Source organism: Phyllobates terribilis, unplaced genomic scaffold, assembly GCF_046119375.1.
Source record: "Phyllobates terribilis strain yellow unplaced genomic scaffold, ASM4611937v1 Scaffold_1__5_contigs__length_1240528914, whole genome shotgun sequence".
Classification (NCBI taxonomy): domain Eukaryota; kingdom Metazoa; phylum Chordata; class Amphibia; order Anura; family Dendrobatidae; genus Phyllobates; species Phyllobates terribilis.
In genome coordinates, this window is record NW_027362761.1 from 1,023,861,928 (window position 1) to 1,023,934,016 (window position 72,089).

The following is a 72,089-nucleotide window of genomic DNA, read 5'->3' on the forward strand; positions in this document are numbered from 1 at the left end:
TCGCCGTCTTCCACCACAGGAGGAACTGTGACAGTGGGGTTCCTATCAGATACATCAGCCTTTTTCTACAAGGAAACAGGATTAATCTTCCAGGAAGTAGGGACATCCAACCTTACAGCAGACGAGTTAACAACCTGAAGCACTTTAAATGGACCCACAAACTTAGGACCCAGTTTTTTAGAGGGAATCCTCAACCGCAGGTTCTTCGAGGACAACCAAACTATGTCACCCACAGTAAACAAAACCTCCTTACGTTTCCTGTCAAAATACTTCTTGGACTTCTTGTTAGCCCCCTGAAGGTTGCAACGTACATTAGTCCAAACTCTCTCCAAATCACCAGAAAAATTCTCCTCCTCCGGCACCGCCGACCCCAATTTGGAGAGCGAACCAAAAGACGGATGTCTCCCAGTACGACAAAAAAATGGAGAACACCCAGCAGAGGAGGATGTATGATTGTTAAGAGCAAATTCTGCAAGAGGCAGAAACTCAGACCACACCTCTTGATTGTCCGCCACAAAACAACGCAAAAACTGTTCAACATCCTGGTTCTTTCTTTCAGTCTGTCCATTAGACTCAGGATGATAACCAGATCAAAATGACAAATGGACTCCCAACCTGTCACAAAAAGCATGCCAAAAGCGAGCCACAAACTGAGGTCCTCTATCAGAAACAATATCCGTGGGAATGCCATGGAGCTTGACAATCTCCTTAACAAATGCCTTAGCGAGTGTCTTGGCGCAGGGCTACTTAATGAATCGAACCAAAGTACACATCTTACTAAAACGGTCCACGACCACCCAGATGACAGTAAAACCCTCGGACACAGGAAGATCAGTAATAAAATCCATTGTGAGATGCGTCTAAGGCGCATTAGGAACCTCCAGAGGGCAAAGCAACCCCACAGCAGGAGTATGTGAAGCCTTTGACCTAGCACACACAGCACATTGACGCAGCCACTTGATGACTTCCTTCTGCCATCTAGGCCACCAAAAACTGCGACTGATAAGTCTCTTATTCTCCAAAAATCCTGGATGACCTGCCAACCGAGACTCATGACACTCCACAAACAAATCTCTCCTAAAGGCTCTAGGCCCAAACAACCTCCCATGGGGAGTGTTAGATGGAGCATCGCCTTGAGCTTTCAGAATCCCATTCTCCAACACGGAGTCCAATGCCGTCACCACAACTCCTTTCTGTAAAATGCTCTCCTCCTCCTCAGCACCGACAGTAGGAGAAAAGCTGCGAGATAAAGCATCGGCTTTAACATTCTTAGTACCAGGGATATAGGTAACAGAAAAATGAAACTAAGAAAAAAAAAGTGCCCACCTAGCTTGACTGGCATTCAAGCACTTGGCAGCATCCAGATAGATCAAATTCTTATGATCTGTGAAAACCTGAATAGGAAATCTAGCGCCTTCCAAAAAATGACGCCAATGTTCAAACGTGAGTTTAATAGCCAGCAACTCCCGATTTCCAACATCATAATTCAGTTCGGTTTCCGAAATTTTTTCGAAAAGAAGGCACAAGGATGTACTCCACCCTTGTTCTCCTGAGACAAAACTGCTCCGACCCCACCGATGAAGCATCGACCTCAACCAAAAAAAGCTTGGTCTCATCAGGCTGTATGAGGATAGGGGCAGAACTGAACCTCTCTTTGAGATACTCAAACGCTTCAATAGCCTCAGTAGTCCACTGAGCCGTATTCGCACCTTTCCTGGTGAGATCGGTTAGAGGTTTAACAATTACACAAAAATTCTTAATGAATTTCCTGTAAAAATTGGCAAAACCCAAAAATCTCTATAGATTTCAAACCAATAGCCATAGGCCATTCCTGCACAGCCTGAACCTTCACAGAGTCCATCTCAAAGTCCTCGCTGGAGACAATGTAGCCCAAAAAACTAATTTTCTGCACAGCGAACTCACATTTCTCCAGCTTAGCAAAGAGTGAATTATCACTCAATAGCTGCAAAACTTCACATACACTCTGCCAATGGGACTCTAGCACTGGTGAATAAATCAAAAAGTCATCCCAATACACAACCATATTCTTACCAATCAAAGGTCTCAGGATGTCCTTAATAAGGTTCTGAAAAAATGCAGGTGCATTGGTAAGACCAAAAGGCTTCACCAGATTCTCAAAATGACCTCCCGGAGTGTTAAAAGCAGTTTTCCATTCATCACCCCCCTTCACTCGGAAAACAAATTGTATGCCCCCTGGAGATCAATTTTAGAGAACCACTTGGCCCCCACTAACTGGTTAAACAAGTCAGGAATTAACGGCAATGGGTAGGAATTGCGTATGGTAATCTTATTAATTTCATGAAAATCCAGACATGGACGTAAACCCCCGTCCTTTTTTTTAACAAAGAAAAATCCAACTGCCACAGGCAACTTAGAAGGTCTACTGTGACCACCAGCCAGGCTAATCTGTATGTATTCCTCCAAGGCCTTTCTTTCAGGGATAGTCAGATTAAACAAACGACTCTTGGGAAGAGTAGCTCCCGGAACAAACTCAATGGCGCAATCATAATGCCTATGAGGAGATTAAACTTGGGCCTCCTCCTCCGAAAAAACCCTCCAAAAATCTTGAATAGGTACAGGTAATTCCCCTTTTTCCACAGCCGCAATGCGACCATTACAACACTTCTGACTCCAAGACTTAATCACATTAGTAGACCAGTCCAGTAAAGGATTGTGCAGTTTTAACTAAGGCATTCCTAGAACAACCAGAGAGGGTAAATTATCTAAAACAACCAAGTCCAAAATTTCTTGGTGAACTCCATTGATAGTGAGGGGAAATGCAGCAACCTTGTGAGTAATACATTTCAAGGGAGTTTTATCAATTGCAATCACAGAAATAGGTGATGACAAAGGTTTGGATTTCAATTTAAGGTTTTCCAAAAACCCTTTATAAATCACATTAATAGTTGAATCACAATCCACAAATACCTGAAATTCAATCAAAATCTCCCTGCAAAGTAGTACACCCAGAAAGAAATACTCCTGCGGAGTGTAAGCAAGCTATATGGGCCTAAATGACCTTTTATTTTTCTTTACTTAAACGAAGCTCACAATACTTAATCAAATGGTCAGCTTTACAACAATAAAGACACAATCCCTCGGCGAACCTCCAGTCTCTTTCCTGAGAGCAGAGTGACATCGCCCTAACCTCCATCGGTTCTCCGCTGTCTGAGCAGATTTTCTGGGGACTAGGAACTGACATTACAGGAGTCTTTGCCTCATTCAACCTGAACCCCAGTCTCCTGTCCACACGAACAGCTAATTGCATGGCATCCTGCAAAGTCTCAGGTGCAGGTAATGCAATTAGCAGATCCTTAACCCTTTCACTCAGACCAGCAAGAAATAAACATTTCAGCGCAGGATCATTCCATTTAACTTCTGAGGCCCATCTCCTGAAGTGTGTGCAATAATTTTCAACATCACATGACCCCTGATTCAAACGCGTAAGTTCTTCCTCAGCAGATGAGATTCGATCGGGATCGTCATATAATAGCCCCATAGCAGAAAAAAATTCTTCAACAGACCTTAAACATGAAACATTAGGTTGGAGAGAAAAGGCCCACCCCTGTGGTTCATTGTGCAAAAGTGACATAATAAAACCAATGCGCTGTGATTCATTCCCAGAGGACTTCGGCCTCAAATGAAAATATAACAAACAAGCATTTTTAAAGTAAAAAAAATCTTGCTGTTTACCATAAAAAACATCAGGCAGTCCTACCTTGGGTTTGACAAAATATGCTCCAGAACAGCTACTCACATGTTGCTGAAGCTCGGCCACCTCCAGAGACCATCCCTGCAGGCGCTAAGCCAAATCCTGGATGGAAACCATACTGATCCCCGAATTTCTTTACTTTTAGTTTTTTGGGCTGGACTTACTGTTATGATCTGCAACATGAACTAAGGAAAAATGGGGGAAAGCTGTCCCTACAGTAAGGCTAAGCTGAATCCCTACAATGTAGCAGGCTGCCTGTTCCTAGCCAACAGACACGCCTTAGTCCTTGGCTAGTCTGAACGAAGACCTATAGCATAAAGGGAGGGGTCCCTAAAAGAACTAAGGACTGGGACAAAAAATGGGACACCTCCTAAACAGAGAAGTAGTTGCAGAACACAAAAAGACAAACTGACAAAAAGGTACTAGAGGTCCCAGAAGGACCAAGTGAACTGACAGAGAAAGACACAGAAGCACCTGGCTAGAGAAACAGTCAAACACTGAAGTCGAGCACAGCCAAAAGGGCGGAGCTGGAATATAAAGGGCAGATGGTCACGTGACCGCAAAACACAAGATGGAATTAACAAACAGGAGGGTTCTAACTCCTGAATATTGACTTCTCTTGGTTTGGAAATAATAATGTTTGTTAATATGCTAATTACTTATTGTACTAATGTCAGCTAGTTTATTTACAAGAGCAGGGGGATTAGATGAAACAATAAGACCTGAGCGCTGCACCTCCCCCAACAACTTATGACTGATGAACTTAACCACATATGTAAATATAAAAAAAGTTTATCTATCCTGCTGGAAAGAGAATCGAGGAGAATCAGAGAGACATTCTTAAGGACAGCAGATGGATAGCATGGCTCGATCCAGAGAGACACAGATTTGGATTCGACATGATTTGGGCCTAAAGATATACAGCCCTGACTGGAAGGATACAGATCGCTCCACTGACCATCAGAGAACTCATGAATACATTTGGGGAAACCAGGTTGGGACAATGAGGTTACCTGACCCCATGGATATGTTGTTTGGGGTTGCCAGGTGGGACCTTCCGGTCACCTGGAACCCATGGAGATGTTCAGAGAAGCCAAAATGGGATCAGCCGGTCATCTGGCTCCATGGAAATTCTCAGAGAGACCAGGGTGGGACCCTCGGGTTGCCTGGCCTTGTACCTTGGTGGAGTTTCAGCTTCCTAAGCTTGTCTCTACCTCCTCTCTGTGGGGGCCTGCCAAAAGCAGGGGGCCACTGGTTGAGGTAGTTGGCCCTGGAAGTCCCAAAGTTGCAGCTGATCTATTTTGAGTGGGCCAGTGGAAGGGTGAGACTGAGTAATGTTGTACCATCTTGGGTATTTGCTGGGACTGTTCTATGTGTTTCTTGTCCGCTTTGTAGTTCATTAAAGTATTGTCACACTGGGTTAACCTAACCCTGTGTTGTCTGAGTAGTATTATTCCCACGGAAGACCCCGGGTCTTCATATTTTGGTGGTAACAGTGGGATATTACTCAGCCCAGCGGATCTGGGGGAGCTGCAAGGGGATTGGTGTTAACACACACCATCCAAAGGGCTCCACAACCAGGGAGGCATGTAGACAGACCCTGAAAGACCATAGGTGAGGCATGCACAGCGGGTTTCGGATGCTACCATGTCCAACTTCACCAGCCCAGCCTTGGGAGGAGGACCGGAGAGGATATACAGCAGCAATGAGAAAACAGCAACTACAGGAGCTGTGTCAGCTTCAATGGATTGAATACCAGGCCACCGACATTCATCAGATTTAATTCAGGAACCACAGGATGCTGAAGACGGCATGTGTGGACGCAATGGATACGAGTTGGTTCTCGTCAATTACGTGTGGAGGTTATTCGTAAGGAAGACATGGAATATGCTCTGAAGAAACTGGATGATACAAAATTTTGTTCTCATGAAGGTGAGACCTCTTACATTTGTGTCTGTGCTTAAAGACATGCTGATGGACTGTCCCCAATAAGGGGAGAAGGATGATTGGGATCCTATCATGTCTGCTAATTAAGATGGGGGAGCAATGTGATGAAACAGCTTCTTCAGCCAGATGTTTAGATTTGTTAAGCCAAGAGAAATACACTATTATCTTTGTGTTGACTTGTGAATGTATGTGTTTTTCTTTGGCTGGTCAAGAGGGACCTACTATTATGGGTATAAACCTGAGTATTGACTTCTCTTGGTTTGTAAACAATAATGTTTGTTAATATGCTAATAAACTATCATACTAATGTCAGCTAGTTTATTTACAGGAGCAGGGGGATTAGCTCAAACAATGAGACCTGAGCCCTGTACCCCTCCCAACCTGTAACTGATGACCTTAACCACATATGTAAATATAAAAGGGTTTTTCTATCCTGCTGGAAAAGGGAATCAAGGAGAGTCAGAGAATCAGAGAGATATTCTTCAGGACAGCAGATGGATAGCATAGCTCAATCCAGAGAGACACAGATTTGGATTCTACATGATTCTGGCCTAAGTGTACCCGGCCATGACTGGAAGGATACAGATCTGCTCCACTGACCCATGGATACCTCTGGGGAAGCCAGGTTGGGACAATGAAGTTACCTGGCCCCATGGATATGTTGTTTTGGGTTACCAGAAGGGACCCTCCAGCCACCTGGAACCCACAGAGATGTTCAGAGAAGCCAGATTGGGACCAGCTGGTCATCTAGCTCCATGGAAACTCTCGGAGAGGCCATGGTAGAGCCTCAGATCTCTTGGCCTTATACCTCGATGTACTGTCAGCTTCCTAAGCTTGTCGCTACCTCCTCTCTGTGGGGGCCTGCCAAAAACAGGGGGCCACTGGTTAAGGTAGATGGCGCTTAAAGTCTCAAAGTCGCAGCTGATCTATTCTGGGTGGGCCAGCGGAAGGGTTAGTCTGAGTAATGTTGTACCATCTTGGGTATTTGCTGGGACTGTTCTATGTGTTTATTGTTCGCTTTGTGGTTCAATAAAGTATTGCCACACTGTTTTACCCTCACTCTGTGTTGTTTGAGTAGTATTATACCCAAGGAAGACCCCGGGTCTTCACAGCAGGTATCTGTAAATGTCATGAGTCAGATGAAGTAAAGTGGATAAATGCAGTTGACAAGCTACCTAAACCGATAAAACGGAATATAGTGTAGATCCACTAGACTGGATAAGCAGTGAAAAGGTATTTATTTCTTGTTTTCTTCAAGTGAATATTTACCTTTAATATCATATTTTGTTTTTGTTTAAAATGCCTTTGCTATGATTTATTTAATAGTTACAAATGTTGGTTAAAAATGTGTTTAAATTTGAGCTTTAATTCTCAGACAAGGGTTTGGAAGCTAAAATTGGTTTGGCTCTGTTCACATGTGCACTGTGTATTTCATACATAATAAAAGCCTCAACATTGTGCTTGGTCTGTCATAGATTCAATCCTAATTTAACTTGACAGACCTCATTGACTAATAATAAAGTTCAGCCTTTACTGTTCTCTCTCATAATTGCCAAAACTGTTAACAGAGGCTGTGAATAAAAAAACTTTCTTAAAGTTGACTATTTAATCTGCATTTCCCAGAATTATCAAAACTTAAAGTAGCCACATATATAAATTATTGTACAATTTATCAATATTTAATATTCTTTTTAAATATTAAACTCAAAGATTCCAGAACCATCATATTATCACAAGAACTTTAAGATTAGCAGATTGTACTTTATAGTTTTTACTGAGTTTAGAAAATATACCGTGTATGGATTTCATGGATTTTCATGTGGATATTTTTTCTGAAAATAATGTACATGAGCATGCAAAATTACAATATGATTTAGGTTACTATATAGGCTACTATATTACTATATACATATTCTCATTATAGTAGATATTGTGAAGGTTTCACCAATTTAAGATACACTAGGTAACTGCTCTCCTCCAAATTAAATTGTCCGAGTGCATGCAGAGAAGCTAATTAACCAAATCTGCTAATCTGGTTGAAAAACTTCACTCAGAGACTGAACAACGCAAATTGCATACTTTATTACCTAGACATGGGGTTAAATAGTATTCTCTTTCTAGGTGGGATTAGTAAAATTTATTGCTCTTTTCTGATAACTTGGCACGCTGTAATTTGTTCGTCCATGTGTCTTTTAACCTCAGTAACGCCTTAGGAATTCCGATGGAAGGGGTGAGTTCATTTCTCAGCGCCATCTTTGCCAACTCGACATGAATCTCTCTGTTATCAGCCGTGCACATGCATACGTCATTCCCAAGAAATCATTTAGTTGTTCATATCTACAATAAGAATATAAGCTATTAGTTATATATTCATTAACTATTAACATAATCCATGTGCATATACACATTTGCATACATACATACACATAGATTATTCCATCATCGCTATATTGATTTACACTGATTAGGTAATCTATTAAAAGAAACTAATTGATTTTCTATAATATATATATTTTACCTTGACAGACCCCCCTAAAATCAATTATTTGCTTTTAATATCCATATGCTAAAAATCAGAGGGGGAGAAGAATTGACCCTATGTTAAGGCTATTCTGGAACCCTACGATGTGACGGGCGCCCCGTCCCTTTTAGACGGACCCACCGACGTTCCTAAATCTAACTCATACGAAGACCTACAGGAAAGGGATGGAGACCCTAAAAGATCTAGTGGATATGGATATTAACTTTACAAACTCATTTACTTCCAGTAATCTCTCAGGTACAACACTTTTGTTCTAAGGAGAACTGTTTGTTCATAGATTTTGAGAGCCTTAGTAACATTCCCTGTGGGGCCGGTATTTTCTGGGATATACCCACAACAATGCTCACCTATCATTTTGCATACCCCTCCTTCTCTGCAAGTAACATATCCAGAGCTATTCTGTTTTGGAAAGCCATGGTAGATGTGGGTGCTAGTTTGTCAGCTATCCCTTGTAAGGCATCTTTGGTGTAATTGACAAATCTTTGTTGGTTATAATATATGTAATTTATCCAATCTACATTCTTGTTAACAGTTATTATGGGTATTATGGACTCAAATCCCGCCTTCACTTGGTCTCAGGCCTTGAATTCGTCTGGCACCCCCCTAAACACTCCGAGAATATCAATATATATATGTGGGGCAAAACTGCCTTTGGGGTTAACTTCTCTCTTGGCCCTGTATGTGCCTGCAAACCCAGCCTTTATTTCCTTTTTGGATCCCTGGGACTCAGATATAAGGTAAACAGACATTATTTCTTTAGTTAAGGCACATTCCCCAGTCCATTTGCCCTCCAATCTAATCCTAATCTTCATGTCACCACATTCAAGAAAGTGTTGTACCAGAAAACTGGAATATCCTTCTCTTTAGTAATAATTGTTTGGAATGCACGTGTTACCATAACTAAGGCTCCCCCCCCCAGCTACTGTCATCAGACAAAGGAACATCAGGGTTGTGGGTCTGTGACCGCCTTCTTGCAATGGGATGTGTGGACCCATGATGTTCGGCCTTCGACCTTCACAGCCATAGGTGATGTAAGCAACATTTGGTAGGGCCCTTCAAATCCGGCATCCAGTGTGCCTCGCACGTGATTCTTTATCCAGACAAAATCTCCCGGCTGGATGCTGTGAGTACCTGGTTCATGATCTGAGTCTGGAATAGAAGAGTACACTGGAGCATGTGTTAGTTTTAACTCTTTACCAAGTCCGACAACAAAATTCACAAGCTTATCATTCCCTGAACTAAGCTGCTCTGGGTAATATTGACTCATTCTAGTTGACCCCTCAAACAAGATCTCATATGGTGTGAGCCCTGTGGGTTGTCTCGGGGTATTTCGGACTGAGTATAGGGAAATAGGCAACACCTCCGGCCATGGAAGTGACAATTCTTTACTGGCTTTAAGAATTTTGTTTTTTAATGTGCCATTCATTCTTTCAACTTTGCCGTTACTTTGAGGATAATAAGGAGTATGCAGGCCCACATCCGCCCCAATCATCTCCCAGATTGATTTGGTAACTTCTGCAGTGAAGGCGGGTCCTTGATCACTTTCAATCACTTCTGGAATCCCGAATCTGCAGATAAGTTCTGCCAGAAATCTTTTCACTGTAGTTCTAGCAGTCATGTTGGCTACTAGGTATGCTTCTGTCCAGCTGGAAAACATATCCACCACCACCAGAACATATTCATACCTTCCACTCTTTGGTAATTGCATATGGTCAATTTGGATTCTCTGGAAAGGATACTGTGACTTTGCCAGTTTCTTCTTTGGCACATGTTCTGTTCTTCCGGGATTACAAGTGTTACAAATCTCACAGCTCCTTGTATAGTTTGTAGCAAGATCTTGGGTGCAATATAGAGTTTATTGATAGCTGAAATCATCTGATTCTTCCCTCTATGTACCTTTCCATGAGCCCACTGAACCACAGCAGGATACAGTGCTCTTGGCAGACATATTCTTCTTCCCACTCTCCAGATTCTGTCATTACAAAACATTCCTCCCCGTCCGATCCATCCTAGTTTTCCATCTTCCGTTACCACATTCTGCCGGTCCACTTAAGTCCTGTGTGTCGGATTCTCTTCCAGTCTTTGCTCCTCCTCATCTTCCTCCTCTTCTTCTTCCAACCCCAAATTTCTCATTCCCATTTCTTCCTCATCCCCTCATTGTCTCTGACTTCTAGTAAGCACAAACACCTCTGTACCCCCTGACACCTCTGCTTCCTCTGGAAATATTGGTTCCATAGCTGCTGCTTTTGCTGTAATATTAGCCAGATGATTCTCCTTGGCTTCCTCTGAATTCAATTTCCCATGAGCCTTAATTTTGATTACAGCCACTTGCCTTGGTAACTTCAGAGCTTCTAGCTGACTTCTCACTGCTGCTGCATTCCGGATTGGAGCTCCACTGGCTGTCTTGTAGCCCCTCAGGGCCCATATCATGCCAAAGTCGTGGGCAATCCCGAATCCGTACATCGAGTCCATGTGGATATTGGCCACTCGACTCTCTGCGCACTTGCAGGCTTCGGTCAGAGCATACAGTTCGGCCTCTTGAGCGGACATATAAGATGGCAGTGGTCCAGCAGAAACAACCGTTGGTGGGGACACCACCACATATCCGGTATGGTAAGTTCCATATTCATCTGCGTATCTGGACCCGTCAGTATACAGTATCAGATCCGCTTCAGGCAGTGGCTGCTCAGAGACAGTAGGTAGGTGAGAGGTTTCTGCCTTCATGACCTCAAGGCAATCATGGTCACTCAAATCAGGGTATTCATGGTCTTCTGAGGACCCCCCTAAGTCTTCAGAGCAGTCCCCCCTTGACAGAGGAAGCGGAGTGGAGGGGTTCAAGACAGTACATCGCCGAAAAGCTATATTTTCTGGTAAAAGGAGCTCACATTGGATTCTGACACGACGTTGCATAGATAGATGGTTGTGCTGGGTTTGTGCAAGGATAGCTTTCAAATCATGAGGGGCCAGTATAGTTGTAGGATGGTCAAGTACAACATCTGCTGTTCTGTGGAGGAGTTCTGTAGCTGCCAGCACTGCTTTGAGACATGTTGAAGCAAATTTGCGGCACTGGATCCAATTTACTGGAATGATATCTGATGGGTCTCATGTGGCCTCCATGTTTTTGTGCCTTAACTCCTGAGGCATGGCCACATGCTTCAGAGACAAATAGAAAGAATGGAAGTTCGTAGTTGGGAATCCCCAGTGCAAGGGCTGAAATGATGAGTTCTTTCAACAGGTCCATTGCATCTTCAGCTTCTTGGTCAAAATGCAGGTCAAACTCAGAAGAGTGGACCCGATCATATAGAGGTTGTATGAGAACTGACGCGTTAGGGATCCACTGCCTGCAGTATGTGACCATTCCCAGGAAAGCTTGGAGTTGTTTGACAGTTCTCGGGTACGGGATGTCACAGATGGCAGTTTTCCTCTCTTCAGTGAGATGATTGGTACCTTGGGATATGCAATGACCCAAAAACACAACTTTGGTACAACACCATTGTAGCTTTCGCAGAGTAACTTTGCATCCGATGGTGGCCAGAAATTGAAGCAAAGAATAGCTGAACCTGTGGCAAGTTTGGTCGTCGGGACAACAGAGGAGTAGATCATCAACATATTGTATCAATGTGACTTCAGGGTTCTCACGCTTGCAGGGTTGGAGACAGGTAGTTAAGGCCAATTTGAAGCGATGAGGAGAGTTCTGAGCTCCTTGAGGCATAACGGTCCAAGTGTACTGTACTCCTCTGTGTGTAAAAGCAAAAAGATACTGACATTCTGGATGCAGAGGCACACTGAAGAAGGCGTTTGCCATGTCGATTACTGTAAAATGCGTTGCCTCAGGGGGAATTTCACTGAGTAATGTATGTGGATTTGGCACCACTGGGGTCTCCAGGATTATAACTGCATTCACAGCTCTCAGATCTTGTACCATCCCGAATTTATCCGGATCTCCTCTTGCAGTTTTCTTCTTCACTGGAAACAATGGCGTATTATCAGGAGAAACACAGGGAATTAATGCTCATTTCTTGAGAAATTCTTGGATCTGGGCATCTAATGATGCTTCTTGGGCTGCTTTCAGTGGGTACTGTGGGAGTCTGGGAATCCGTGCACCTTCTTTCAGGAAAACTTGGACTGGTGGGACAGGTAGCCGGCCTATATCATCAGGACATTGAGACCAGAGTTCAGGTAGTATGCAATCAAGATAATGCTGTGGTATGGCGGTTGTTGTTGAAAATTGGATGACACACAATGGGAGGGCATGTACCTTTGCTTGTTCCTCTAATGATAATGGAGTAGAGACATCTAGATGCATTCCATTCTCATCATATGATATCTGAGCATTTAACTTCTGGAGTAGATCTACTCCCAACAAATTAAGCGGGCAGGTGTCTGAAACGAGCAATCTGGCCAGCAGCTTCTGTTCTTTCCCAATAGGCAATGGAAATGTTAGTCGGGATGAGTGTGGTTTTCCATCCACTCCCACACATGAAAGGAAATCATCAGATATAAGCGATTCATAGGGAAAATCTCTTGACTGTATTACTGATCTGGCTGCACCCGTGTCTACTAGGAAAGGTAAAGTTCTGTCCTTTACATCAATTTTGACAGTAGAAATCAGTCCAGATTTATTGGGGCTGTTTTCAACTGAGGTCAAGGTGAGCACGGGTTTGCCACTGTCCTATGCGGGGTAATTCTGGTCTTCCCCTGCAAACCGGCGTGGTGGGTCCCTGTTATTTTGGTACATCTGTTGCGGTGGCCGGTCACTGTAACTCTGCACAGGTTCTCTTGGCATTTTCTCATACTCTCTCTGTGGTGGCTGCCGTGATGGCTGTCTCTACTCTTGTCGGGAGTACAGTACATTTCCTTGGTAGCATGGAGAATCTCTTCTTTCAAATTGCAGGTTGTAGGAGAGTGGCATCGAGCCTTAGAAAGGATTTCCTCTTTTCTCTGGACATCCTCTTCTGAAATGACCCGGTTGGTTACAACAGTAACAGATTGGTTCCCTTAGTCTTAAACTCGGTCCTCTGTACATTTGTTTTTCTATAGCTTTAGCAATGAGGAGTACCTTTCGCGGGGACATGTCCACATATTCTGGTCTGGAGTCTGTAAGCTTCGCTGCAATTTCCTCTCTGATTCCCTAACAAATGAAGTGACTAGCAGATTCTGTTGGATCCTCTGACCTTCATTGAACCCTTGATCCTTGAACAGAGTATAGATTCTGGTGTAAAATTTTTTTACATTCTCCCCTGATTCTTGAGTACAGTCGGATTCACTGGTAGATGAGTCTGTGAGCTGCTCCTTGGCCCATTGCTGAAGTTGTTGACAAAATGCTCCTAATGATTGGTAAGTCTCCTTGTTTGTCTCTTGGCTGTCATTCAGAGCTACTTGAATTATTGGCCAGAAGGCATCTCCCGCTTTAATGCTAGTGATTTCATGAAGATCTTTCCAAGTGGCTGAATAAGTTTGTTAAATTTGTCTGATTCTTCTGTAGAACGCCATAGGGTGTCTCTCTGGGTCAGGTAGTTGTCTGATCACTCGATAAACTTGCAAAGGAGTGAATGCCACATATCTATTATGGTGATCTGGCACTGGAGATTCTGACTAAGAAGATGTTGAGGGAGATACTGGCAACACAGCAACAGGAGGTGGGCTTGTTTGTCTAGGAAATAGTTCATTAGGGTTATCTTCTGAGGTCATCTGGCGGCTGAGTGAGTCTGATCTAGCTGTGACACTTTCCACAGCTGGGGTGAGAATTTGAGATTTATGATAGTCATGGCTGATTAGTTTTACCTCCTCCAACATAGTTAATCCTCTATACTCCCGTATAGCTTGGACCATTGCTTGGGCACAGGCTTGCATAGGAAATCCATACATTCCAGAACTTATAGCAGGAAGAGCAATAGAATTAAGGTTCCTTGTTCCAACATAGTTCAGAATACTGTTGATTGTAGCTCTAAGTTGTGACACACACTGATCATGATGATCTTCATCATACACTGGACTTACTGCATGAATGATAAGCCTGCATGGTAATCTCCCTGGTCTGATGGCTACCAGGTCTGTTTCCTCTACCGGTCCTGAAGAATGTACAATGCTGTTACAGTCTTCCTGAATAGAATTACCTTTGGCTTGCACAATAGTCTTAGCGACTCCTCCCCTATGTTGTAATCTAGGGTTTGCTGCATTAACTATTGCATCCACCCTCTGTGTTACCAGATCCCCCAGACCTGCTGTTAGTACCATTGATGACTTCCAAATCATTATTTCTGTCCATGGTTTCCACACCTGTGGGTATTTTTCATCTGAAAGGGTTGGACAGGAATCCTCCTGATCCGGAGGGAATTCTGATACTGGTGTACGAAATGTCACACGAGCCGGTTTACCTTCTGGATCGCTTATTGGTGTGGACCCTGATGGTGGTGCTGTCGCCGCTTCATCCCACGGCTCCTCCGGTTCAATAGTATTTCTACTTCGGTTAAGGGCCTGCCGGAACTCTGGACTATTAGATAGAGGATAGATAGGGACATAGTCTTTTGGGACATAGTATGCACCATCCGGAGTGACAACCGGACACACTGGTATAGGAGTAAATGTTGCTGTTGATGTTCCAGGTGTAGTGTGTATTGCGGCCTCTATTCTGGGTGTGCCAAGATGGCCGCCGCCGGAAGAAAGCACACTACAGGAAGGGTGCGCCAAGATGGCTGCCACAGGAAGGGACATATGGTCAGAGGCCAGAGGTGATGCAATAGGTGTATCAACGTGGACGCTGCAGGATGAGGATGGGACACTAGGAGTGGCTTGGATAGTAGCAAGGGGTGGGCCTCCTGGATGGGGCGCGTGACATGCAGCACAATAATCTGCTGACAATGGATTCTGCTGGCCACAATTAGAACACCCCTAACAATTCATTGCGCCGCCATTATAGGGCGGTGGCAGAGGCATGGTGGGGAGGGGAGGAACAGTGTAAGGTCTGGGACGTGGTGCCCCGCATGCAAGACAATTATCTCTATTATCAGGAATCTGCTGACTGCAATTTGTACAGGTCCATCCCCCCGTCCACCATTATCGGGCAGTGGCTGGAGAGCATTATCTTTGTAATACACATAACATGGTGTCTTTCCCTTATTGTCTGTATTTTCTTCCTCCACCCACCCTTCTTTTGACAAATTCTCTGCTGTTCTATACCAAGCCAAGGCTGTTTGTAACAATCCTTTATCTTTTAGCTTGCCCTTTTTCTTCTGCCATTCTAGCAGCTGTAACCGGCCCTTATCTGGTAGCTTGCATATTTTAGTTAACTGTTTAAGTTTCTGCACATACTTTTTCCCTTCTTTCTATAAACTCTGCGCAGCCTTTTTCCACATGTATTCACTTTGCAACGACCCATTATCCAGTTTTCCCGTTTTCACAAATTGCTGCATTCAACGTCTCGCACTGTAATCTACCCCCCGTATACAACCCACACAATGGCATTACTTTTTTGGTTTTCTCTATATATTTCCTTCCTTCACTTCTAGAAACTATATCTTTGGGGTCCTGTCATTCCTGATCGAGCGACCCCTGTGACACAAACAATGCCTTTAGTTTTTTCATGATTTTGGCTACAGGTGTCCCGTCCACTTAGACTTATGATCAGACCAGGCAGCTGATACACAAGTAGAAGCTGATGTAACAAGTCCCTACACTCCCTAACAAGCACTGGATTGATTCTACGACTTAATGAAGCACTGAACACCCCGCGCCCCCGCGTCCTAGTGACGTCTTAATATACGACTTAACGATGCAGTTGGCGCCCCGCGTATTCCACGTCTTAATGGAGGATTGGTTAACCGCGCGTGCCCGCGTCCTAATGACGTCTTAATACACGACTTATCAGTAACTTCACTCCCCGCGTGTCCCACGACTTAATACACGACTCAATAGAGGATTTGTCTGCCCCGCGTGCCCGCGTCCTAATGATGACTTAATACACGACTTATCAGCAACAACGTCACTCCCCGCGTGCCCGAGTTATAAACAAAGAAATTTTCCTAAATTCTCAAGTGTATTTGTGTACGCCCCTGCATACAAAGATCGTTCTAATGGGACGGGACCCCTGATATGCCACAGAGCAGCAGTTAGCCAGGAGCGACTACACAGCAGAGTTCTTGGAATCACACAGCGGGGACCCGCCCAGTCGCATGGGCTGTCCCTAAGGGCCAATCTAGACACGACAAACACACCAGAGACCGCTCAAAATACGAATAAGTACTACAAATTCAGTAAATCTGCAGACTTACCATATTCAGTGATGAGAGTTGATCAGGCTCTCGCTTGGAGCAGTCCCGGCTCGTCCGTAGGTGGTCCGGTGATGGGCACCCTGAGACCTAGAGTTCCCCTCGAGTGTGATCCAAGTCACGGCACCATTTGTGAAGGTTTCACCAATTTAAGATACACTAGGTAACTGCTCTCCTCCAAATTAAAAATGTCCGAGTGCATGCAGAGAAGCTAATTAACCAAATCTGCTAATCTGGTTGAAAAACTTCACTCAGAAACTGAACCACGCAAATGGCATGCTTTATTACGTAGACATGGGGTTAAATAGTATTCTCTTTCTAAGTGGGATTAGTAAAATGTATTGCTCTTTTCTGATAACTTAGCACGCTGTAATTTGTTTGTCCATGTATCTTTTAACCTCAGTAAATTCCGATGGAAGGGGTGAGTTCGTTTCTCAGCGCCATCTTTGCCAACTCGACATGAATCTCTCTGTTATCAGCCATGCACATGCATGCTTCATTCTCAGGAAATCATTTAGTTGTTCGTATCTACAATAAGAATAGAAACTATTAGTTATATATTCATTAACAATTAACCTAATCCATGTGCATATACACATTTGCATACATACATACACATAGATTATTCCATCATCGTTATATTGATTCACACTTATTAGGTAATCTATTAAAAGAAACTAATTGATTTTCTATAATATATATATTTTACCTTGACAATATCAATAATAATGATATTAGCGTATCAGTTCAAAATGTTCTTTGAAGTTTAATTAAAACATTGCAATTACTTATCTTCCTAAATAGTCATATGATTCTCCATAGGGAATCTTTAATCAGAAATGTCTCAGGAAGAGAAAGGGCAACATAACATATTCATAAAGCATAATTGATCTTTGAAGTCTCAGCATTAATGTTATAGATGTAGAAGCCTTACATGAAGATCACAATATCTTAAAAATGCAAGTTTGGCATGTAATAATATAATTTGTGAAAACACTAACTTTTAAAGGAGTATAGATGACATATGAGATGAATTAAATAAAATGTCAACACATCTGATTGTCAGCATGTAGCTGGTGAGATTAAATCTATGGACTTGACTCACATACGACTGGCATATAACTGGCATACATATAAAAAATGGCAGGACATGGGTTTTTAAATCTAAACTTGCTGTGCAGCCTTCACTGTGCCAATTTTGCACGTTGGGTCATTTTCCATGATGCCATGTTTATCTTAGTGTCTCGACAGTCTTAACTTTAATAGGAAAAATCTCTCCCTATAGCTACAAATGTGGTAAGTCTACATACAAACACTATGCAACAGCATTTGGCAACTAAAGGGAATCTGCTGCCAGACTTTGCCATCTGATCTGAGAGCAGCGTAATGTGGAGACATAGACCCTTATTTCAGTGCTGTGTTATCAGTAGTGTTGAGCCACCCCCGTAGTGTTCGAGTTCGGTTCGGTTCGTCGAACACCCGTGTGTTCGCCGAACTGTTCGTCGAACTGTTCGTCGAACACCTTCGAACACCGTTAAAACCAATGGCAGGCAAACAAAAACACATAGAAACACATAGAAAACACCTTCAAAGGTGTCCAAAAGCTGACAAACTGCTCAGAAGACATAACTAACACATGGAAAAGTGACAAGTACATATAGTCATGCGAAAATAAAAGAGGTGGAGGAGTAAAAGGAGGGGGAGACACAGATATAGGCATGTCATGCCCTTCTAAAATCCAAAAAGTGAGAAGCCGACACGGCCAGTCCGTTCCTGCCCGTGCCACCTCCGTGTCGCCGGGTTTGTGCCAGAGCCGCGGTGGACCCTGACGGCCAGCCCCCCTCTCCTAATACTGGTGCCTGTCCGCTGGTGGGTCGAGCCCCCCGCGGTGGGGGGGGAGTAACATCTGCAGAAGAAAGACCATCTTCCAGCCAAACTAACATGTCGACTTCTTTTCGTGGACAATGTGATACGATCCCTTTGTTACGGACACGCCCATCGCTACAAATTCCAGATGAGGCACAAAAACAGCAGGTGCTTCAGCGGATATCAAGTGCTCCTTCAAGTGGGCTCTCCTCCACCTCAACTTCAACATCACAAATACTCCAGTCCTCAGAGGTGTCACCCCAATCGCACTTGCTTCCTCACAGCTCCCAAGTCTCCAGCTGCCCGTCTGAGTATGGGGTAACACAGATGGTTGAGTCTGCACAGCTGTTTACTCATACTATAGCCTGGGAAACGGAGGTCTGCTCCAGAGCTTCTGTTAATCCAGACGAGGAAATGATCTGCACTGATGCCCAGAATCTTTATAAGTCGGATCCAGGACCAGATGAAGAAGGTTCTGAGCATAATGTAGACCCTCGTTCCCAAACTGTAACTCCTGTTGGTGGAGACAATGATGAAGACGATGATGAGACTCAAATACCTGATTGGAGCGACAACTTGACTTTTCGGTCAGGGCAGGAAGAGGTTGGCTTTGAGGACGACGGGTGTGATAACACACAGGGTGATGATGACAAGGTTGGAGATCCCACTTACTGTCAACCCACAGTCAGCCAGTCGATGAGGTCACCCGGGCCTTTGCCTGGCCTTTGGGATGTCGCGGTGGTCGGCTCCCTGGCCCGTACTCTGGGGTCACTCTTTAAAAGGGTGGATAATTGTTAATTTTATAAGAGTTTGTGACACCACCTGTGGTATCTGGTGAGAAGCACCAGCGCTGCAGCAGTCCACTGAGGCCCGTGATAAGGCAGCTCGATGGTATAGCTCCCCACAGGTGGAGCTAGGTCTCAGGGCAGCGTATGCGGGGGGAATGCAGGACAGGCGAGACCCAGCTGGGTCAGAGCAAGAACGGAAACGGACACGGTAGTCACTTCAGTACCTTTTACTGGAGGAAATTCAGGCACATCCTGGAGCACTGTAGGGTGAAGGGTGCATATCAGGATCCTCCCCAATGAACGGGTGTAGGGCCTCCTGTTTCTTGCCTCTGCGCAGTAAGTTTCTGACCTGCCTGGAGCTAGGCCTAACTTTGTCTCTGTCCTGCGCTGGCTGACCTTGTGGTAGGGCCTTCTCTTGAAGTTCACGCTCCCAGTATGCGGGGCCTAAGCGTCTCCTGGCTCTGTTACGTATCAGCACCTTAGCGATCCTGGGACTTGTAGTTCTCCAGGGATTCCGGTTATGCCTTACTGGGTCATAGAGATCCCGTTAAGCTCGGATCCGGTGTCCGGTAAATGCTTCGGGGTGAGCTGGTTAAGCTCCTCTGCCCCTTATGTACTAACTCGGCACTCGCCTTCGGCCTACTCGGGCCCTCAATAGGCTATACACACTAACGGCAGCTTGCCGCGCTTCACCGATCTTATGACGCCGGCACACCTTAAGCTCTATCTGGGCTCCCTGAATCTAGCTAACAGGAGCCTCGTGCTCCACTGCTGAACTATTAACTGAGTTCTCTAGACTAGACTGAGCTCCACTGCAGACTGACCTCTCTTAGGCTTCTCTACTGCAGGAACTCTTCAGAGGAACTGAACTGCCTAGCTCCACCTTCCCTATTTATATCCCTAACGGGCTCCCTCTGCTGGTCTGAGGTTGAAGGTGGAGATGTGTGAATGTTTATGGGGGCCTCTTGTGGAGGATTCCATCAATACACTCTTCTAGGATCTGTGATACCAAGCGCAGCGGGGCGTCACAGATGCTATTGACGACGAGGTTAGGTTGCGCCTTCCTGGACAGAGACGGAGTACTGGAAGCACGTCAACAACTGCATCCTCAACCACAACTCCGCCTCTGACCACAAGTCGTAGTGGCTCTACAGGTCGCATGGGCTCTAAGCCTTGCATAGCCTGGGCATTTATTCAGATCGATAAGGATGACCCAACTCGTGTTATCTGTAATATTTGTCACCAAAAGCTAAGTAGAGGCCAAAAAATCCATAGTTTGAGTACTTCATGCATGTACCGTCACATGGATATGAAGCATAAGTTGCAGTGGGAAGCTCACTGTGCTACAATGCGGCCTAGCAGGCTGGGCCAACCACCGTCTGCCCCATCTTGTGCATCCGCTGCCTCTTCATCCTCTGTGACTGGGGGGACAGCAGTCACACATGTTTTTGGACGCAGACCTGCCACCTCTTTACCTGCAACAGCCAGTGTGATTGGCAGGTCGTCAGTTCATTGGGAAGTGGAAACACCTGCTGGTGTTGAGAGCTCTCTGACATTGAGAGCACCACCTTTGGATCAAGGCAACCTAACATGTCCGCCTGCATCTTCCTCACAGACCGGCAGTTTGCCAGGGACACCCTACTCAACCCCGTCAAAGCACAACAGCCAGCCCTCGGTCCCTCAGATGTGGACACGTAAAAGACCATTTCCTCCTAGCCATGAGAAAGCTAAGAGGTTGAATTTCACCATCTGCAAGCTGTTGGCTACAGAAATGCTGCCTTTCCGCCTGGAGGACACAGTGGATTTTTGAGACCTTATGTCCGTCGCAGTGCCCCAGTACCAGATGCCCAGTCGGCACTACTTCTCAAAGAAAGGTGTGCCTGCGCTCCACCAGCATGTCGCACACAACATCACCGCTTCTTTGAGAAACTCTGTGTGTGACAGGGTGCATTTCACCACAGACACTTGGACGAGTAGGCATGGACAGGGGCGTTACATGTCGCTGACAGGGCACTGGGTAACTATGGTGACAGCAGGACAAGGGGCTGCTGTCCAAGTCTTGCCGTCCCCGCTTGTTGTACGTCAATCCTCTTTATCTAGAAGTTCCTCCACTGCTTCTGCCTCCTCAACCTCCTCTCGGTCCTCCACCTGCACCCAAAGCCTGTCTGGTAATGCCACCTGCTTTCTAACTGCGCACCTCCTTACTATGCTGGCAGCAGGGCTCAACGGCATCAGTGTTTACTTTGAAATGTCTGGGAAATGTGAGTCACACAGCTGAGGACTTGTGGTCAGCTCTGGAGACCCAGTTTCATGAATGGTTGTCTCCACTGGACCTGCAACCAGGGAAGGCCGTGTGCGACAATGCTGCAAACCTGGGTGCGGCCCTTCGCCGGGGCAATGTTACACACGTGCCTTGTATGGCTCACGTGTTGAACCTGGTTGTCCATAAATTTTTAGCCCACTATCCCGGACTAGATGGCCTTCTGCAGAGGGCACGGTCGCTGTGTGCTCACTTCCGCCGTTCGCATCCCGCAGCTCAACGACTTACATCTCTACAGAAGTTGTTGGGCCTGCCAGTTCACCGGCTGAAATGCGATGTGCCGACACGGTGGAATTCAACTCTGCACATGTTGCAGCGACTGTGGCAGCACCGACAAGCCCTGGTGCAATAGTTTCTGACGTATAGCCTGGGCCAACGAGATCCAGAGGTGGGGCAAATCACACAGCAGGAGTGGTCTCAGATCAGGGACCTATGAAGTTGACGCGCCCCCTGGGCCGTGGGGTACCCGGAGCTGGGCCGGTAGACGCTGGGGGTTGTAGTCACTGTGGCGGTGACCCGGTCCGTGACCCAGGGCAGTCAATCCAACGGTAATTTGTATATATGGATTTTATAATGTCCGACTACGCCACCTGTGGAGTGCGGCCAAAGGGGCCGCCGCTGCGGAACAGTCCTCTGAAGCTGGTGGTTTTGCTGCAATGGTATTATTACTCACCACAGGAAGAGTGTAGCTTCAGGGCAGTGTGGGTGGATGATGGTGGTTGTAGTGCAGGGAGTCAGTAATGAACACAGAGTCCGTGTGATGCAGTCCCAAGATCTTTACTCACAGTTGTTGCAGTCCAGATTACAGGTACCAGAGCTATCTCACCCGTCGTGCTGTGCTTACTCAGTGAGGGGCTCAGTCCACCCCCAGATAGCTCCGGAGTACTTAGCAGGACCCCCTTCTGTGTGTCCTTTCTCTGGCCTTCTCCCTGCACCTCACACCCAGTGACACTTCTATCCGGTATCCTCGGGCCTTGGCGGGCGACTTGTGTTCCGTCCCCTGGGTCCTATGTGGCTACCTTCTTAGTGAGACTGGTGTGGACTTTTGCCTGCAGTACATGAAATGCTGCAGCCTCCGGTTTCTAGTTGAGCCTTGCTGTTTCTCCTCTAGTTGAGGGACCGGTTCCCCTTATCTGGCCTGACCCCTCTACCTCCTGGTAGCAGCGGGAGTACAGGTGGCCTTCTGCACGGCCCGTAGCCCTAGGGTCCCTTCGGTTCCTGGAGCCTTCCTGCTCCCACTCCTCTCTTCTCTCCTTCAGTCCTGGGCCTCCCAGGCTAGGCCCGCCTCCGGAGCAGAGCTCATGCCGAGCCTCTGCTCCTGTCACTTTTCCTCCTCTGACTGGGTTGCTCTTTCTAAGATGGCTTCCTATTTATACTCTCCCTGTCATGTGCTCCCCTAAGCTGCTCCCCTAAGCACCCACTACATAGGATCCTTCCACCAGCTAGGGACCTGGGACTGTGCTCTCCCTTAGGAGCAATCTCGCCCTAACCCCACTGCGGGTATGTGTTGGATGCAGGTGTTAGGGTCCCGAGCCATACGCCTTCCTTACCTGAGGGTGAGATACCACACCTCTGGGTGAGATGCAGTAACTCTGTGGTGACTGCACCCTCAGGGGCGCCACGCACCTTTCTGCACAGTTTTGAAATGGCGACGAAGATGTTTAGTGCTGACGACGATGCCATTATCAGCATAACTATTCCGGTGATTTACATGCTGTAGCACACATTAAACAGAATTCAGAGTCAGGTGGTCGGACAAGAGGAGGTGGAGGAAGTAGAGGAGGAGTCGTATGCGGAAGGGATAACATCTCCAAGGTCCAGACGGTTGGCAGCACCAAGGAGGCAGGCATGGGAGGGTGGGGGAGAGGGATTAAACAGGGCACATGGTAGCAGCCAAACTGTTAAGGAAGGTGCAGGAGCCGAGGAAGAAGTGGAGGATGAACTGGCGATGGGCATGGAAGACTCATCAGATGAGGGAGACCTTGATCACATTTCTGTTGTGCGAGGTTGGGGGGAGAGGGCAGAGGAAAGAAGCATGATTCTTACCTCGCTACCAACACAACAAGGACTTGGTCCTCCTGGATGCGCAAGACACATGAGTGCCTTCTTGCTGCACTACCTGCAACATGACCCTCAGATTGCAGAATTCGAAGTAATCTCGACTACTGGGTTGCCACACTCTTAGATCCCCGGTACAAAAGTAAATTTGCCGAAATAATTCCTGCCATAAAAAGGGATTGACGCATGCAGGAGTATCTGCAGACGCTGTTGCAGAATATTACATGTGCTTTTCCACAAAACACCAGTGGTGCACGAAGTGAATCTCACAGTTCTAACTTGCCAACCGCGGGACTGTCGAGTCTTCATCACTCAAACCGTAACAGTAACACAGTATCTGCTGGTAACAGCAATTTTGTGAAATCGTTTCACCACTTTTTTAGACCATCCTTTGCAAGGCCACAGGAGACAAGAAGTCTGACACATAGTCAATGCCTAGAGAGGATGGTGCAGGAGTATCTCCAAGTGAACATCAAAGCCATGACTGTGTCACTGGACCCTTGCTCATTTTGGTATTCCAATCTGGAAAAATGGCCGGAGCTCGCCACTCACGCCTTGGAGATCTTGTCATGCCCTGCAGCCAGTGTTCTCTCTGAACGTGTGTTCAGCGCTGCTGATGGTGTGCTGACAGATAAGCGCACGCGGCTGTCCACTGAGAATGTAGACAGACTCACGTTCATAAAGATGAACAAATCATGGATTCGCAAGGACTTTTCTAATCCTGTGTTATCCTTGGGAGGCTAAAAGCTTGAGGATTTGGTAATATCACCTCACCAACCGTTTTAAGCAACTGTGGGGCAATTGATGCCACTTAACCCTAGAACGCATGACCATAAAAATCTACACTTTCATATACCTGGGGCCTTTTAGGCCCGTGTGCAAATAACATTGAATAACTCAAACTCAAATGACAAACAACTATATACATGAAGAATACCTAGAGTTTCAAAATTCTAACTAAAGTAATCTTGCAGAAAATAGAAAACAATTAACAGGGCGGGACTGCGAGGCCCCAGGTATGCGTTCTAGGGTTAAGTGGTGTCTGTGCCACAATTTTGGGAAAAAATGGAAACTCTTTTTGGAGTCCCCTTGCTGTGTCTTACGTGACGTTGGCATCGTCAATTCCAGGTGGGTTGGGTCGCTCCCCCCCCCCTTTTAACTGTAAGAAACTACATACACTATGGCTTGGGGTAACACAGATGATTGAGTCTGAAGAGCTGTTTACTCAGAGGTCTGCTCCAAATCATCAGTGTCTGCTAGTCAGCGTAGAATTTTTAACTGCATCTAGCCTAGGCAATACTTTGGGCGTAGTAGCCCAGCTGCGAAGCAAGCTGCACCGCCTGTGTATCTAATAAGAATTTTTAAATGCATCTAGCCTAGGCAGACTGTGGGGACCCCCAACCAAACCCAGACGCTCAGCCCCCCTACCGCCCCCCTTTCCTTGACAATACAATAATGTAACTCTTACAACTGGATGGGTGAGGATCGGTCACAGCTTTATTAACTCTTTATACTCATTCCATTAGAAAGACATTTTATTTCTAAAATAATTCAGCTTGTTGCAGCATGCCCTGGGTCTCCACTCCGGCAACTTGGCCAACAAGTGTAACTCTCCAACATGTCCTTTCTATTTCCAGGCCACGGAGGATCCTGCGTACTCGTATGCAGGACTCTGACCCCCACCCATCACTCTTAACGCTTGTTCCACTCCGTCCTGGAGTCCTGACAGGAATATGTCCAGTCCAATATCCATTAAGTGAACACTGTCGGGCCGTATGAGGCCTGCTTTATCTCCTTCCAGTTGTCGGTGTCGTACCACTACACCGCCTCTGTCTCTTCTAAATTTTGCCATCCGAATATTTATTACCCGCCTTGTCCGTTCGATGGCCGTGATGCCTCGCGCACCTTGCCATACCGCTATCGGCACAATCTCTGACCATACTATAGCTAGTTTTGTGAAAAATTCTCTGAAGCGCTCAGTGTCTAGTTTCATTATTGCCATTAGTTATGCGCTCTTGTGATGACCTAGGTTGTTTCCCCCGGCCTGTATAACTAAGATGACCAGACATCTTGCCTCTCTCCCTACCTTGATTACCTCCATTAGTACCTGTGGCCATAGCAGGCCTCTAATACCTCTCCAGTTGAAATATGTGTTATGAAACTCTAATTTCCTCCCGCCTGGGCGGACTTTCGCCCTTTAATCTGCCCAATATATATACGAGTGGCCTATCACCCACACTGTTGGCTTAGCGTCACCTGTAAAAGAAACAAACCACGTTAGGATAACAAGTCCGGTCTTATGTATCTTGCCAAACACGTGGATCACCATCTCTCTATCCTCTGAACTTCCGTTTCTGACAGTCCTGCTCTTGCTGCTTCTGTGGCCGCGCCTATGCGGAATGAGTGTGTCCCGTAATCTTTGGGGTGGTTCCCTGCCGATGTTATGCATTTATTAAATATAGCTTGGAACTGGTATCTTGATAATGGCGTCCTATCAATGTGTGATAGGAACAAATTACTTTGTGATCTGATGGTTAGATATGGTTTTACTATTGTTACCCGACTCAGTGTACCATTTGTGGGTTGTAGAAGTACCCAAGTGCCCCTGCCCGCTGGAACCATTTTCGATTTGTGTATGCGTAGACGTATTGCATTATTGCCTATGACTACGTCCTGGTGTAATAAGCCTCCAGTGGTGCTAATTTTGGATTGAGGGACTAATTCGCTTATGCATAGCGCCGCGAAGAAGGCGATCACAAATGCAGTAGACAGTAGTGTTGCTTCAAATTGTGAGTGTCATGTTAATGGTGTTAGGGATATGATGTGAGAAATCAGTTTTAGTGACACGGGACGGGACGTCTACACTCCTGACTTGGCTGACCCCTTTTCCACCCTTTTATGGATTGTCTGATGATGAATCTTTGTCACATCTCCCCAATTCAGTAGTTGGAAGTGAAATGCTACTCCGGTCAGACACCGCTGCGCTGACGCCCCTGATATGCCCCTCATCATTAGCTGGTGGAGAAATTCTAAGGTGACTTGTGATCTGGCTTGTTCACATTGGTCAACCCGTCTGCCTGCTACTAGTCGTGTCCACTCTTCCCATGCCTTACCGTATGCTTGCCACGTCGACGGGGCAACTAACGCTCTGATTAATGGCATCAACTATTCGCCACTAGATCCCATAGGGAAGGTGGGCAACTGTTGTCCCGATGGGTGGGCATTGTGGAAGAGCTCTGTGAAAATCTGCCAATTGAATTGTTATAAAGCATTAGCAGCAGCTTTAGACCCCTCAGCATAGTGGCTAGCGCGGACCCATACATTGTGTTTTAGGCACAGGAATGCTAGCCTGGGTAGTAGGCCTAGCGCTGGGAGAGACAATGATGCCATCTTATTAATGCATTGCGCTAAGCTGGTGTTTTTTGTTATGAAGCGTATATTTTTGTAAGCCAGGAGCGCGCCCCATATTTCTAGTGCTACCACTATTGGGAAGAAAAATTATTTTCAGGGCTAGATGCAGCGAAAAATTATTATTAATTGAAAAGCTGGTGGAGCTTGGTATAGATGGCCTAATACAATGAGACCCACACACTGCTAGAAGGCCAAATATTTTTTCAGAGTTAGATGCAGAAAAAAATTATATTCAGTTTGCAACCTGATGGAGGTCAGTATAGATGGACTAATAGAACAAGTCCTACACACTGCTAGAAGGCCAAATACTTTTTCAGAGGTAGATGCAGACAAAAAATTATTTTGAATTTGCAACCTGATGGAGGTCAGTATAGATGACTAATAGAACAAGTCCCACACACTGCTAGAAGGCCAAATATTTTTTCAGTGCTAGATGCAGAAAAAATTATATTCAGTTTGCAACCTTATGAAGGTCAGTATAGATGGACTAATAGAACAAGTCCCACACACAGCTAGAAGCCCAAATATTTTTTCAGAGCTAGATGCAGAAAAAAATTATATTCAGTTTGCAACCTGATGGAGGTCAGTAGAGATGGACTAATAGAACAAGTCCCACACACAGATAGAAGGCCAAATATTTTTTTAGAGCTAGATGCAGACAAAAATATATTCAGTTTGCAACCTGATGGAGGTCTGTATAGATGGATTAATAGAACAAGTCCCACACACAGCTAGAAGCCCAATATTTTTTCAGAGGTAGATGCAGAAAAAAATATATTCAGCTTGCAACCTGATGGAGGTCAGTATAGATGGACTAATACAACAAGTCCCACACACAGCTAGAAGCCCAATATTTTTTCAGAGGTAGATGCAGAAAAAAATATATTCAGTTTGCAACCTGATGGAGGTCTGTATAGATGAATTAATAGAACAAGTCCCACACACAGCTAGAAGCCCAATATTTTTTCAGAGGTAGATGCAGAAAAAAATATATTCAGTTTGCAACCTGATGGAGGTCTGTATAGATGGATTAATAGAACAAGTCCCACACACAGCTAGAAGCCCAATATTTTTTCAGAGGTAGATGCAGAAAAATATATATTCAGTTTGCAACCTGATGGAGGTCAGTATAGATGGACTAATACAACAAGTCCCACACACAGCTAGAAGCCCAATATTTTTTCAGAGGTAGATGCAGAAAAAAATATATTCAGTTTGCAACCTGATGGAGGTCTGTATAGATGGATTAATAGAACAAGTCCCACATACAGCTAGAAGCCCAATATTTTTTCAGAGGTAGATGCAGAAAAAAATATATTCAGTTTGCAACCTGATGGAGGTCAGTATAGATGGACCAATACAACAAGTCCCACACACAGCTAGAAGCCCAATATTTTTTCAGAGGTAGATGCAGAGAAAAATATATTCAGTTTGCAACCTGATGGAGGTCTGTATAGATGGATTAATAGAACAAGTCCCACACACAGCTAGAAGCCCAATATTTTTTCAGAGGTAGATGCAGAAAAAAATATATTCAGTTTGCAACCTGATGGAGGTCAGTATAGATGGACTAATACAACAAGTCCCACACACAGCTAGAAGCCCAATATTTTTTCAGAGGTAGATGCAGAAAAAAATATATTCAGTTTGCAACCTGATGGAGGTCTGTATAGATGGATTAATAGAACAAGTCCCACATACAGCTAGAAGCCCAATATTTTTTCAGAGGTAGATGCAGAAAAAAATATATTCAGTTTGCAACCTGATGGAGGTCAGTATAGATGGACTAATACAACAAGTCCCACACACAGCTAGAAGCCCAATATTTTTTCAGAGGTAGATGCAGAAAAAAATATATTCAGTTTGCAACCTGATGGAGGTCTGTATAGATGGATTAATAGAACAAGTCCCACACACAGCTAGAAGCCCAATATTTTTTCAGAGGTAGATGCAGAAAAAAATATATTCAGTTTGCAACCTGATGGAGGTCAGTATAGATGGACTAATACAACAAGTCCCACACACAGCTAGAAGCCCAATATTTTTTCAGAGGTAGATGCAGAAAAAAATATATTCAGTTTGCAACCTGATGGAGGTCTGTATAGATGGATTAATAGAACAAGTCCCACACACAGCTAGAAGCCCAATATTTTTTCAGAGGTAGATGCAGAAAAAAATATATTCAGTTTGCAACCTGATGGAGGTCTGTATAGATGGATTAATAGAACAAGTCCCACACACAGATAGAAGCCCAATATTTTTTCAGAGGTAGATGCAGAAAAAAATATATTCAGTTTGCAACCTGATGGAGGTCAGTATAGATGGACTAATACAACAAGTCCCACACACAGCTAGAAGCCCAATATTTTTTCAGTGGTAGATGCAGAAAAAAATATATTCAGTTTGCAACCTGATGGAGGTCTGTATAGATGGATTAATAGAACAAGTCCCACACACAGCTAGAAGCCCAATATTTTTTCAGAGGTAGATGCAGAAAAAAATATATTCAGTTTGCAACCTGATGGAGGTCTGTATAGATGGATTAATAGAACAAGTCCCACACACAGCTAGAAGCCCAATATTTTTTCAGAGGTAGATGCAGAAAAAAAAATATTCAATTTGCAACCTGATGGAGGTCTGTATAGATGGATTAATAGAACAAGTCCCACACACAGCTAGAAGCCCAATATTTTTTCAGAGCTAGATGCAGAAAAAAATTATATTCAATTTGCAAACTGATGGAGGTCAGTATAGATGGACTAATAGAATGTTGCTATGCCCAAAAGATTTTACTTCACTAGCTGCAGTAAAAAAATTGGTATTCTATACACAGGTGGTTTATCTTGCAACACAGATAGGCTACTCCACTGACTAACACACTCTGCAATAGGCCAAAAAGATTAGCTTTGCTAGATTCAGCCAAATGCTGTGAAAAAAACTTGCACAGCACTGGCACAGACCTGCCTGGCAAAAACTGATAGGAACTGATGTAACCTAGTCATGAAAAGGACTCCAATTACAATTAGTCTTTACTCCCACAATCTATCTATTTAAGAGCACAGACCTGCCTGATAAAAGTCCTAGGAAATGCTGTAACCTAGTCCTTAAAAGGACTGCAATCACAACTATTCCCTACTCCCAAGCTATCTGTAGATTTGTGCAAAAATTGGCTTGAAATTAACAAGGTATAGCGCACACAGCAACAGCGGTGCCGTCTAAAACGCAGCTGCAGCAGTGAGAAAATGGTGGCGACGGGGAAAATGGCTTGGTCTTATAGGGCAAGGACATGTGACATACACTGCCAATGACACATGCCCTTGCTTGTGTGAAAAAAAGCACTTCGCTCCGTGTGTGCGCTGCTGATAGGCTGACAGATTGCACCTCCCCACTGCAAATGCGGGAAAGAGAAAAAAAAATGGAGATCTTCATTGTTCCTGCAGAGATCCATCCCCTGCCCCTCCCCCCACCCCGCTGTACACTCAAACTGCGTATTAACATTAATTTTCATCATTACTGAGAAAAAATCCAGTTATGATTTTGGTGCACGAACAGTTATCGAACATAACCTTGAACAGCCGAATTTTTCTCAAATTGTTCGTGTTCGCCGAATGGCTCGAACACCGCCCAAAACAGCTCGAATTTGAGATTGGCGAACAGTTCGAGTAGAACAACGCTCATCTCTAGTTATCAGCAGGAAATTATCAATGGAGGACTAGAAATCCTACTGCCATGTAGTTCTCCATTTTCATGAGCTCTGTATAAACCCACTCCAACCACTGATTGGCAGCTTTTTGAATTTTTACAGTGGACACACAGAAAGCAGCCAATCAGTGGTGTGGGCGGGGGTTATATAAAGCTCAGCAATCAGAGAACTGGAAGATCTGCAGCAAATAAAACTCTGATTTTATCAAAACTGCCGCAAGCAGCCCAGTAAGTGTTATATTGTTGGAATCAGGGTCTCAATCTCTATATAATGCTGATCTCAGATGAGGTAGCAAAATCCTGGTGATAGATCCCCAATGAATATATGAACTTCACTGATGTTAGAATTTCCAAAATGTGAAATAATTGGTTGAAATTTTAGATCAAACGTGTATAAGCCCATCTACTAACAATATGGGTTACATAATATATCCAAACTTTATTATAAACAATCAATTTACACAAATACAGAACAATTAAAAAAAATACATAAAGCCCACATAAAAGGCAGTGTGGTCAAGATAATAAATAGCATCTATAATATAACCGGGGATGCGTTCCTCTGTATGAAGCCTCGATAGACTGCGCAAGCGCGACGCGCAGTCTGGCTCCAGACAGAAGAACGCATGGAGCCGTTACAGGTAAGAGGAGTGTATGGCGCCGGAGATCGCGGTATGCGTAGACACTGAACGCATACCGCGATCTCCGGCGCCATACTTACATACTTACCTGACCGAGAGGAGCGTTGCCGCGGCGCCTCTCTTCACTGGAGACTGGGACAGGAGTGAGGCGTCGAATCGGCACATGCGCATAGCGCTATTCGGCGCCATTTTACTGAAGACACATTTGCAGTGTCTTCAGCAAAATGGCGCCGGACTCCTCACCCGGCCTCCGGCAGAGCAGGACGCAGCAGCGCTGGAGCACAGAGAAGAAAGGTGAGTATAAGTGTTTTTTTGGGGGGATTTGTGTACAGCGTGAAAGGGATGCGGGGGCTACACATACCAGGATTGGGGTGACGGGACCACACATTCCAGGATTGGGGGGTGAGGGGTACCACACATACCAGGATTGGGGAGAGGGGTACCACACATACCAGGATTTGGGGGTGAGGGGTACCACACATACCAGGATTTGGGGGATGAGGGGTACCATGCATACCAGGATTGGGGGGATGAGGGGTACCACGCATATCCAGATTGAGGGATGAGGGGTACCACACATACCATGATTGGCGTCAGGGGTACCAGGCATAACAGGATTTGGGGATGAGGGGTACCACGCATACCAGGATTGGGGTGAGGGGTACCACACATACCAGGATTGGGGGCTGAGGGGTACCACGCATACCAGGATTGGGGGGTGAGGGGTACCACGCATACCAGGATTGTGGGGTGAGGGGTACCAGACATAACAGGACTGGGAGGTGAGGGGTACCAGACATACCAGGATTGGGGGGTGAGGGGTACCAGACATATTAGGATTTGGAAGTGAGGGGTACCACACATACCAGGATTGTGGATGAGGGGTGCCATGCATACCAGGATTGGGGATGAGGGGTGTCACGCATACCAGGATTGGGGGATGAGGGGTACACACATAACAGGATTGGGGGGATGAGGGGTATCACACATACCAGGATTGGGGGGAGGAGGGGTGCCACGCATACCAGGATTAGGGGGATGAGGGGTACCATGCATACCGGGATTGGGGGGGATGAGGAGTGCCACGCATACAGGGATTGGGGATGAGGGGTGCCACGCATACCAGGATTGGGGATGAGGGGTGCCACACATACCAGGATTGGGGATGAGGGGTGACACGCATACCGGGATTGGGGATGAGGGGTGCCACGCAGACCGGGATTGGGGATGAGGGGTGCCACGCATACCAGGATTGGGGATGAGGGGTGCCATGCATACCGGGACTGGGGATGAGGGGTGCCATGCATACTGGGATTGAGGATGAGAGGTGCCCTGCATACCGGGATTGGGGATGAGTGGTGCCACACATACCAGGATTGGGGGCTGAGGGGTACCACGCATACCAGGATTGGGGGTGAGGGGTACCACGCATACCAGGATTGTGGGGTGAGGGGTACCAGACATAACAGGACTGGGAGGTGAGGGGTACCAGACATACCAGGATTGGGGGGTGAGGGGTACCAGACATATTAGGATTGGGAAGTGAGGGGTACCACACATACCAGGATTGTGGATGAGGGGTGCCATGCATACCAGGATTGGGGATGAGGGGTGTCACGCATACCAGGATTGGGGGGATGAGGGGTACACACATAACAGGATTGGGGGGATGAGGGGTATCACACATACCAGGATTGGGGGGAGGAGGGGTGCCACGCATACCAGGATTAGGGGGATGAGGGGTACCATGCATACCGGGATTGGGGGGGATGAGGAGTGCCACGCATACAGGGATTGGGGATGAGGGGTGCCACGCATACCAGGATTGGGGATGAGGGGTGCCACACATACCAGGATTGGGGATGAGGGGTGACACGCATACCGGGATTGGGGATGAGGGGTGCCACGCATACCGGGATTGGGGATGAGGGGTGCCACGCATACCAGGATTGGGGATGAGGGGTGCCATGCATACCGGGACTGGGGATGAGGGGTGCCATGCATACTGGGATTGAGGATGAGAGGTGCCCTGCATACCGGGATTGGGGATGAGTGGTGCCACACATACCAGGATTGGGGGCTGAGGGGTACCACGCATACCAGGATTGGGGGGTGAGGGGTACCACGCATACCAGGATTGTGGGGTGAGGGGTACCAGACATAACAGGACTGGGAGGTGAGGGGTACCAGACATACCAGGATTGGGGGGTGAGGGGTACCAGACATATTAGGATTGGGAAGTGAGGGGTACCACACATACCAGGATTGTGGATGAGGGGTGCCATGCATACCAGGATTGGGGATGAGGGGTGTCACGCATACCAGGATTGGGGGGATGAGGGGTACACACATAACAGGATTGGGGGGATGAGGGGTATCACACATACCAGGATTGGGGGGAGGAGGGGTGCCACGCATACCAGGATTAGGGGGATGAGGGGTACCATGCATACAGGGATTGGGGGGGATGAGGAGTGCCACGCATACAGGGATTGAGGATGAGGGGTGCCACGCATACCAGGATTGGGGATGAGGGGTGCCACACATACCAGGATTGGGGATGAGGGGTGCCATGCATACCGGGACTGGGGATGAGGGGTGCCATGCATACTGGGATTGAGGATGAGAGGTGCCCTGCATACCGGGATTGGGGATGAGTGGTGCCACACATACCAGGTTTGGGGATGAGGGGTGCCACGCTTAGTTGGTATTGGGGATGAGGGGTGCCACACATACCGGTATTGGGGATGAGGGGTGCCACGCATACCAGGATTGGGGATGAGGGGTGCCACGCATACCAGGATTAGGGGGATGAGGGGTACCATGCATACCGGGATTGGGGGGGATGAGGGATGCCACGCATACCGGGATTGGGGATGAGTGGTGCCACGCATACCGGGATTGGGGATGAGGGGTGCCACACATACCAGGATTGGGGATGAGGGGTGACAAGCATACTGAGATTGGGGATGAGGGGAGCCACGCATACCAGAGTTGGGGATGAGGGGTGCCACGCATACCGGGATTGGGGATGAGGGGTGTCATGCATACCGGGATTGGGGATGAGGGGTGCCATGCATACCAGGATTGAGGATGAGCGGTGCCCTGCATACCGGGATTGGGGATGAGCGGTGCCACACATACCAGGATTGGGGTGAGGGGTGCCACGCATACCGGTATTGGAGATGAGGGGTGTCACACATACCGGGATTGGGGATGAGGGGTGCCACGCATACCGGGATTGGGGATGAGGGGTGCCATGCATACTGGAATTGGGGATGAGGGGTGCCACGCATACCGGGATTGGGGATGAGGGGTACCATGTATACAGGGATTGAGGATAAAAGGTGCCATGCATACCGGGATTGGGGATGAGAGGTGTCCTGCATACCGGGATTGGGGATGAGGGGGGCCATGCATACCAGGATTCAGATGAGCGGGGCCATGCATACCAGGATGAGGGATACCATACATACCAGGATAGGGATGAGGGATGGGGTACCATGCATACCAGAATTGGGGTTGAGGGGTGCCATGCATACCAGGATTGGGGTTGAGGGGTGCCATGCATACCAGGATTAGGGTTGAGGGGTGCCATGCATACTGGGATTGGGGATGAGGGGTGCCATGCATACTGGGATAGGGGATGAGAGGTGCCCTGCATACTGGGATTGGGGATGAGCGGTGCCACACATACCAGGATTGGGGATGAGGGGTGCCATGCATACCGGGATTAGGGATGAGGGGTGCCACGCATACCGGGATTGGGGATGAGGGGTGCCACGCATACCGGGATTAGGGATGAGGGGTGCCACGCATACCGGAATTGGGAATGAGGGGTGCCATGCATACCGGGATTGGGGATGAGGGGTGCCATGCATACCAGGATTGGGAATGAAGGGTGCCCTGCATACCGGGATTGGGAATGAGAGGTGCCCTGCATACCGGGATTGGGGATGAGGGGGGCCATGCATACCGGGATTCAGATGAGGGGGGCCATGCATACCAGGATGAGGGATACCATACATACTAGGATAGGGATGAGGGATGGGGTACCATGCATACCAGGATAGGGATGGGGGATGGGGTACCATGCATACCAGGATTGGGGTTGAGGGGTGCCATGCATACCACGATTGGGGTTGAGGAGTGCCATGCATACCAGGATTGGGGGTGAGAGGTGCCATGCATACCAGGATTGGGGTTGAGGGGTGCCATGCATACCAGGATAGGGATGAGGGGTGCCATGCATACCGGGATTGGGGATCAGGGGTGCCATGCATACCGGGATTGGGGATGAGGGGTGCCATGCATACCGGGATTGGGGATGAGGGGTGCCATGCATACCGGGATTGGGAACGAGGGGTGCCATGCATATCGGGATTGGGGATGAGGGGTGTCATGCATACCGGGATTGGGGATGAGGGGTGCCATGCATACGTGGATGAGGGATACCATACATACCAGAATAGGGATGAGGGATGGGGTACCATGCATACCAGGATAGGGATGAGGGATGGGGTACCATGCATACCAGGATTGAGGTTGAGGGGTGCCATGCATACCAGGATTGGGGGGTGAGGGGTACCATGCATACCAGGATTGGGGTTGAGGAGTATCATACATACCAGGTTTCTGGGATGAGGAGGCCATAAATACCAGAATTGGGATGAGAGGTGCCATGCATACCAGGATTGGGGGTGAGGGGTGCCATGCATACCAGGATAGAGATGAGGGGTGCCATGCATACCAGGATTAGGGATGAGGGGTGCCATGCATACCAGAATTGGGGGTGAGCGGTGCCATGTATACCAGGATTGGGGGTGAGGGGTGCCATGCATACCAGGAGGGGGTGAGGGGTGCCGTGCATACCAAGATTGGGGGTGAGGGGTTCCATGCATACCAGGATAGGATGGTGAGGACAGGATTGGAACAGCACAAATACCAGGACAGGGGCAGCACAAATACCAGGACAGGGGCAGCACATACCAGCATGGGAGACCATATACCAATAAAAATGCTCGCCACCCGGGCGTACAACGGGTTCAATAGCTAGTAAATATATATATCCGTAGGTCAAAATTATGGGGGCAAAGGAAAATATGTAATGATCATAAATTACAAAGACTTAGAATTACATAACCATATAAAAGTACCAATATAACAAGTCTCTGAATACACAGAGTACCAAAGCTAGAAATAACCAGCCATTTAAATAGATAAATCAGTAAGAGAACTGTAAGACCCCCACAATAGCACTCACCTTGAATAAATATAGTAGAGCAGAAACTTATACCCACCATATGCCATCATAAGTACAAACCAGACTGCTTAGTATTCCGATGTGCACTTTGTGTGAGCTTCATCAGGGGGTAGCGACAATGGTCTGATGGCAATCTGATTCAACAGACTCATCTCTCCATGTGTCTTGGACTCAAATAAAGTGGGGAAGAATAGTATGCAGCTAGTTTGGTGATTTTTTTGCAGTTTATTGTTTCTCATATACTATATGAAAGGTATTGGTACACACGTCTTAATAATTGGATTACCTCTTTTCTTTTAGTCTCATTGTCGCAGGTGTTTAAAAAACAGCTCCTAGCCATTCAATCTACCTTTAGAAATATTTGTAAATGAAGGACTCCTTCTAAAAAGCTCACTGAATTTACTTATGGTACTGTAATAGAACTGCAACCGTTACAACAAGTCAGTTCATGAAATTTGTTTCCAACTGTATATTCCACAATCAACTAAGTGGTATTATTTAATAGTGGAAGTGCTTAGGAACCACAAAGTTGCAGACCATCTAAACTTACAGAGCGGGGTCACTAAGTGCTGAGGGGCACAGTGCATACATGTCTCCAACAGCTGATTCAATAATTGCAGACTTCCAAGCCTACTGGACATCTTTGTAGTAAGCTAGGGAAGAGATTGTCAGTCAGGTCTGCTTTTCCTCTCAAATACTCTTATGATTGATTGAGCAAAAATTATCACACTCACTCTAAAATCATGTAGAAAGCCTTCCCAGAAATGTGGAAGCAGTGTCAGCTACAAAATGGAAACCGACTCCATATTAATGCCTATAGATTTAAAATGGGATATGATAGAAGATCATCCACAGTCGGCTCAATGTGTAGGAGTCTCAATACTTTTGTCTTTGTAGTGTACATATTTTGCAAGACACATTATGCCTTTAGACATTCCTGCAAATGTCTTGAGGTTGCAAAGATAAACAAACTATTCTCCGGTTTTAAAGGGTTCCTGTCACCATAAAATTGCAGTCTAATCTGCAGACACCATGTTATAAAGCAGACTAGATAGTTTTGTGAGAAAAGATTTAGTATAACTTGTGTTTTAATTATTTAAACCTCTGCTATTTCTGGGACTTGCGGTTCTATCAGTGACTGACAGCTTTTATAGTATGTGTGCATACAGAGACAGAGACAGCTATCAATCACTGATAAGAACTCCCACTGGACCAATAATCCCAGATGAGCAGAGGTTTAAAACACAGGTTATATAGAATCTTTTATCACAAAACTACCAATCTACTTTTCTTTATAACATGGTGTCTGCAGATTAGACTGCAATTTCACAGTGACAGTGTACTTAGCTCCCCCTGCTCAATGACATGGTGCCTGCAGATTGCACTGCATTTTTATGTTGACAGGTTCCCTTTAAGAAAATATGAGAAATGTCTAAGCTTTTTGATAAGTATGGATTAATTATTATGCGGGCCACCTGATTATATTTTTCATGACAGAAAAAGTCTAGTTGTTAGCCATAGTTATTAAAAAAAATTATTTATGCTATGTGAACCAATCGACTATTCAGTAGAGGCCACCCAATATGATTTTTTTAAAGAATTTGAATCTTCTTAATATATCGCAATTATATTATATAGCACTGTGTACTTACAATTGCTCATTTTGCCCTTCTACCCAATTAATTGTTCTGTTTTCCATTAGGTCTATGACATCACGTGATTAAAAACTGACTAATGAAATTCTTCTAAGCTCTATGTAGAAACAGGAGATCAATTTTCCCTGTATGTGTCATATGTCACTGCAAAAGTCTATGGCAAGGGGGAGGAGGGAGCTACTGGGTCAGGAATTGGAGAAGGGAATGATAAATGTAGGGAATAGAGACCTCTTGTTTCTACATAGAGAGAAGAAAAGAGAAAAATGAGCTGGGTAGAATTTACTGGCAAAATTAGCAATTGCAAGTACACAGTGCTATATAATATGATGATTGCTTCTTTAACTTACTTGATCTCATTTTCCTCTCACTGTTTCTATCTTTTACAGCGATCACTAACTGCCCCTCACTTTTGAGTGAAGATGACCTCACTTAGATTATGAGAAATGATAGATATCAACAATTGAACCTGCACCGGGGCGGCCCTGGGGTAGGTTCAGTCCCGATAACTGCATCCCCGGCAATGACTGACAGTGGCTCTGCATTGTGGCCGGCTGTCAGTCAGGGTCGGGGGTTACGGTTACTGCCGCCGCCCCCGTGACTGAAACCAGAATGCTGCCAGGGGGAATAAAGTAAATTTTCTCCCCTCAATGTTTGGCTAAGAGCAGGTGCCGGGCAGGTTAATAATGCTATTAACCTGCAGATTAACTGTATATCTGCAGGTTAATAGCATTTTTTTTCTGGTGACAGGTTCCCTTTTAAATAAGAATAACATGCTCATCCTTCTTCAACTAGTAGATGAACAGAAATGCTTTATTATTTCATTATTTACAAAATGTTGATAAGACTTCAACATGTCCTCCATTCGTTCCAGGAAAACTTCTCTTCATAGCTCTTAGGCCTTCAATGTCAAGAGATATGAAGAATTAGGAATACAATAACATTTACATAAGTAAAATAATTATTTCAAAACATTTGCAGCTTTTTAAACAATTTATTTCTCTTATCCATTGTAAGGGAGTTTGTAGACTGGTATTAAGGCTAATGGCAAAATTTGATTATGTTATGGACAAGATTATAATCTTAAAATGATGTGAATTTGCCTGAAGAGTTACATTGTCCTAAAAATATGCTCAGAGTCATATCATATCTTCTATACATAAGTGGCCATGTTAAGCATTCATTAATGAAGATCGGTTATTGTTCCTTATTTTTAAGCTTTCCATTTGTAGCTTCGTCATGTAGGTCTTCCTATCTCCTATCACTTTTGTATACTTTTCTATATAACAGAGTTTATGAAGAGTAATATTGACCATTCAGTGGTTTAGTTTTAAATTCTGTTATATGTTTCTTAAAAGAATGCTATAGCTGATAAAAAGCTACAGATACCGTCAAGTAGAGTTATTATGTGCCATGTAGGGTATATAAGTTTTAATTTGAAGCTAAGATATAATAATACTCTTCTGTCCTTTGTAATTGAGCTTACATTTTGATTATTTGAAACAAAATATTTCTCTACAATGGTGGAACTACAAGATGTACTTATGAACAAGTTCCCGAATTCTTACAAAAAAACACATTGTTGGCATAGCATTTGGTATTGAGAAGGAAATATAATTTTTAATTTTTAACCCCTTCTTGACATACATTTTACATGTACAGCACATGTCGGTTGTCAGGAGCTAAGCCTGCACTTCACCTGGCAAATGCTGTCTGCAAGGCTGTTGTAGCTGTTGTTAAATCTGTAACAGGAGCAATTGAGATGCATATTCTAGGGGGACATGTCATTCTGGGTGTTCCTTGATCCCCTGTAACATGCTCACAAGATGCCAATTGGTTGCTATGGCAGCCAACGGTCTGCTGAAGGCTCCAATAGCTGCTATGCTAGTACTCTTGTGAAGACCAGGCAAGGACTGAGCTTCATAGGAGACCTTCATTTTAGCAATACAGTTGTATAGTGCATGCAATCAGAAGATTTCAGATTTAAGTCCCGTACTACTAAAATAAAAAGAAAACTATATAAGTTTGGTATCGCCCTAATCATATTAACTTGAAGATTCATGTTACCAGGTCAATTTTACCACACAATGAATGCTTTAAAAACAATACTCAAAAACAATGGTGTAATTGCATTTTTTTTCGCAATCTCAACGAGTTTGGACTATGTTCCCGTTTTTCAGTATATTGTATGGTAAAATAAGTTGTGTCATTCAAAACTACAATTTGTCCTCCTAAAAGCAAACTCTAATACGGCTATGTGTACCGAAAAAAAAGGATGAGCGAGTTTATTGTAAACTAATCCAGTTCACTAAGAATACCCTAAAATTTGTGCATTCTAGCGAATCCGAATTTTTGGGAATTTGATTTGCATGAATCAATCAAAATAGTGACAAGCTGACCGCCATTTTTTGGATAGATATGGGTTGGGAACTGGTTAAAAACAATAAAATATTATACTCTCTTAGCTTCTCACTTATCAATGCCTCTTCAGCTACTTAACTAGTTCTCTACTGACTTCCTCAGGCACCGGCTTCTCAGACGCAGGTTACCCCTTCACTCTATGCCGGTGCTTCCAGCACTGGCTAGGACTCAATTCATAGCAAAAAGTATCTCTAATGTACTGTACAGAATAAGTGTAATTGCCTAGTCCATTAATTTTTTACTTGATGGGACATTCTATTTAGCAATTTTTCAGCACAACTTTTAATGGACAAGGTATAAAACTGCAAGAATACAATGTAGATGTGGCTATTATATTATGCTAGGTGCAGATTTTTAGATTGTAGATGTAAAAAAATGATGCTTTACATTATTTGTGATTATGACACCGGATGGGTAATGAATGTTTGCTATAGATTCCAGCAATGATGAGAGCGGACACCAAGTGTGGAAGAGCTCTACTCATTGTCTAAGGACTCATGGAGATGGCACTGATCACCTATCATGTGTTTAGGTGATAAATTGGATTGTGGACTTTTTTTAATTTCATATAGAATATGCATTTTTAATTTGTTTTCTGTGTGCTGGATTTCATACTGACTAGAATTAGTAACACAATAACCATAGGAGTAGACAGTCATGCCTAATAAAAAGAACATTGATTTGTCCCACAATAAAATAACATTGCTTGACAATATTTATCCATCACATGCATGGAAAAGATAAATTATTAACTGACTTTGCTGGTCCACTTACTGAAGTTGAATTAGGTACTGGTTGATGATCGGGAAATAAAGTCTTAGGTATAAAATGCTGAAGGAGTCTTTGTAGTCCTATTGCTGGCATGGAAATCCAGAGATATCTCATGCATAAATCCACGCTCTGGCTGGTAGCATGGCTTACTGACTTGGGATACAGACAAAGGAATCCTGGCAGCGACCTCTGGTTGTTGGAGTGCTGCACTTCTCCTACACGTTTCAGAAATTTTCAGTTTCTTTCGTCAGGCATTAAGAAGACTCATGTGTCTTCCCTTCTTTATGTCCATTCCTGTACCTGTGTGAATATCTCAGTTATTAACCCTTTGTGTATGAGGGGTTTGGATGTAAGGCCCGACGGGGCCACTGACCGGGTACCTCAAAGCAATGTGGAAGCACCCTTAGCCACATTACCGGCCAGAGCACGGCTACATTCATGAGATATCTCTGGATTCCCCCCTTCCTCAGTGATAGGACTACAAAGACTCCTTGTGGATATTATATCCAGAACTTTATCGGCCGAACACTAACAATTCAACTTCAGTAAATGGAGCAGCAAATTAAGTTCATAATTTATCTAATCCACATGTGGTGGATAAACATTGTGAATCAGTGGTATTTTATTGTGGGACAAATCATTGTTCTCTTTTACTATCTATTATTTATTTGTTGTTACAAAATAGTTGAACCATTGAAAGAGAACATGATAACAACTCCTATATTTTCACTTATTTCACTAATTACATTTGCATAGTGAAAAATAAATTTCCATCTGGAGACGTCACGTAAAGCCAAGAAAAATATGTGAACACTTCTAAATGTAAATTAAAGTGCACTGCTCAGTAGACGCAGAAGTATGCATAGAGGACAGTTGTTATATTTTTGGATTTGGAAATAATGTCCAATTATTGAAATAATTTAAAAGTCAACTAAAGTTTAATAGCAATGTTAAGTATAGGAGAAGGACTTCACATTGATTTATTGCATTCCTTTGACTGCTGTATATAATGGATTATATTTCACTTACAGTAATTGTAGGGCATACAATAAGCAATGTCAGGGTTATGAAATCACAAGATCTTTAGATGAAGTATGAATGAATTTAATTAGTCATGTTAAGATGGTGTTTCTGCTATTTCCTGATTTCACATTGAAAAAAAAGTCAGAGTTAAAAATGGTAGATAAGACATGGTGAGAAATAGCAATTACTGTAAAATGACCTGCTACACTGGCCTTGTAGTCCTATTTTAGCTGAAAATATAGACAGCAATATGAAGAAATTGAAAAGTGAAGAAACGTGCAGGATTCGATTGGAAAAAAAAAAATAATAATATATATATATATATATATATATATATATATATATATATATATATGTTGTAATGTGCAAAAGTTTCAGGCCATTATGGAAAAATGCTACAAAAAAGTAGGAATGCCTAATCAAAAATACTGCAAATAGGTTAAAGGGAATTTGTCAGCAGGCTTTTGCTACGTAATGTGAGAGCTGCATGATATAGGGGCAGAGACTCGGATTCCACTAACGCTTACTAACGAAACAAACAGAAAATAGCCATGTCAAGAAGGAGTTAAGATTTAACAGGGAGGAATACACAAATGTGCAAATGCTTCATTATTTTCTGTTTCATGCATATAGAGATATTGGTAAGAGCTGTATAATACTCAAATATTGTGCCTTAAATTTTAATTGGAATTCCCCAAAATATAACATCAAACAGATGCTGTTGGTTTCAATCGCAATTAATTCTACTGGGATGTAGTTAGTTTCTTTCACAATGTGAGTTTTAAGTAATCTCTCCCTTGTAATATATTCTAATTTGGTCATGACTACTTACTTGCTCTTGCAGTGTGTATTTCGTCTCATTATTAAAGGGATGAATCATTTAAATAGGTGTTTTCAAGTTTAAAAGTTATCCCCTATTCCCAGGATAGGGGATAACTTTCCGAGCTTTGTGTTTTTAGGAGATAACTTTCAAACTTGAGAACACATCCTTTGAAGGGAACGTGTCACCAATATTATTTTTAATAAAGTAAACCAGATACTGAAATGTATTTTTTTCTCATGTTTTTCTTTCCTGATTGATTATAGAGGCTGTCATCTTACCTGAGCTTCAGTTTTTGGGATTCAGAGATTCGCATTGCGGCAGCCACAGACCGCTATAGACAGGCTCTTACTCATTAACTTCTACCAGAAAGCTTCCTAAACATGCCCTGATCTTTTAAAGAGCATTATTATTTATACCCACAGGTAATGAGGTGAGCTGTGACATAACCCATTGCAAATTTTGAATCCTGTGTTATCTACTGTAAAGTTTTGTAAAATTTCTGATTTTCCTCTGTAATTGTAAGTGAATTTATTGCTTATATTGGATGTTCATGGGCAAGTATCTAGGCATAATAACAGATCATTATAGGAGATCACACAAACTCATATAGGGGTTGCCAAGTACGGTGAGGAAATATCACCTCTGGAAGAAGCATCAGCACAAAAATTCTGTATCAGCACTTTATGAAATTGGTTTCCAAATCAACAAGCATTTGCATACAAGTTAACCCCTTCACGATATCCGTACATGTATGGTGTAAATTGGTAGCGGGTGTAAGTAGTGGGCTCAAAGGGTGAGCTCGCCCCTTGTATTACAGCTAGGACCTGGCTCAAACAATCTCTAGTGAAGCGAAGCTCCACCTGCTATTGTTAACCTGTTAAGTGCCTCTGTCAAATTCTGACAGCGAGATTTAACAAATGCCGACATGGGGGCGCATCATTACATGGTTCCATCGGCGTGCTGATGATGTGATGGTCCCCAATGGGTTTCTATGACAGCCTGGGGTCTGCTGAAGATCCCCTGTGGTCGGGCTTCAAAGGAGACCGTGATTTTTACTATATGCAGCGATGCTGTGGCATCGTTGCATATACCACAAGCAATCAGAAGATCGCAGCTTCAAATCCCCTAAAGGGACTAACAAAAACTGTGAATAGTAAAAAAAAAATGTTTTAAAAAATATGAGAAAAAAAAACATCAGTACAAATAACCTCCTTTTTGCCCCATTAAAAATAAAGATATAAAAAAAACACAAAAAAATACACATACTGTATGTGGTATCGACACGTTGCAAAAAGTCCAATATATCAAAATATAAAAATAATTAACCCGATTGTTAAACACCATAAATGAAAACAAATCAAGAACGCCAAAACTAAGTTTTTTTGGCCACCTCAATTCCACAAAAAAATGCTGTAACAAGCGATCAAAATGTCACATCTATCCCAAAATGGTATCAATAAAAACATCATCTACCTGCAAAAAATAAGCCCACACACAGCTCCATCAATCAAAAAGTAAAAACATTATGGGTCTCAGAAAATGGAGACCCAACCCCCGAAGTTTTTTTTTTACAAACTTCAGATTTTTTCGCCACTAAAATAATAAAAAACTGGACACGTTTAGTGTCGCCATAATCATACTGATGAGCAGAAACATATTGCAAGGTCATTTTTACCAAAAAAATGTGCATTGTAAAAACAATTCCCAAAAGCCAAGTTAGAATTGCGTTTCACAATTTCTCCCATTTTCTAGTACACTATATGTTAAAATTAATGGTGTCATTCAAAACCACAATTTGTCCTGTAAAAAACAAGACTTCATCTGTCTATAAAATAAGACATAAAAAATGAAAGAGTAATGGCTTTGGGAGGAAGGGGAAGAAAAAGACAACACGCAGAGATGGAAATTGGTCCCATCGTGAAGAAGGGGTAAAAGATCACTATGTGCAATGCTAAGAGTGTACTATAGTGGCATAAAGCATGGGATAATTGCATTTTATGGCATTGATGCTGTCCTCACTACCTTTGGGTTGTGTTGTGTAACTTCAAAGAAATGCAATTCCCAGACTCAATGTAAAAACAAAAAAACAACAAGAGAACAAACAGCCCATACAGGAAATGTTCACATTAAATCGTATTACTTACAATTATATAAAAATTTTCATGACATCCAGGGGGCCTGTGTAAGTCCAGATTTAAGGTTTAAAGGGTTTATGTTTTGCTTTCACTGCATTCATTGTGCAGTATAAAATGACCTAGCAACATGATCCTCTTGGCCAGTATGTTTACCATGATACCAAGCTTGTACATTTTTTATATTCTAGTGGTTAAAAATGTTTCCATTTTCAGAGACATGTACAGTACCGTCTTTATCTTTCTACCGATGGAACAGTATAAAGGCTTGCTTGTTTTTTTACATGGCAAGTTGTAATTTTTATTGGTACACCTCCAGGGAATATAGGATACTTTGATTGGTTTTTATTGAATTTTTCATAGGTGCAACTACCAAAAAAAGCAATTCTGGCATTTTGATTTCTTTTTTCTTTACACTGTTTACTTTATGGGTTAATTCATTTTATATGAGAGAAAGTTAGAGTGATAGAAAGATCCATCTGTAGAGATCTATCTATTTAAATTACTTCTTTATGTCTGGATGGGTAAGAGTTTTGAGTTTTTAATTATATTTCCAAAAAATCAGCAAACTACCCTAAATACTGAAAAATCACTAGCGAATCCCTGAGCAGTGAATCATCAACCAGAAAAGTAGTTTTCCCTACTAGAGTGTTGTGTGGTTCTGACCCAGGCCTTAAGGTAACATCACAAGATAGGGAATGAGCAACAAAGAACCAATTCTTACAAATACATGTAAAACTTTGGATTTAGGTACTTTCTTGTGGTCAATTGAATTGAAGATTTGTCCTGGTTTTTGCTTCCCCCAGGCACTGGAACCTACATACAAATGCAAGGGTTGTGTTTTTTCTTTATTTCCTTTTATTTTAAGAAGCATGTTTGCAACTTTTTACTCTATTTCGCTTATTTTTTTTTAAATTAACTACTCTGCAGCAAGACATAGACAAACCACAACAAACAAGATATAGATAGCGTCCACTTCAGGGTGATAGTGAAATAAAGATGTCTTTTATTCCGCCATATAGAGCACAACATTTCGATTCCAATGAGTCTTTGTCAAGTGTACACAATGTCAAACATGGTGGCCTTATATAGTGTGGTTTACAGGAGATGCATAGAATGACGCACTCCCATGGTGGCATGCTGTTAATGCCGCTGTCAGAGTTTGACCATTTTACAGGTTAATAGCTCTGCTCCACGCATGGCTCTTAGAGGCAGGTAATGGCTGCGTTTCACAGCCATTATTGCCGGCTATGGGTTGGGTTTATCTTATGAGCCCATTCCATAACCCGCTATCAACTTGCACTGTACATTTACAGCAGATGTGGGTAAGGGGTTAAATCAGTTAATGGTTTAGCAATCTTGGAAACATTTCTAATTAACTTACTATAAATTAGTGAAAGTGAGAAAATGCTGCAAAGCTTTCACAGATTTGGGTTATACCCAATCCTCAATTGCTAGGACCTTAGAGGGACAAGATATACTCCCGGAAGTTTATTTGTTGAATTAGGAAATCACATTTTTCTAGTTGTGGGAATAAAAAATTGTCTCTGAGTCTTTGAAGTATAATGCATACATATTGGATATTGAATATTCTGATGAATGAAGCAAGATGCCATCTTGATAAATAACCACATATTGACCACTTGTATCATTAAATATGTCAGTAACAACATTTTGCAAAATAACTGGGGTATTACTTAGCCTGATAGGCATTACAAGATACTTATAGTGACCCTCATTGGTGTTAAATTTTATATTCCATTCATCCCCTTCCCTGATACGGATCAAGTTATACCCCCACCGCACTTCCCCCCAGATCAAGTAAACCAACAGGCTCCCAACAGCTGGTTATAGGGATAAGGAATATTGATTCTTTACAGTAATTTGTTAAGTTGCCAATATAGGGTCTTAGACCAACATCTTTTTTATTTACCAACAAAAAGAAACCTGCCCCAACTGGTGACTTTGAATGTCTGATGAATCCTTTTCACAGTGTACGTTATATAATGTTTCATGGCATGACGTGCCGTGTGGGACCAAGAAAAATATTTATTTTCCCCTTGCAGAGGTGGTAGTTAGGCAGCAAATCAATATGACAATAATCACACATCACCATCAATGAGTTTAACTGACAAACAAACAAATTCTTCCCTTATCACTCCTAAACACTTTTTGCATAATAATTTGGAACACAGTGTACATGTGCTTTTCCACAAAACACCAGTGGTTCACGTAGTGAATCTTACAGTTCTAACTTGGCAACCGTAGTCTGTATGGAGTTGTTCAATAAAGGGCCCAAAATTAAGATAACATAGACGGGAGAGGTCTCTATGAATAGGAATTCCTAAGTATTTGATACCCTGTGAGGGCCAGGCAAAGGGAAAGTTGGACTGGATGGAATCCTGTATCGATTTGGGGAGGGAGACATCGAGGGCCTCAGACTTCGCTGCATTGATTTTAAAATTTGACCATGTAACAAAGTGATCTATTTCAGCCATAACAGCAGGGATGGATATATGTGATTGAGTGATATATACTAGGACATCATCAGCAAATAGAGAGCACTTGTACTCGGTGCCTCCCACCTCAATCCACCTAATATTGGGGTTATGGCGAATTGATGAGAGCAGGTGTTCTGTCACTAGGATGTATAAGAGAGGGGACAGAGGACATCCCTGCCTTGTCCCATTGGTGATTATGAAAGGTGATGAAAATGTTCTGACGCGCCCCCTGGGCCTTGGGACACCCGGAGCCGGACCCTTTTTGGTGGATGCTGGTGGTTGTAGTCTCCGTGGTGGCGACCCGGTTCCGTGGCTCAGGGCGGTCAAACCAGTGGCGGAACTATTTATGTGGCTTTGATGTTTAAATGTCCGACTACGCCACCCGTGGATTGCGGTCAGAGTGAACCGCCGCTGCAGGGCAGACCGCTGAGGCTGGTGTTGTGGGTGCAGCACGGGAGGAGTATAGCCCCAGGGCAGTGTATGCGGAGGATGGGGGTGATGGTGCAGGGCAGCAGCAGTAACAACACGGAGTCAGTGATGCAGTCCAGGGCCTTTACTCACAGTTCTTATTATCCAGAGCACTTCTGCAGGTAACGGCTGCCCACGTCGTACTGTGCTCACCAGGTGAGGGGCTCAGACCACTCCCAGATAACTTTGGAGCGCTTCACAGGACCCCCTTTGTGTGTCCTTTGTCTGGCCTTTCTTACCAACCCTTCTGTCCGGCTGCCTCGGGCCTCCTCTTGGTAAACTTGGCGCCAGTTTCCCTGACCCTATGTGGTGCCTTCCTAGCGGGTGTAGCGATGGGCTGCGCCACATAAAATGTCACAGCCTCCGGTTTCTAGCTGAGGGTCGTTTCCCGCCTCCACTAGTTTCGGGGACCGGTCTCCCCCTTTGGCCTGACCCCTCCACGCAGGTGGATTCGGGCATGCGGTGGCAACTCGCCCGTCCGCACCCCTGGGATCCCTTCGTTCCTCGTTCCTGGAGCCTTCTCCGCTCCTCTTCCTTCCTTCTCCCTCTTCCAGGCCTGGGCCTCTGTTACTAGGCCCACCTCCGGAGCAGAGCTCATGCAGAGCCCCTGCTCCCTGTCACTTCTGCTCAGATTACTCTGCACTGACCTGAGATGGTGCCCACCTTTTATACTCCCTTCTCAATGCACCCAGAAACTGCTTCCTCCATGCTCCTCCACTACAGGGTTCCCCTACCTCAGTGTTCCCTCCCCCCACTCCAGCCAGGAAGAGGGACTGTCGTGCCCATCTCAGGGGCATATTGGTCGCCCTGCCCCACGGCAATGTGGTGTAATGCATGCAGGTGTCGGGTCCTGATCCACACTCCATCCTTACCTGAGAGTGAGATATCACACCTCTGGGTGAGGTGCAATACCTCTGTAGCAACCGAGCCCTCTGGGTGCTACAGTTCCATTTATCTTCAGCCTAGGTGACGTATTGCGATACAGGGCCGTGATTTTGGCTATAAAAGGGTCCCCTAGACCCCTACCCCAAGTTTTTTAAGAGAATAATATATGGCGTGCCAGGAGACTCTATGAAATGCTTTCTCAGCATCCAACGAGAGTATCTAATTACAAATTTTTAACTGCATCTAGCCCAGGAAATACTTTGTGCCCAGTAGCAGTGTCTGCTAGTCAGCGGATTATCCCGGCTGTTAAGCAAGCTACACCACCTGTAGTTTGGACACTTAATTTTTTCAAAGGAAATGCTTCAGGACCACGGGATACTCAGTGAAGAGCATCAGGAGGCACCCCAAGGCATAGGGGCTGGGACTGGCGGTAGGATGCCTTGCGGTGGACAGCCGAGCTCGATCCTTATAAAAGCGTTTTAACTGCAGCAGCTTTAGTGGACGCTACTGGAGCTGGAATTACGCGGCTGCTGGCATGAGACTTGCCCTCCAGTAGATCCTTGTAAAAGGATTTAAAGTGTATTCATTCAAATTAGAGAGACAATTTAAATTAAAAAGCTTAGAGCTGCCTCCACCACAGGGGGCCTCGCTCGACCCACCAGCAGACAGGCACCAGTATTGGGAGAGGGGGGCTGGCCGTCAGGGTCCACCGCGGCTCTGGCACAAACCCGGCGACACGGAGGTCGCACGGGCAGGAACGGACTGGCCGTGTCGGATTCTCACTTTTTGGGTTTTAGAAGGGCATGACATGCCTATATCTGTGTCTCCCCCTCCTTTTACTCCTCCACCTCTTTTCTTTTCGCATGACTATATGTAGTTGTCACTTTTCCATGTGTTAGTTATGTCTTCTGAGCAGTTTGTCAGCTTTTGGACACCTTTGAAGGTGTTTTCTATGTGTTTCTATGTGTTTTTGTTTGCCTGCCATTGGTTTTAACGGTGTTCGAAGGTGTTCGATGAACTTTTCGACGAACAGTTCGGCGAGCACACGGGTGTTAGACGAACCGAACCGAACTCGAACACTACGGGGTGGCTCAACACTAGAGGCGAGCTCACACACGTACTATGCTTGGCCCATGTGCTTAACCTCGTGGTTCAGCGGTTTCTCAAAACCTACCCAGATCTGCCAGATCTGCTTGTCAAAATACACCACGCGTGCGCCCATTTTTGAGAGTCAGATACAGCTTCCGCCGTCCTTGCCATGCTTCAACAGCATTTGCACCTTCCAGCTCACCAACTGATCTGCGATGTCACCGCACATTGGAACTCTACATTGCAGATGTTGGGAAGAATTTATGAGCAGAAGAGGACAGTTGTTGACTACCAGCATCAACAAGGCCGTCGGTATTCAGGTCAGACTCCGCACATAAAACCTCAGGAGTGGACATGGATGTCAGACATCTGTACCATCCTCCAAAACTTTGAGGACTCCACCAAGATGGTGAGCGGCGATGACACCATAATTAGTATCACCATCCCGCTTCTTTGTCTTCTGAAACGCTCTCTGCTCATAATTTAAAAGGATTAGTGTTGAGCGAACATTGCCCGAGCAACTCGGGATGTGCGGCGAGCACCGAGCATTTCCGGGTTAATCGGGCGGGAGCTCGGGTCTCCGCCCTGCATGTTTGTCGCTCTTTATAGAGCCAAGAAACATGTAGGGATTGCCAGCCAGTCACTGTAATGCCGCAGGCATGTTGGTTGTGGGCATTACATTGATTGGCTGGCCGCACAGCATCACCTCGAGTATTTAAAACCGGGCGCCGCCATCTTTGACACAGACGGCTGGGATCAGACGGTGTAGGGACAGCGCTGCTGATTTAGGGAGAGATATATACTGAAAAATAGTTAGTGTAGGGTCTGTATAGGCTGCCAGATCAAACAAACAGTCCTTCTCAGGACTAATATCCATCCCAGATATCAGGCAGGCAGGCAGGCTGTATAGGAGACGCAGTGGTTATACCAGCAAATGCTGCATTACAGTCCTGTTTGCTCCTGTTGCTGAAATTGCTGTACTTACCTCCAGGTCTCGGGGGCCAGGAAAAATCCTTTTTTTTTCATCTAAATCCTCTTTTTTTTTTTCCTCCTTCACACTGTACAAATACCCATCTTATTAACCTTTTGGTGTCCCCCCCCCAAAAAAAAAAAATGTGCCTGTAACAGTTCAGACACAAATAAATTTGTTGAAAATAGTCTGGTGTAGGCCAGAGAAATAGAAGTGTGGTTTTGCATTTCCACGGTTCAAACCTCTGTATTATCCACTTTTGGGCCATTTTTACCTAAAAAAAACAGTTTGAGTGTGTCGCTCACTGTTCAGCCGCAAATATATCTATTTAAAAAAGTCTGGTATACACCAGTAAATTATAACTGTGGTTTTGCCGTTCCACGGTAAAAAATCTCTATTATCCAGATTTTGGTATTTTTTCTGTAAAGAAAAACAGTAATAGTGTCTCCTGATTGTTCAGACACCAATATATCTGTTTAAAAGAGTCTGGTATACACCAGTAAATTATAACTGTGGTTTTGCCATTCCATGGTGAAAAATCTCTATTATCCTGCTTTTGGCATTTTTTGCCGTAAAGAAAAACAGTAATAGTGTCTCCTGATTGTTCATACACAAATATATCTGTTGAAAATAGTCTGGTGTAGGCCCGAGAAATAGAACTGTGGTTTTGCAGATCCACAGGTCAAATCTCTGTATTATCCTGCTTTTGGCATTTTTTTCCGTAAAGAAAAACAGTAATAGTGTCTCCTGATTGTTCAGACACAAATATATCTGTTTAAAAGAGTCTGGTATACACCAGTAAATTAGAACTGTGGTTTTGCCGTTCCACGGTAAAAAATCTCTATTATCCTGCTTTTGGCATTTTTTGTTGTAAAAAAAAATTTAATAGTGTCTCCCTGATTCAGACACAAATATATTTGTTGAAAATAGTCTGATGTAGGCTAGAGAAATAGAAATGTGGTTTTTCAGTTCCACGGTTCAAACCTCTGTATTATCCACTTTTGGGCCATTTTTACCTGAAAAAAAACAGTTTGAGTGTGTCGCTCACTGTTCAGCCGCAAATATATTTATTTAAAATTGTCTGGTATACCCCAGTAAACAATAACTGTGGTTTTGCCATTCCACGGTAAAAAAATCTCTATTATTAAGCTTTTGGTATTTTTTCCGTAAAGAAAAACAGTAATAGTTTCTCCCTGATTATTCAGATTGTTTAAAGGAGTGGGGTGTAGGCCAGAGAAATAGAACTGTGGTTTTCCTCTTCCACGGTTCTAATCTGCTTTATATTACCTTTTTTCCACAGATAGTGCAGGGGTAAGCTATTTTACTTCCTTTACAATGGGCAAGGCGCGTGGCAAGGGACGTGGAACTGAACGTTCTGGTGATGGTGTATGCAGAGGACGGGGCCGTGCCAAGGTGAAAATGTGCCACAACCAACAGCCACATCTTCTCGCTCCCACTTCTTGACTGAATTACAAGGGAAGCACAGAACAACACGAGTATTGCGAATTGATCAGTGTGAACAGGTTATTAATTGGATAGCAGATAATACTTCCAGTTACCTGGGCACCACCACCTCCGGTCTGTCTTCCACATGGTCAAATCTTAGTAGCCGTGAGTCTCGACCGCATACTCCTCCTCACCCTGATGCTCCTTCCTCCCACCATGCCGAGTGTCGTCAGACAGCAACTGATCCCACACTTGGACACTCTGAAGAGCTGTTCACTGGTCCATTTCCAGAATTTTGGCCCTCACCTGCTCCGCTTGAAGTGGTGGAAGAGGAGATCCCATGCAGCGATGCCCAAATATTTGAACAGCCACGGCCACAGGAAGTCGACGCTGGCAATTTGTCACAAGAGGTGGACGATGACGAGACACAATTGCCAGGAAGTGAGGAGGAGGATCGTGGTGTGCAAGTGGAAGAGGAGGAGGTGGTGGATGATCTAGTAACTGACCCAACGTGGCAGGAGGACATGCACAGCGAGGCCAGCAGCACACAGGGTGAGGGAGGCAGTGTACCCCAACAGGCAGGAAGAAGCAGTGTGGTGGCCGCAGACAGAAGGCAGGCAACAGTTCCCCATAACACCAACACGAGGGACGTTGCCAGTACAACCTGTAGGTCTTCCAGAGTCTGGAATTTTTTTAAAGACTATGCTGATAACCCCAAAAAGGCCATTTGTACCACCTGCCATGCCAGCATCAGCAGGGGTGACAAAACTACCAGCTTGACCACCACCAGCATGATCAGGCACATGACAGCAAAGCACCCGACTTTGTGGGGTGAACCCCAGGGTCCACGACCAGTGTCAGCGGGTGTCACCACTGCTTCTTCCGCTGTTGTGCATGCAAGGCAATCCCCTGTCCATACTGCATGCAAAGATGCCCCCTCCTCTCAGTCTTCACTTGTTATGGCAGTTTCTCAAGAAACAGCATCAATGTCCATGTTCATGTCCCACCGCAGCGTTCAATTGTCCATATCCCAGACCTTTGAACGAAAGAGGAAATTCGCAGCCAACGCCCCACAGGCCACAGTCCTAAATTCGCACATTTCACGACTGCTTGCGTTGGAAATGCTGCCTTTTAGGCTGGTGGAGACGGAATCCTTCCACAACTTTATGGCAGTGGCCGCCCCTCGGTACTCGGTCCCCAGCCAATACTATTTTGCCCGGTGTTCTATCCCCGCACTACACAAGCACGTGTCCCAAAACATCTGCCGTGCCCTCAACAATGCAGTTACTGGGAGAGTCCACCTGACAACGGACACGTGGACAAGTGCTTGTGGCCAGGGACGGTACATCTCCCTGACAGCACACTGGGTAAACATAGTGGAAGCCGGGACCCAGTCGGACCTTGGGACGGAACACATCCTCCCCACACCGAGGATTGCGGGCCCTATGTCAGTCAGAGTTGCCCCCACAGTGTACAGCTCCTGCGCATCATCCTCCTCCTCCTCCTCATGTTCAGCCTCTATCTCAGATATCACCACATCAGTTACAAGCTGGAAGCACTGCAGTACTGCCTCCGCCAAGCGGCAACAGGCTGTGCTGAAACTCATAAGCTTAGGTGAGAAACCTCACACTGCTTGTGAGTTGTGGACAGCTGTGAAAGAGCAGGCAGATCTTTGGCTGAGACCGCTGAACCTACATCCAGGCATGGTCGTGTGTGACAATGGACGTAATCTGGTGGCGGCTCTGAGGCGAGGCGAGATCACACACGTACCATGCCTTGCTCATGTGCTTAACCTCGTGGTTCAGCGGTTTCTTAAATCGTACTCCGAGTTGCCAGATCTGCTCATAAAAGCACGCCGCCTGTCAGCTCATTTTTGGAAGTCGGCTACAGCTTCCGCCGCCCTTGCTGTGTTGCAGCAGCATTTGCAGCTTCCGTCACACCGACTGGTGTTTGATGTCCCCACACGTTGGAACTCTACCCTCCACATGTTGCATAGGATTTGTGAGCAGAAGAGAGCAGTTGTGGAGTACCAGCTGCAACAAGGCCGTCGATATTCAGGGCAGACTCCACACATAAGACCTCAGGAGTGGACCTGGATGTCTGACATATGTACCATCTTGACAAACTTTGAGGAGTCCACCAAGATGATGAGTGGCGATGACGCCATCATTAGCGTCAGCATTCCACTTGTCTGTCTTTTGCAACGCTCTCTGCAGAGAATTAAAGAGGAGGCATTGCAGCCAGAGTATGATGAGATGGATCAGAAGCCGTAGCGGTCGACTACAAACAGCCCAGCCTCATCTCATCCCAACGTGCATTGGGGGACAATGAGGGAGAGGAGGAGGAGGAGGAAAAACAGGAGCTGGTAACATGCGCTGTAGACGGTAGCACCTGTACAACTGTCATACCGTCGGTTCAGTGTGGGTGGCCTGAAGAAAAGGGGGGAAGAAGAGGAGGAGAGCATGGTCAGTCGTCATCTTGGTGAGGACACAGAAGTCTTGCCCGTTACCAGTCTGGCCGCATGGCTGACTTTATGTTATGCTGCCTTAACCATGACCCTCGCATTGTCATAATGTTGGGTGACAGTCATTACTGGTTGGTGACACTTTTAGACCCCCGCTACAAGGAGAACTTTCACTCTCTTATTCCTGAGGTGTAGAGGTCTACAAAAATGGGGCAGTACCAGAAGGCCCTTGCTGCGGAACTGTTAATAAAAGTCCCATCTGAACACGCTAGCGGCAGAGGTCACAGTTCGTTGCCCAACCAAGGCGCACATGCGAGAGAGACGCAACTCCAATCCAGCAGAGGCAGGGGAACACTGTCAACGTTCTGGGACAGTTTTCTCAGACACTCCCTTCAGACAGACCCTGAGGCATGGGGTACTCTCACAAGGAGAGGAAAGTTTCAAAAGATGGTGAGGGAGTACGTTGTCGACTGTACCAGCTTCATCCTTGATTCCTCTGTGCCTTTTAATTATTGGGTATCCAAGCTGGACACTTGGAATGAACTCGCACTGTACGCCTTGGAGGTCCTTGCCTGCCCTGCCGCTAGCGTGTTATCGGAGCGTGTTTTTAGTGCCGCTGGGGGAATTATAACTGATAAGTGCACTCGCCTGTCAACTGACAATGCTGACAAGCTGACCCTTATCAAAATGAACAAGGGCTGGATTGGGCAAGACTTCTCATCACCACCATATGACAGCAGAGTAACATAAAGTCAAATCCACTGTGTTATTGTGGGAGGTGTATTCACATGCACCGCTTCACACCCACACATGGATATACGCTTCCTCATTTCGGCTGTTTTATGTTCTTCTCCTTATCCTCAGCCTCCACCACCACTATACCACCAGAATGACCGTGGTCCATCTTGCCATTATTGAAAGTTCCTCTGTCCTTATTTTTGTCAGCTTTTGCTTGGAAGGCATAAGCAAAGACTGTGGGAGACCCACTCCCCAATAATGGGAATAATATTTTTAAGAAGCTATACTGTATGGCTCTTGTAAGGGACATTAAAAGCATCTTGTTAAGCTACTGTGACCTCCACCACTTTTCCAAGGGGCATTAAAACTGTCTTGTTAAGCTACTGCGACCTCCACGTCTCTTCCGAGGGGCATTAAAAGCGTCTTGTTAAGCTACTGGGACCTCAACATCTCTTCCAAGGGGCATTAAAACCATCTTGTTAAGCTACTGTGACCTCCACCACTTTTCCAAGGGGCATTAAAACTGACTTGTTAAGCTACTGCGACCTCCACGTCTCATCCGAGGGGCATCAAAACCGTCTTGTTAAGCTACTGGGACCTCCACGTCTCTTCTGAGGGGCATTAAAAGCGTCTTGTTAAACCACTCTGAACTCCACAGATCTTCCAAGGGGCATTGAAATGTTATTTTTAATTAACTCTAACCTCCATCACTCTTCGAACGGGCATTGCATTTCCTCCTAATTTTTGGTAGCTTTTGCTTGGAAGGCATAAGCAAAGACTATGGGAAACCCACTCCCCAATAATGGGAATAATGTTTGTAATATGCTGTACTGCATGGCTCTTGTAAGGGGCATTGCAAATTCCTCCGTCCTAATTTTTGGCAGCTTTTGCTTGGAAGGCATAAGCAAAGACTATGCGAGACCCACTCCCCAATAATGGGAATAATGTTTGTAATATGCTGTACTGCATGGCTCTTGTAAGGGTCATTGCAAGTTCCTCCATCCTAATTTTTGGCAGCTTTTGCTTGGAAGGCATAAGAAAAGACTATGGGAAACCTACTCCCCAATAATGGGAATAATGTTTGTAATATGCTGTACTGCATGGCTCTTGTAAGGGGCTTTGCAAGTTCCTCCGTCCTGATTTTTGGCAGCTTTTGCTTGGAAGGCATAAGCAAAGACTATGCGAGACCCACTCCTCAATAATGGGAATAATGTTTGTAATATGCTGTACTGCATGGCTCTTGTAAGGGGCATTGCAAGTTCCTCCATCCTAAATTTTGGCAGCTTTTGCTTGGAAGGCATAAGCAAAAAGACTATGGGAGACCCACTCCCGAATAATGGGAATGATGTTTGTAATTTGCTGTACTGCATGGCTCTTGTAAGGGGCATTGAAAGTTTCTCCATCCTAATTTTTGTCAGATTTTGCTTGGAAGGCATAATCAAAGACTATGGGAGACGCACTCCCCAATAATGGGAATAATGTTTGTAATATGCTGTACTGCATGGCTCTTGTAAGGGGCATTGCAAGTTTATCAGTCCTAACTTTTGGCAGCTTTTGCTTGGAAGGCATGAGCAAAGAGTATGGGAGACCCGCTCCCCAATAATGGGAATAATGTTTTTAAGATGCTGTACTGTATGGCTCTTGTAAGGAGCATTAAAACCTCCTTGTTAAGCTACTGCGACCTCCACCACTTCTCCAAGGGGCATTCAAACCGTCTTGTTAAGCTACTTTGACCTCCACCACTTTTCCAAGGGGCATTAAAACCGTCTTGTTAAGCTACTGCGATCTCCACGTCTCTTCTGAGGGGCATTAAAACCGTCTTGTTAAGCTACTGTGACCTCCACCACTTTTCCAAGGGGCAGTAAAACCATCTTGTTAAGCTACTGCGACCTCCACGACTCTTCCAACGGGCATTGCATTTCCTCCTAATTTTAGTCAGCTTTTTCTTTTCAATGCATAAGCGAACACTAAGGGAGACCCACTCCCCAATAATGGGCAGAAGGTTTCTAGATCACTTCTGATGGGCACACTTTTAGGCAGTGACCTGGGTGTCAGAGATGTTTCCAGGGGTCTTCCCCATGCTGTTTCCATGTCTTTTCAGCACTGTATGCATGTGTCACACAGCACATGGCCAGATAAGGTTGTAAAATGTTAAAATGACATTTCCCGGTGAATGCATTTGTCACGGTTGAAAGCAATACAAAAGTGCAAAAAAGCATAAAAAAAATGCTACTTGTGAACATAGCCCAAGGTGTGGAGGAGTATTTTTGTTTTTGGTTATTTATTTTACCTTATACACAAGTCTTTACCCTTGAAAGGATGTTCTTTAACCCCTTTCCGACCTGGTCAGTAATAGTACACACCAGGTCGGCAAGGCCGGTTCAGCGGGGGCTCCGGCGGTGAGCCCGCACTGAACCGAGCACATGTCAGCTGATTATTACAGCTGACATGTGCCTGCAACAGCCGCGGGTGGAATCGCAATCCACCCGCGGCTATTAACATTTTAATTGCCGCTGTCAATCTCTGACAGCGGCATTTAACTCGTGCTTCCGTGAAGCTCATCCTAAACCCCGCCCATCGGTGACCCCGTCACGTGATCGCGGGTCACCAATGGGTGGGCATGACAACCCAGGGTCTGCAGCAGATGCCTGTGGTTGTCATGTCTCAATTGCTATGAGCGCCACCTAGTGGTCAGCGCTCATAGCAAGTGAGCATTTCTCCTGCATACAAATGATCTGCTCATCGCTTGTATGCAATAGAAGCAATCAGACAACTGCTGCTTCTAGTCTCCTATGGAGACTATAGAAGCAAGCAGAAAGTGTAAAAAAAAAGTTTTTAAAAATATTAAAAAAATAAAAAAATATATAAAAGTTTAAATCACCCCCCTTCCGTCCCATTCAAAATAATATATATATATAAAAAAAAAAAAAATACACATATTTGGTATCGTCGTGTTCAGAATCACCCAATCTATCAATATAAAAGAAGAATTAATCCGATCAGTAAACGGTGTAACGAGAAAAAAATTCTAAACGCCAGAATTACTTTTTTTTGGTCACTGCAACATTGCAATAAAATGCAATAATGGGCAATCAAAACATCAGATCTACCCCAAGATGGTATCAATAAAAACGTCAGCCCGGCGCGCAAAAAATAAGTACTCACCCAGCCCTAGATCCTGAAAAATGGAGACGCTACGGGTCCTGGAAAATGGTGTAATTTTTTTTTTTTTTTTAGCAAACATTGGATATTTTTTTCACCACTTAAATAAAAAAGAACCTATGTATGTTTGGTGTCTACGAACTTGTAATGATCTGGAGAATAATTATGGCAGGTCAGTTTTAGCAATCAATGAACGTGGTAAAAAAAAGGACCCAAAAAAACACTGTGGAATTGCATTTTTTTTGCAGTTTCACCGCAACCAGTGATGTCGTTTAAAAGTACAACTCGTCCCGCAAAAAATAAGCTCTCACATGGCCATATTGAATGAAAATTAAAAAAGTTCTGGCTCTGGGAAGAAGGGGAGCAAAAAATGAAAACACAAAAACAGAAAGACCCAAGGTAGTTAAGGGGTTAACATATTTCACAGGAAAACAGTTTCAGTTTTGCTTTTGAACGTTTTATTGTGAGCCCGTAAAAGTGGCTTAATACCTCTGACCACATTGTTGACAGCAGTGACCTGGGGGTCAGAAATGCTTCCTGGAGCGATGCCCATGCTGTCCCCATGTCACTTGAGCACTGTCACTATCATTTTGGGCACTTTTTAGGCTTTCTACAGACTGCCGGGGGTGCTGCCGCAAATATGCTCGGGTCTCCCATAGACTAACATTGGGCTCGTTGCTCGGGTCGAGCACCCGAGTATCACGGTGAGCTTGGACCGAGCTACGAGCATCCGAGCATTTTAGTGCTCGCTCAACACTAAAAAGGATGTATTGCAGGCGGAGCACGATGACATGGAGCAAGGAACCATACAGGGTGATTCCACACAGCCCAGCCTTATCTCATCCCAACGTGGATTGGGTGACAATGAGGAAAAGGAGGAGAAAGAACATAAGCTAGTTTCCTGCGCTATAAACGGTACTACCTGCACAACTGTCATACTGTCTGTCCAGCGTGAATGGCGTGAGGACAGGGAGGAAGAGGAGGATGAGGAGGAGGAGAGCATGGTCAGTTGTCCTCTTGGTGTGGACACGGAAGTATTGCCTGCTATCAGACTGGCACACATGCTTGGCTTTATGTTACGCTGCCTTTCCCGTGACCCTCCATTGTCCAAATTTTGGGTGACAGTCATTACTGGTTGGTGGAACTTCTAGACCCATGCTACAAGGAGAACTTTCTGTCTCCTATTGCCTTGCAGGACAGCAGGACAGGCCTAATAAAATGGTGCAGTATGAGAAGACCCTTGTTGCAGAATTATTTAAAAACGCTGGCGGCAGAGGTCACAGTTCGTTGGACAACCAAGGAGTACAGGCAAGAGAGACACAAATGCAATCCAGCAGAGGCAGGGGAGCACTGTCAAAGTTCTGGGGCAGTTTTCTCAGACCCTCCCATCGCACAGGCCCTGAGGCACGGGGTACTCTCCCAAGGAGGGAAAAGTTTCAGAAGATGGTGAGGCAGTACCTTGCTGACCGTACCAATGTCCTCCTTGATTCCTCCTGTGCCTTATAATTATTGGGTATCCAAGCTGGACACGTAGAATGAACTGGCTCTCTACACCTTAGAGGCTCTAGCCTGCCATGCCGCTAGCGTTTTGTCAGAGTGGGTATTTAATGCCGCCGGTGGAATTATAACTGATAGGCGCATCCGCCTGTCAACTGAAAATGCTGACATACTGACTCTTATAAAAATGAACAAGGGCTGGATTGGGCCAGACTTCTCAACACCACCGAATGATAGCTGCGTAACATAAACTTAAATACAGTGTCTTTTTTTTGGGAAGTCTAACTCTATTCCCATGCACCTCTGTCTTCACACCCAGAAATGGGCATACATGTCCTGATTTTGTCTATTTGCTCTTTACTCCTCCTTCTCCTCATCCTCCAAATCCTCCTCCATATCACCACCATATCTACCATATCACCATATCTACGTCTCTTGCAAGGGACATTGGAGTTCCTCCAAATTTTTGGCAGTCGTTGCTTCACTGCATAGGCAAACAGTATGGGAGACTCACTTCCTAATAACAAGAACATTGTTTTCACGCCAGGTATGAGTGCAACACAGAGAGTCACGCCAGGTGTGAGTGCAACACATAGGGGAAAAGGAAAGAGAGCCCAGAAACTAGGGAAAGGGGGAAAAGGTGACCTCCAAATCTGCACTAGCATCACCATGTCTCCCTCTAACATCCCTATATAGCCTCCGCAGCTGTCGCCGATCACGTGCCTCGACCTACTATCCCTGGCGTAAGGCTATAGCTGGGGGTGGAAGGAAATGAGCACTATTCAACCTCCGCTAGCACTCTAAAGACAAGGGGAAGACAACATAGGGGAATAACAACTTAGCTTTAAGAAGAACTCCAACAGGGCACACGGCCTCAAGACTCCAGAGAGGACGGGATGCTGCTTCAGCCAAGTTCCAAGTAGAAATGAGTATAACCGGCAACGCCCACCTAGACGCACCAGGTATATATACACCCAGAATAAAGGGAGGTAGTAGCTGGGTCCTAATCACAGCCTCCTCTCTAGGCAGCTGTCTGCATTGCCAAACATGGAGATCTCCTGCAAAACACTACAGGGCGACTGTCTGCCACCTCTGACACACCCATGACAATTGTTTTCAGGTGTCCCTCCGACCTCTACGTCTCTTGCAAGGGGCATTGGAGTTCCTCCAAGTTTTTGGCAGCAGTTGTAGTCACTCCATAGGTAAACAGTTTGGGAGACCCACTTCCTAATAATGGGAGCATTGTTTTCAGGAGGCTCTCTGACCTATACGTCTCTTGCAAGGGGAATTGGAGTGCCTCCAAATTTTTGGCAGCCGTTGCATTCACTCCGTAGGCAAACAGTTTGGGAGACCCACTTCCTAATAACGGGAACATTGTTTTCAGGAGGCTCTCCGACCTCTACGTCTCTTGCAAGGGGCATTGGAGTTCCTCCAAATTTTTGGCAGCCGTTGCATTCACTCAATAGGCAAACAGTATGCAAGACCCTCTCCTTTTTAATGGGAACATGTCATACTCGTTACTGTAGCCCAGCTCTATGTGTCTTTAAATTGTTAGTAGGGTTTTTCCTAAATTTTGGCAGCCGTTGTACTCACTGCATACCCTATAACTGGATAACAGACCCTCTCCTTTCTAATGGGAACATGTCATTACTGTGGCCCAGCTCTATGTGTCTTTAAATTTTTAGTGGGTTTTTTCCTAAATTTTGGCAGCTGTTGAACTCATTGCATACCCTATAACTGTATAGCAGACTCTCTCCTTTCTAATGGGAACATGTCGTTACTGTGACACAGCTCTATGTGTCTTTAAATTGTTAGTGGGGTTTTTCCTAAATTTTGGCAGTTGTTGTTCTTACTGCATAACCAATAACTGTATAGCAGACCCTCTCCTTTCTAATTGGAACAAGTCGTTACTCTAGCCCAGCTCTATGTGTGCTTAAATTGTTAGTGGGCTTTTTCCTAAGTTTTGGCAGCCGTTGGACTCACTGCATACCCTGTAACTGTATAGCAGACTCTCTCCTTTCTTATGGAAACATGTCGTTACTGTGGCCCAGCTATATGTGTGCTTAAATTGTTAGTGGGGTTTTTCCCAAATTTCAGCAGCCGTTAGACTCACTGCATATTGTCAAAGCATGGGCATTACCACTATAGGAGACCCACTCCTTTATAATGGGAACATTTTTTTTTACTGCGACCCTCCTCTATGTCTCTTCAAAGAGGTATTGGGGTGCGAAAAAATTTTTTGACAGACCTTGCAGTCTCTGCATATGCAATAACAGTATAGGAGACCCACTCTTTAATAATGGGAACAACAAATCATAGCCGACTGCTGGCCCTTTAAGAATAGTAAGGCTGTAAAAATAGTGTTTGTGACTTTCACAATCCCATCCTTCATAAATGAAACAGGATTAGTGAAGGGCGAGCACTAAAATGCTTGGGTGCTCGATGTTCGGGTCGAGCACATTGGAATACTTGGGTGCTCAACCCGAACAACGCGCCCAATTTAAGTCTATGGGATACTCGGCATTTTTCAGACGACTTCCCCTGGTGGTCTGCAGAGGGCCTAAAAATTGCCCAAATCGATGGGAACAGTGCTCAAATGACATGGGGACAGAATGGGGAAGACCCCTGGAAGCATTTCTGACTCCCAGGTCACTTCTTTCAACAACCTTGTCAGAGGTATTACGCCACTTTTACGAACTCACAATAAAACATACAAAAACTAAACCAAAATGGATTTTCCTGGGAAATATGTTAAGGATAGTGTTGAGCGAGCATACTCGACACTGCTCGGTACTCGCCCGAGCATCTCACTACTCGGGATGTTCGGCGAGCACCGAGCATTTCCGAGTTACTCGGGCAGGAGCTCGCGTCTCCGCCCTGCATGTTTGGCGCTCTTTACAGAGCCAATGAACATGCAGGGATTGCCAGCCAGTCACTGTAATGCCGCAGCCATGTTGGTTGTGGTCAATACAGTGATTGGCTGGCCGCACAGCGTCACCTCGAGTATTTAAAACCGGGCGCCGCCATCTTGGACACAGTCGCTCCGGATCAGACGGTGTAGGGAGAGTGCTGCTGAGCTAGGGAGAGATTTATACTGTGAAATAGGTGGTATAGGGTCTCTAAAGCCTGAAAAATCAAACAAACAGTCCTTCTAAGGACAAATATCCATCCCAGATATCAGGCAGGCAGGCAGGCTGTATAGAAGACGCAGTGGTTATACCCACAAACACTACATTACAGTCCTGTGTGCTGCTTTTCAAATTGTTAGACTTAGCCCCAGGTCTCAGGGGCCAGGAAAAATCCTTTTTTTTCATCTAAATCCTCTTTTTTTTTTTTTTCCCTCAGTCAGACTGTACAAATACCTGTCTTATTAACCTTTTGGTATTCCACCCCCAAAAAAAAATTGATTGTGTCTGTGAGTGTTCAGACACAAATATATCTGTTTAAAAGAGTCTGGTGTAGGCCAGATAAATAGAACTGTGGTTTTGCAGTTCCACGGTTCAAATCTCAGTATTATCCATTTTTTTGCCTTTTTTCCATAAAAAAAACATTTTGAGTGTCTCGCTGACTGTTCAGACACAAATATATCTGTTTAAAAGATTCTGGTGTAGGCCAGATAACTAGAACTGTGTTTTTCCTCTTCCACGGTTCAAATCTGGTTGTCAACCACCTTTTTGCTTAAAAAAAAACATTTTGAGTGTCTCGCTGACTGTTCAGACACAAATATATCTGTTTAAAAGATTCTGGTGTAGGCCAGATAAATAGAACTGTGGTTTTGCAGTTCCACGGTTCAAATCTCTGTATTATCCACTTTTTTGCCTATTTTCCATAAAAAAAAACATTTTGAGTGTCTCGCTGACTGTTCAGACATAAATATATCTGTTTAAAAGATTCTGGTGTAGGCCAGATAACTAGAACTGTGGTTTTCCTCTTCCACGGTTCAAATCTGGGTGTCATCCACCTTTTTGCTTAAAAAAAAAACATTTTGAGTGTCTCGCTGACTGTTCAGACACAAATATATCTGTTCAAAAGAGTCTGATGTAGGCCAGATAACTAGAACTGTGGTTTTGCAGTTCCACGGTTCAAATCTCTGTATTATCCACTTTTTTGCTTTTTTTCCATAAAAAAAAACATTTTGAGTGTCTCGCTGACTGTTCAGACACAAATATATCTGTTTAAAAGATTGTGGTGTAGGCCAGATACATACAACTGTGGTTTTGCAGTTCCACGGTTCAAATCTCTGTATTATCCACTTTTTGCCTTTTTTCCATTAAAAAAAAACATTTTGAATGTCTCGCTGACTGTTCAGACACAAATATATCTGTTTAAAAGATTCTGGTGTAGGCCAGATAACTAGAAATGTGGTTTTCCTCTTCCACGGTTCAAATCTGGGTCTGATCCACCTTTTTGCATAAAAAAAAACATTTTGAGTTTCTCGCTGACTGTTCAGACACAAATATATCTGTTTAAAAGAATCTGGTGTAGGCTAGATAACTAGAACTGTGGTTTTGCAGTTCCACGGATCAAATCTCTGTATTATCCACTTTTTTGCCTTTTTTCCATAAAAAAAAACATTTTGAGTGTCTCGCTGACTGTTCAGACACAAATATATTTGTTTAAAAGAGTCTGGTGTAGGCCAGATAGCTAGAACTGTGGCTTTGCAGTTCCACAGTTCAAATCTCTGTATTATCCACTTTTTTGCCTTTTTTCCATAAAAAAAAACATTTTGAGTGTCTCGCTGACTGTTCAGACACAAATATATCTGTTTAAAAGATCCTGGTGTAGGCCAGATAGCTAGAACTTTGGTTTTCCTCTTCCACGGTTAAAATCTGGGTGTAATCCACCTTTTTGCATAAAAAAAACTGTTTCAGTGTCTCGCTGACTGTTCAGACACAAATATATCTGTTTTAAAAATTCTGGTGTAGGCCAGAGAACTAGAACTGTGGTTTTCCTCTTCCACGGTTCAAACCTCCTTTATATTACCCTTTTGCCATTGATAGTGCGAGTGTAAGCTATTTTACTTCATTTAAAATGGGCAAGGTGCATGGCAAGGGACGTTGAACTGAACGTTCTGGTGATGGTGCGTGCAGAGGATGGGGCTGTGGCCAAGGTGAAAATGTGCCACAACCAACAGCCACATCTTCTCGCTCCCACTTCTTGACCGAATTACTAGGGAAGCACACAACAGCACCAGTATTGCGAATCGATCAGTGTGAACAGGTTATTAATTGGATAGCAGATAATACTTCCACTCACCTGGGCACCACCACCTCCGGTCTGTCTTCCACACGGTCAAGTGTTTGTAGCCGTGAGTCTCGACTGCATACTCCTCCTCACCCTGATGCTCCTTCCTCCCACCATGCCGAGTGTCGTCAGACAGCAACTGATCCCACAGTTGGACACTCTGAAGAGCTGTTCACTGGTCCATTTCCAAATTTGGGCCCCTCGCCTGCTCCACTTGAAGTGGTGGAAGAGGAGATCCCAAGTATCAATGGCCAAATATTTGAACAGCCACGGCCACAGGAAGGCGACGCTGGCAATTTGTCACAAGAGGTGGACGATGATGAGACACAATTGCCACGAAGTGAGGAGGAGGACCGTGGTGCGGAAGTGTAAGAGGAGGAGGTGGTGGTTGATCTAGTAACTGACCCAATGTGGCAGAAGGACGCGCAGAGTGAGGCCAGCAGCACACAGGGGGAGGCAGAGTACCCCAACAGGCAGGAAGAAGCAGTGTGGTGGCCGCAGACAGAAGGCGGGCAACCGTTTCCCGTAACACCAACATGAGGGACGTTGTCAGTATAACCGGTAGGTCTTCCAGAGTCTGGAATTTTTTTAAAGACCCTGTGTGCTGCTGGCCTCACTCTGCGCGTCCTCCTGCCACATTGGGTCAGTTACTAGATCAACCACCACCTCCTCCTCTTACACTTCCGCACCACGGTCCTCCTCCTCACTTCGTGGCAATTGTGTCTCATCATCGTCCACCTCTTGTGACAAATTGCCAGCGTCGCCTTCCTGTGGCCGTGGCTGTTCAAATATTTGGCCATTGATACTTGGGATCTCCTCTTCCACCACTTCAAGTGGAGCAGGCGAGGGGCCCAAATTTGGAAATGGACCAGTGAACAGCTCTTCAGAGTGTCCAACTGTGGGATCAGTTGCTGTCTGACGAGTGTCTTGGTGCAGGGCAACTTAATGAATGGAACCAAATGACACATCTTACAAAAAAGGTCCACGACCACCCAGATGACAGTAAAACCTTCGGACACAGGAAGATCAGTAATAAAATCCATAGTGAGAAGCGTCCAAGGCGCACTAGGAACCTCCAGAGGGCAAAGCAACCCCGCAGCAGGAGTATGTGAAGCCTTTGACCTAGCGCACACAGTACACTGACGCACCCACTTGATGACTTCCTTCTGCCATCCAGGCCACCTGCGACTGATCAGTCTCTTAGTCTCCGAAATTCCTGGATGACCTGCCAACCGAGACTCATGACACTCCACAAACAAATCTCTCCTAAAAGCTCTAGGCACGAACAACCTCCCATGGGGAGTGTTAGATGGAGCATCATCTTGAGCTTTCAGAATCCCATTCTCCAAAACGGAGTCAAAAGCCGCCACCACAACTCCTTTCTGTAAAATGCTCTCCTCCTCGGCACCGACCGCATGAGAGAAGCTGAGAGATAAAACATCGGCTTTAACATTCTTAGTACCAGGGATATAGGTAACAGAAAAATGAAACCGAGAAAAAAAAAAGTGCCCACCTAGCTTGACGTGCATTCAAGCGCTTGGCAGCATCCAGATAGATCAAATTCTTATGATCTGTGAAAACCTGAATAGGAAATCTAGCGCCTTCCAAAAAATGACGCCAGTGTTCAAACGCAAGTTTAATAGCCAGCAACTCCCGATTTCCAACATCATAATTCAGTTCTCCTGTACTCCACCCTTGTTCTCCTGAGACAAAACTGCTCCGACCCCCACCGATGAAGCATCGACTTCGACCAAAAACACTTGGTCTCATAAGGCTTCATAAGGATAGGGGCAGAACTGAACCTCTCTTTGAGATACTCAAAAGCTTCAATGGCCTCAGTAGTCCACTGGGCCGTATTCGCACCTTTCCTGGTGAGATCGGTTAGGGGTTTAACAATTACAGAAAAATTCTTAATGAATTTCCTGTAATAATTGGCAAAGCCCAAAAATCTCAAAGCCCTCGCTGGAGATAATGTAGCCCAAAAAACTAAATTTCTGCACAGCGAACTCACATTTCTCCAGCTTAGCAAAAAGTGAATTATCACCCAATAACTGCAAAACTTCACGTAAACTCTGCCAATGGGACTCCAGATCTGGTGAATAAATGAAAATATCATCCAAATACACAACCACATTCTTACCAATCAAAGATCTCAGGATGTCATTAATAAGGTTCTGAAAAAACGCAGGTGCATTGGTATGACCAAAAGGCATCACCAGATTCTCAAAATGACCTACAGGAGTGTTAAAAGCAGTTTTACATTCATCACTCTCCTTCACACGTAACAAATTGTATGCCCCCCGGAGATAAATTTTGGAGAACCACTTGGCTCCCACTAACTGGTTAAACAAGTCAGAAATTAACGGTAATGGGTAGGAATTGCGTACGGTAATCTTATTAATTTGATGAAAATCCAGACATGGACGTAAACCGCCGTCCTTTTTTTTAACAAAGAAGAATCCAACTGCCACAGGCGACTTAGAAGGTCTAATGTGACCAGCAGCCAGGCCAGTCTGTAAGTACTCCTCCAAGGCCTTTCTTTCAGGGATAGTCAGATTAAACAAGCGACTTTTGGGAAGAGTAGCACCTGGAACAAACTCAATGGCGCAATCATAATCCCTATGAGGAGGTAAAACTTGCGACTCCTCCTCCGAAAAAACCTTCCAAAAATCTTGAATAGGAACAGATAATTCCACTTTTTCCACAGCCGCAATGCGACCATTACAACATTTATCATAGCACTTCGGACTCCAAGACTTAATCACATTAGTAGACCAGTCCAATAAAGGATTGTGCAGTTTTAACCAAGGCAATCCTAGAACAACTGGAGAGGGTAAATTATCCAAAACAACTAAGTCCAAAATTTCTTGGTGAACTCCATTGATAGTGAGAGGAAATGCAGCAACCTTGTGAGTAATACATTTCAAGGGAGTGTTATCAATTGCAATCACAGAAAAAGGTGATGACAAAGGTTTGGATTTCAGTTTAAGGTTTTCCAAAAACCCTTTATCAATCACATTAAGTGTTGAACAACAATCCACAAATACCTGAAATTCAATCAAATCTCCCTGCAGAGTAGAACTCCCAGAAAGAAATACTCCTGCAGAGCGTAAACAAGCTATACGGGCGTAACTGACCTTTTTTTTTTCTTTACTTAAACGACGCTCACAATACTTAATCAAATGGTCACCTTTACCACAATAAAGACACAATCCCTCGGCGATTCTCCGGTCTTTTTCCTGAGAGCGGAATGACATCCCCCCAACCTCCATCGGTTCCCCACCGTCAGAGCAGATTTTCTGGGGACTTGGACCTTACATTACAGGAGTCTTTACTAGTGTTGAGCGAGCACTAAAATGCTCGGGTGCTCGAAGCTCGGGCCAAGCTCGCCGTGATACTCGGGTGCTCGACCCGATCAACGAGCCCAATGTTAGTCTATGGGAGACCCGAGCATTTTTGTGGCGCCACCCCCTCAGTCTTTTAAAAGCCTAACAAGTGCCCAAAACGATAGTGACAGTGCTCAAATGACATGGGGACAGCATGGGGATCACCCCAGGAAGCATTTATGACCCCCTACTGTCAACAACGTGGTCAGAGGTATTAAGCCACTTTTAAGGGCTCACAATAAAACGTTCAAAAATGAAACTGAAACTGCTTTCATGTGAAATATGTTAAGGAAGTTCCTTTCCAGGGTAAAGACTTGTGTATAAGGTAAAATAAATAACCCCCCCCAAAAAATACTCCTCCACACATGGGGCACTGCTCACAAGTAGCATTTTTTATGCATTTTTGCACTTTTGTATTGCTTTCAACCGTGACAAATGCATTCACCGGGAAATGTCATTTTAACATTTTACAACCTTATCTGGCCATGTGCTGTGTGACACATGCATACAGTGCTGAAAAGACATGATAACAGCATGGTGAAGACCCCTGGAAGCATCTCTGACACCCAGGTCACTGCCTAAAAGTGTGCCCTTCAGAAGTCATCCTTGCCGCATCAGAAGATGCAGACTTGCAACTATCCCCGTGCAAGTTCTTTTCCCAGGGAACTGTTCAATTGTACCTCCCCCTTTCCTTGCAATGCAAGCGCAAATATGCAGCCAGCCACCCACGCACTCCCAGGCTGCAATACCATACTGCTTGCTTGCACTTGAAATTGGGCCTTTTAGGCAAGTGGAGGCGGAATCTGGCCACCACGTCATGGCTGCGTTGGCGGCCTGGAATCCATACTCAGTCCTCAGCCGCCCGGCGGCCGGGTGTCCACACACGGTCCCCAGCCGCCTGGGGGCAGCCGGGTGTCCATAAACGGTCCCCAGCCGCCCCTATTTTTCCTGTCAACTTCCCCCCACACACTTTTCTTAGCCCGGCCTGATTAGGGCAGCATTGGACGAGCCCACCAGAGAACCAGACTCCTCCGGTGGGCCCTGGCTTCTCCATCAGGGGAGTTGAGAGTGCCAAGGTGAGGAGCATGATGATGATGATAGAAGTTAGCATCTGCTTTGTTTTCTTTTAATGCAAGCTTAAGTGTGCAGCCTGCCACCCACCCACCCCCAGGCTGCAATGCCATACTGCTAGCTTGCACTTGAAATGGGGCCTTTTAGTTTGGAGGAGGTCGAAGCTGGCCACTACCTTATGGCTGCTTCGGCAGCGAGGTATCCATACTCAGTCCCCAGCTGCCCCTATTTGTCCCGGTGTGCCTTATACATAAGATTAAACGCGCATACCAAAACATTACCTGTGCCCTCCCCAGTGCATTTAGTGGGAAGGACAGTCTATTCTGCTGTAGTGTGTGCATGCCAAACCCCTGTTCATGGTACATGCGAAGATGCCTCCCACCCTGCACCTGTCGCTGCAGACTTGCAACTATCCCCGTTCAAGTCCTTGTCCCAGGGCAGTGTTCTATTTTACCTCTCCCATTCCTTGCAATGAAAGCGCAAGTTTGCAGCCTGCCACCCACCCACCCACCCCCAGGCTGCAATACCATACTGCTTACTTGCACTTGAAATTGGGCTTTTAAGGCATGTGGAGGCAGAATCTGGCCACCACGTCATGGCTGCGTTGACGGCCTGGTATCCATACTCAGTCCCCAGCCGCCCGGCGGCCGGTTGTCCACTTTCGGTCCCCAGGCGCCAGGGGGCGGCCGGGTGTCCATACTTTGTCCCCAGCCGACACGCGGCCGGGTGTCCACACATGGTCCCCAGCCGCCTGGGGGCGGCCGGGTGTCCATAAACGGTCCCCAGCCACCCCTATTTCTCCTGTCAACTTCCCCCGACGCACTTTTCTTAGCCCGGCCTGCTATAGGGCAGCATTGGACGAGCCCACCAGAGAACCAGACTCCTCCGGTGGGCCCTGGCTTCTCCATCAGGGGAGTTGAGAGTGCCAAGGTCAGGAGCATGAAGATGATGATAGAAGTTAGCATCTGCTTTGTTTTCTTGGAATGCAAGCGCATGTATGCAGTAGCGGCTAGGCCTGAGGTGGTCAGCGTTTTGGCGCATATCCTACCTCCTCCGAGGATTGCTGGATGTTTTCCTGCTACTATCCAAGTTCTATGACTCCCGTTAAAATAAAGCTTCAGGTGATAAATGATGGATGAGGTAGTGGCAAAAGAGAAAGAGCAGGAGGAACAGGGACCATTCACATCAATATCAGGCCAGTCAACCACATATGTCTTGTAGGATATGTTTCTGTAACAAAAGGAGCGGTTTGGCTACACAGTTATAGGGCATACAGTGAGTGCAATGCCTACTAAAAATTTTGAGGCACTCCAATGCCCCTTGGAAATGACATGGAGGTCAGAGGGCCTTAACTAAACCGTTTTTTCCATTTATATCAACTGGGTCTCCTGTACACTGATGGCCTAAGCAGTGAATGGAAGGCTTTCCAAAAATTATGAGGAACAGCAATGCCCCTTGAAACAGACGTGGATTACAGCGTACTAAAAACCTTCTACCCATTATTGGGGAATGGGTCTCCCTTAGTTTTCGCCTTTGCATTGAAAAGCAAAAGCTGACTAAAATTAGGAGGAAATGCAATGCCCGTTGGAAGAGCCGTGGAGGTTAGAGGTAATTAAAAACAACATTTCAATGCCCCTTGGAAGAGCTGTGGAGTTCAGAGTGGCTTAAGAAGACTCTTTTAATGCCCCTTTGAAGAGACGTGGAGGTCACAGTAGCTTAGCAAGATGGTTTTAATGCCCCTCGGAAAAGACATTGAGGTCCCAGTAGCTTAACAAGACGGTTTGAATGCCCCTTGGAAGAGACGTGAA